Here is a 72,089-nt window from a genome sequence, read left to right on the forward strand (position 1 = left end):
ATAGGTTCCAGATATTTTATAATAGAAGGAGATTCATACCCAACATATATTCTCAACCTTCTTTGGGGACCCATCTTTGTGCGATGCGGTGGAGCAATTGGGACATATACCGCACACCCAAATATTCTAAGATGGGATATATTTGGCTCCCTTCCAAACGCCAACTGTAATGGGGAAAATTCATGATAATTTGTTGGCCTTACGCGCACAAGTGCTGCTGCATGCAAAATAGCATGCCCCCATACTGAAATAGGAAGTTTTGTCCTCATTAGCAATGGTCTAGCTATCCATTGGAGGCGTTTAATCAATGATTCTGCTAGACAATTTTGTGTATGTACATGAGCGACTGGATGCTCAACTTTTATTCCAATCGACATACAATAATCATTAAATGATAGAGATGTGAATTCACCAGCATTATCAAGACGAATTGTCTTTATTGCATAATCTGGAAATTGTGCTCTTAACCTTATAATTTGAGCTAACAATCTCGCAAAAGCCATGTTGCGAGTTGATAATAAGCACACATGTGACCATCTTGTAGATGCATCTATCAAGACCATATAATAATTGAATGGTCCACATGAAGGGTGAATTGGCCCACATATATCACCCTGTATACGTTCCAGAAACGCAGGGGATTCAATCCCAACCTTAGTTGCTGATGGTTTGATAATCAGTTTTCCTTGGGAACAAGCAACACAAGAGAATTCCTTAGATTGAAGAATTTTCTGATTCTTCAAAGTGTGTCCATGTGAATTCTCAATAATTCTGCGCATCATATTATAACCGGGATGGCCCAACCGGTCATGCCAAATAATAAAATCATTAGAATCAGTAAACCTTTTGTTTACAATGGCATGTGATTCAACAGTACCAATATTTGTATGGTACAACCCAGAAGAAAGTGCAGGTAATTTTTCGTGCACAATTTTCTTCTCCATATTTATTGTAGTAATATAAAGGTATTCAACCTTTCCTTCATTTGCAGTCTCAATATGATAGCCATTTTGGCGAATAACCTTGAAACTTAACAAGTTTCTTTGAGACTTACTACAATATAATGCATTATCAATTACCAATATCGTTTCTCCAGGTAGTAATAAGACTGCTTTTCCAGAGCCTTCAATTAATTTTGTACTACCAGATATTGTATTGACATAGGCCTTTTTCATAATCAAATGACAAAAATATTTCTTTTCTTTTAATATCGTATGAGTTGTGGCACTATCCAAAATGCACATATCTCTATTATTCATCTTGAATCCAATTGAAGACTGATAAATTTATTTATCTTCATAAAATAAAAATGCATTGTAAGAAATAAAATAAGTAACAATTTTGCTAGAAAAACATAAGTCCTTTTTTTTTTAAAAGTTAAATTATGGTAATTTATAATTTTAAAAAAATTATATGATTCAATTATGATGAATGTTACAATAATTTAGTTTATGGAATTATATACTTATTAACCTTAAATAAATATTATACACAAGTATTAAAAACAAATATAAAATATTATAAAACATTAATATAATATTATTCATCATGTATAGATAATTTGTTTATTGACAAAAATAATACAATCATTATATATTATTAATGTCTAAAACATTAACAAGAATAAATAGTTATTATAATGACATTAAATAAGGCGAATATTATTTTTAGTAACAATATGATATTAAGATTAAATAATAGCACACTAATAGTAATTAATTACAACATTGTAAAATAGCACAATGTAATAAATAATATACAATTATCATAAAAATGTAACCTTGATTATTATTTTTTTTCTTCAAATACATAAACGTAAAAACACAATAATTCAAAGTACATGATAACATATTGAAAAACATGAAATTAAACATCAATTAAGATCCTTAAAAAAATCTTCAACCTCCAAATGAGTAATATCATTGAGGTCATTAAAATCATCATCCCTTAAGGCCATATTTGCTTCAATATTATCATTATTCAAAGGCCTTGCCTCAACATTATTTTCGAACGCCAAGTGTGACTCTATCCGAGCATTAGAAGAAGAGGCACCACCTCTATTTGCCTTTCTTTTAAAAGAATTTTGATAAAGTCTTACAAAATGCTCAGGCGTCCGACATTCATTTTTCCAGTGGCCTTTCATGCCACAACGATGACAGTTACTTTTTGAAGGGCCATTTTGAGAACTGATATTGTTCTCCCTTTTATGTTGACCACCACCACGACGATTATTATATCGTCCTCTGCCATTGCCACGCCCACGCACATTATTATGACCTTGATATTTATTATGTCTTCTTTCAGACTGGCCATGTGCTTTTACCATATTTGCCTCCGGTAATGGAGCAGTTCCAGTGGGACGGGCTTCATGATTTTTCATTAAAAGGGCATTATGTTGTTCAGCCACCAGAAGGCATGATATCAATTCAGAGTATTTTTTAAAACCCCTTTCACGGTATTGCTGCTGTAATATTACATTAGAGGCATGAAAAGTAGTTAGTGTCTTTTCTAACATGTCCTCATCATTTATATTTTCCCCACATAATTTTAATTGGGAAGTTATTCTAAATACAGCAGAATTATACTCAATTACGGTTTTAAAATCTTGAAACCGTAAGTGCATCCACTCATAACGAGCCCTTGGCAATACCGTTGCCCTGAGGTGGTCATACCTCCCTTTTAAGTCTTTCCACAATTCAAGTGGATCTTTCACTGTCAAGTATTCCATTTTTAGGCTTTCATCTAGATGATGACGAAAGAAAATCATAGCCTTTGCTTTATCCTGACTTGATGCTGTATTTCCTTCAATTATAGCATCACCAAGACCCTTAGCGGTAAGGTGAATTTCAGCATCAAGTACCCATGACAAATAATTTTTACCAGAAATATCAAGTGCCACAAATTCCAATTTTGACAAGTTTGACATGATGAAAATTAATTTGAAAGTAACAAAGATAACTTAAAAATTAAATTTCTTTAGTAGATATACCTGATATAGAAGTTAATTTTCTGAAAAATTAGAGCTTCGTGCTGATAACGTGTTATAAATTAACTAACTTGACAATTTTATAAAGGAAGAAGAACAAGAGAATATGTATATAGAAAGTATTAATAGAGAGAGTAGTAATATAGAGAGAGTAATAGTAATTCTTTCTTTTATGTGTTTGTGTGTTTTTACATTGAAGTTTAAGGCTATATTTATAGCCATATTTACAAGTGGAGGAAAATATTAATGGGCATTTTACCCACTTAAAAAGTAAATGGACTATCCACCATTTTAAGTGGACAACCATTTTACTTGGTTGATATTACTTGGTTGATAATATAATATTATTAGAGAGCAGAGAAGGCGACCAGAGCACTACTAGAGATGGATGCGTGTTAGTTGAAGCACCAACACTTTATTGAAAAATGTTATGAAACAAGTATAAAATCGAAAGTACGATAAATATAAATTAAACGACAAAGTAACATAATTCACTGTGTGGTTTGACAATTTTTACCCTCAGTATACATTTTGAGGTTTAAACATAGAATCTGGCTTGAGTTTTTCATATGCAATTTTTTTTTGTAAAAAAGAGTGCTCATAAATAACTAAAATTTCCTTAAAACTTGTTATAGTATATATGAAGGCGGAACTCATCAGTGGCCCTCTAAAGTTGGCACCAACTTTCACTTAAACACTTCAATTAAGTTTTGTTCATTTTAGACACCTCAAGTAAGGTCCCGATGTGTCATTCTGACACTTTGTGCTGACTTGGCACATTGCATATTCTGCACTCATTTTGAGCGCGTGAAGAACATTTTTTAAAAAAAAAATATGTTTTTTTTAATGTTTTTTTCTTGTTATTCTTCTCCATTTTCTAGCTACCATTTTTCATCCATGGTGAAATAGATTTGATGATACCAAATATAAAATGAATTGTGTTAAATAGAATTTCGTTCTACCCCTCATCAACGTCCCCAACCTCATTGCTACTATGAGCCCACTTTTTTTTTATAATAATAAATTATATATGTATTAAAGCATTGATTTTTGACTTGCATAGACTCAGAAATCCAATAAAAAAGAAAATTTAGAAAAATGTCAAGCAACTACACTGTCACATTTACCAAATCAAGCATTCAAACAACTTCTTATCTCACAACACTCACAAAGTGACAAAAACAAACAAAAAAAGCTTCCTCCTTTAACACATTTCGGAGGGGGAGGGTCGGGGTGTGAGGGTGGGTGGTGGTGATAGAGAAGACGATCTGGGTGGGGAGGGGTTAGGGTTCGGGGGTGGGGGTGGGGGGTAGTGTAGAAGACGATTTTGGGTGGGGTTGTGCTTCTCATATTATATTTTATTTTGAAAATGTAGTTAAATTCTTTTTTCTTAATTATTTGGATTAAAAAAAATGCTACTTGTCGTTGAGTCATTGACCCTTATTTTCCTACTCAAAATTCATCACTTTAGAATTATTTTTGATATATATGCCACATATCTTCATTTAATTCACCATTTTGACACGTCATCGGCGAGCGCATTACACACACTTTAGAAATTTGAGTGATTGTAAAAAAAGTGTCAAAATGACACATCGAGACCTTACTTGAGGTGTCTAAAATGAACAAAGCTTAGTTGAAGTGTCTAAATGAAAGTTGGTGTCAACTTTCACTTAGACACCTTTTTTGGGATTTGTGTGCGCCGACATGCTAAAAATTACCTTCTTCTCTAAACTACTGTGTGCCTATTTGGAGCTTTTCACAATCAAAATCAAAGATTTGGCCATCGATGGCTTCCGCCATAAATGAATGCAAAAATTACGCAAAATGAAAAACATTTAATGGTTATTATGTACTTAAGCTATAGTTTTAGTTAATTATTAAATGCGGCTACAATTTAATTTTTTTCTATTTAATTTGTATAATTCGGTTTCTAGTTGTATAAATACAGAATTTATATAATTCGGTTCCTAATTGCATAAATTCAAAATTTGTACATAATTATCCTGTTTGTAGATGATTTGCTGATACATTTAATTTGTATAAGTTCTGAAAAATTCTTAAATGTATAAATATAGAATTTGTATATATTTACCTCTTTTGTATATTGGCAAGTGAAATATATACAAAAGGAGTTTTGAAAAATTCCTGAATATATAAATATAAAATCAGTATATACTTACCATATTTGTATATTGGCAAATGAAATATATAAACGGAAATACTCATAGCAAATGGAACTATAGGTATAAAGCGTAATTAGGCGAATTATAGCCAAAAAGTATAATTAATATACTTATAATAGCTATTTATGAAATTTCCACTAAATGAATTGATTATTCTAAGATTTTTTAAATTTCTAATCGATTCAAATACAAAATATTAGATTGTTGCCTGCACTACTAGGCTTGCTTAGTTTGTGATCTTGGGTTGAATGGGTATGGTCTGTGGATTCTTTAGAGGAAAACTGTCACGCCCCGGGAGGGTACCCTAAACGTAACTGGCACTCAGAAATTATTTCTGGCTCCCAAGCGAACCACATAGCCTGATCACACATCCGTCCATTCATTCAATCAGCGGAAGATAAAAAAAAAAAGAGAATATTCGATGGGCAACTCAAAAGATCAATCCAACTCAAAGAATAAAGGCCATGGGCCAACCAATCAACTCTAATATTTGTCATTAAAATAGTTTGACAAGAATAATTCAATGAAAGAGATACTCAATCGCCCCATCACTATCTAGTCTATGAAGCGTCTATCACTACTATCTAATTTGGTGCCAATGACATGTTCATGGCTACCTCAAATCAAAATGAAAAGGGCTAACTCGATGCAAGAATACACAAACGGTGTCCTCCGAATGTAGGGGAGGACTCACCAATACGCTGAGTGCGAATAGATCCCCAATGATGCTCCTATTGACGATCTCTTAAACCTATCTCTGCATCATTTCATGATGCAGGTCCAAATGGACATCAGTACGTGGAATGTACGAGTATGTAATATGACAAAATAAAACATACCTAAAGGACGAAAATGCTGGTTCAATTATCTTAAAACCAGAAAGATAAGGGAGACTCAATCAAAGTGTCATAATTCTAAAGTAAGAATACCTTTTTTACAAAGACCAATCATATACCATACAATCCAATCCAATCATGTACAATACAGTGCAATTAAATTATTCAATCCAATTCAATCATATACTGTTAACTCGAAGTCAATCACATATCATCTAATCCAATCAATTCACATATCCATCCAAATCATGTACAATCCAATCACAACTCGTCTAACCCAATCCGACCATATACCCTCAACTTAACAATTAACTCAAAGGACTCAACTCAATAAATAAGTAACAACTCACTCAAGTATCCTAAGTCTAACAATAAATGGTTTAGACGGGACCAAATCACATGCCACTCAACTCAACTGACTCGGAGTACTATCAAGACCTAAATGGGAGTTTTTCTTATCCGACAACCATTACTTATGAGCCAGCGATAGTACAACAATCGGACGTTGTTGCCACGTCCGCCCATACCTTGCCAGGGCATGAATGCCTCCCTAATCATGGATTCCATCGATTAGTCAAGTCCTATCATTTTAGGACAATAAAATGGGAAACATTCGACTTTAACGGTTCGATTCCACGGGAAGCATCCGACTTTATCGGTTCCATTCCTACCTACGTTGGTGGCGTAGTTTCTGGGGTTCGAGTATGGACTATACTCTCACCCGCTTCGGTGCTCGATACTTCTCCCATGACTCCATGCTCATAAGACTCCATCCAATCATCTCAAACAAGCCCTCACGGCTAGTTTCATTTAGAACCTTGCCGACTCATCAACTCTATCCTCAATTCAACTCAATCGAGTCATAATGGCAAGTCTCATTGGACTCTTTTCAAATCGACTCATCTCAATCATCAAATTCTTCCCTTCAAATTTGATACCATCTAAATTCAATGGATGTAGAAAATATTATGTACATTAAAAATATAATTTCAACTCCTCAACTCAAACTCAAAATAGATACTTTAATGTAAAATACTCATCTCATTTAGAGGCTCCTCAAACTCAACTCATACTTAAACTTCTTTTTAAATTAAAGATGAAAATAATCATTTTTTAGACTCAAAATAGTGTATAAATAGTTTATGCAAAAAGGTTCACAAATCAATTATTTAAAGCTCCTCCTCAAAAGATCATTTGTTTTTAAAATATTCATAAGACTCCAATCAACTCAAATTATGCAAATCACATACCACATAATCACATTAGACTCCAATCCACTTCATCACACAACATCCTCATCAATATAACCTTTTCATTCACATCATCATCAATTATCACCATTCACATCGTCATCAAACATCATTATCACATCATCTCATATATCATCATTCACATCATCATCAAACATTATCATCGCATCATTGTCAAATATCATCATCACATCAATCGTCAAACATCTACTCTAAAATTCTTATTTTAGTCCTATGTTCATTTTATAGAAGCAAAAGGACATTTTAACTATCCAATTCATTCTTTTCATTCCAATCAATACATATATACACAAAATCATCCATCTCAACCTCAAGACAATTATGATAAAGAAATCTCATCTTGGGTTCATGTGAATGAAACATGAATCCATACTCTCAACAAAACTCAACTCAATAAATATCGTCAATACCTATAAAGCTATATACAAAGATCCATTTGTAGTCAATAATATGAAAGATAACTATTTAGTAACTCAAGTCATTAAAAGCATCAATCAACCAATAGTATCTAAAAACATTCTATAGTTTAGGAAAACTTTCAAGAAAACCTTCTTAGAAGGTTCAACTCTTTCACAACTCCTATCCAACACATCTATGGACATATGGAAGAACTCAATCCATATTTTAGGTTAGCCTTACATACCTTGTTTGAAGACTTTGAAGAAACCTTGATGTTAGGTCTTCAATGGAAGGCTTGAATTCTTGAAGCTCTTGAAGGCAATCTTTGTTGGAGAAGGATTTGAAGAAGAAGAAGAAGAGAGGGAAAATATTAGGGATTTTTAGAGAGAGAGGGAAGACTGAAAAATGGTCCAAAAACATCCAAGGATGGTGTATATATAGTTAGAAAAAAGTCCAAGTTGCCCCTCTTAAAAAATCTGGAAAACTGGGCAAAAATCTTGCTGGCGCTATAGTGGCGCATCGCGCCACTGCAGCGCCAAGCCAAAATAGGCTTAAAACCCTGCACATCAAATAATGGTGCATCGCGCCAAGGACCAAACTACTGAGGCTGTTTTCTGGCGCTATAGTGGCGCCGGGCGCCACTGGAGCGCCAAGCCTATATTTCGCCAAGCCTATATTTCGCCCAGGCCTGAAATTCCTGTAGTACTATTCTATAGTAAAATGGTCATAACTTTTGACTCTGAATTCCAAAAATTTCAATCTTGGTGATGTTGGAAAGAAGACTCAAAGACCTTTATTTTGGTAGGTCGTGGTCCACTCAGTTCATTATATTCTAGGATATATGGTCGTTTGAAGTTGACCCTAATACTAACTCATCCGAAAACTTAATCGAATGGAGTTCTTTGGACTCGACTTGGTGTTAGAGATCCCTTATGACCCCAAAACACATCTAACACTCTTCAATTACTTAGGAGTTGATCCCAACTCATGTGTAAAATTACAAGTCCTCTGGTCCGAGTCTACACTCACGTGAAGAAATGTTCGAATCTTAGCGAAAATTTTTTGGGGGTGTTACAAAAACTTACCTAAAATTTCACTAGTTTAAGAGCAAATTACTCAGATAAATTCTAGTTTGCAATATTACGTATCTTACCAGATTTTTGTGCATTCAGACACATTCACATACATTTAGATACATATATCTCAGGATACATGAAGTGAAATTTAGGTGTAATTTATTCTAGATACATTGTATACAAATAGATTCGCATATATCTAGAATACATAACAAATCTCACTCGCCTCCCTTGCATGTCTCCCATCTCACTGGCTACTCTCCTATGTATCTGGTATCTTAGATACATGCATATACATGTATCTAGTGTGATTCGAATGTATTTGGGATACATAATGAATCTCGCCCACCACTCTTCCTATTTTAGTGTATCTGGTATGAAAATACATGTATTTAAGTGTATCTTCCTCAATATATGGTAGGAACTCTTAATTAGTGGTAAGATACGCAATATTTTAAAAGTATAGGTAATAATAATATATTTGGTAGTAAAGTATAAATGTATATATTGTGTACATTGTATTTACTATTTAGTATGTATATATCTATATTGAATATACATATAGTCATATACTATACATAATCAACAACTATGGTGTGTATACTTCAGCCATTTTATACATATTTTTAAAATTAGTTGGCCAAACTTTACATAATAGGAGTAATAAGTATCCCAACATTATATTATTGAGGTAATCGAACGCATATACTTCAAATTTTGTTGTGATTGTATGTATTTGTGAGGTGAACCTTATTTCTAATTCACATTTAAATTTTAATCTCATAATTAATGGATTGATTATCTAATCTTAAACTACAATGCATATCATATTATATGCAAACTATGGGGTAAGCTAAACTATAGATTGAATCAATGATAATGAGTCCGAATTGAAAATTTAAATATATATAATTTGATGATTCTAGATTGTCAAAAAGTCTTAATGGTTGGCTTGCAAGAAAAAATAATAATTATGGGAGTTGGTTGAGGAGAGGGTGTGTGTGGTGGGGGGGGGGGGGGGGAGGAGAGTGGAGCAGGTTGGGTATGGGTGTGAGGAGGATAGCAGAAAATGTCACTTATGAAATTTTTTCGGCCCTCTCTTGCCTCAAATATTGTTTTCTGAATTGTTTCCACGTCTAATAATGAAAATTTGTCTATAAATATCGTTTAATTGACGTGATAATTTTACACTAACCACATATATAATTTAAATTAGGGAACGTGGCCGCGCTTCGTGTGAGTGTTAAATATGTGTTAGAATTGAAAAAAAAAATTAATTAATTATATATTTATTAGATTATCCGATTGTATCATTATTTTCGGGGTTAATTATATTATAAAGATTATTTTGAAATGATGATACTTAACAGAGCTTATCAAATTTAGCATCTTTTAATGATGGATTATACATGCATAATGAATAAGTCATAATATATTCTCTAATAAAGAATTGTTTCATAATTTATTTTTTGCTGAAATAAAGAAAATTATAGATATGATTAAATATCTTTGTTCAAAATGAAGTAATAAAATAAAAAAGAATAGAATAATATTAATCGAAATCAAAACAATACATTAATGAATCTTCAAAATAGTTGAAAATCATTCAAACTTTTATACTAATATGACCATCTCTCTTGATGAATCTTCCAAAATAATCAAACTTCCTTCATCTTCATTTTGATGAATTTGTACCAAATAAATGTGAACATTTCTCAATGATAAATCTTTGAAAAATATATCTATGATCTTCATCAAAGTGAAGGTCATATCGTGACATTATCTTTTCTATATCTTCTCTTTTGATTATTAAGCACACAATTGATGAAAAAAGATGAAGAAAACAAATTTAAAAATGAGAAAAAAACTATACTACTTAAAAAAAAGAAATCATTCAAACTTTTATACTAATATGACCATCTCTCTTGATGAATCTTCCAAAATAATTAAATTTCTTCTCCATTTTGATGAACTTCTACCAAATAAATGTGAACACCTCTCAATGATAAATCTTTAAAAAATATATTTATGATCTTTATCAAAGTGCAGGCCATATCGTGATATTATCTTTTCTATGTCTTCTCTTTTGATTATTAAGCATATGATTGATGAAAAAAGATGAATAAAACAAATTTAAAAAAGAGAAAAAAATTATACTACTAAAAAAATAAAAAAATGAAAATGAACATTCAACATCTCCATAGATGATTGTTATTTATAGATTGAGTAATTCATAAGAATAGTGTTATAAAGGAGTTGAAGAGACATGCGTTATTTAAGTAGATAATGTAAATAGATGGAGGTTTTTTTGTAACTCGTTAGACATTATTAGAATAGTAAATGTGATTAAATTTTTTTTTAATTAATAAACAAATTGTTTAGTGAAAAGAATGGAAAAAAAAGCCAAAAAAGGAGAAAAAAAGATAAATAAGAATAGAGGCCATAAAGAGTTGCTACATCACCCTGTCTTCATTCTTCTTTATATATATTCTTAATTTATTCATGTAAAAAGTCCAGCTTATATATAGGTTATAACCAGAACCTTTTGACTAGTTCTCGAAGATTAACACGAAGTAATAAAAATTATTTATAAGCCGCGAAAAAATAATTATCATGTACACTTTATAGTAACTCACTTTGTTGCTCATCTGAATTTTCATCTTCACTTAATCATCTTATTGGTGAGAGTTCGATTCCCTTCTAGTCTTCTTCCCCATTTCCCCATCCTCTATCGCATAGTTTTTAATTAAGAAAAAGAGTACTTTTCTCAAATGGATGACACTTTTTACTAATAGCTTTTAGTTTATTTAGTTAATATCATTAGTATTAAATATAAAAATAAATTATTAGAAGAATATTTTAATAAGTCCACTTTTAACTTTTGACGTTTTCATTTTTTAAATATAAAAAACAATAAAACTAAGAACAAAAACAATTAGGCAACCTACTTCTCAATATAAACTTTTGTAAGATGTCATATCTTTCTATGACTTAAGATTTTAGCTTCCAACCCAAAATTGAGAGATTGACTTTGTCTTTATTTAAAACCATTTACATAATCTTAGTCTATTTTAAATCATCCCATCTATGAATGTTAACCTAATTAAGTAATTATACTACGACAACATATTTCTATTAGGTCCTTTGTTTTTGCTTCCTTTTTAGGTGTCGATAAATAGAACAAAAATTGAAGTTTTGTTTTCTTGCTCACAAATACGACATACTATTCCACTTTTTTAATTTATATGCACACTTTGCTTTTTAGTTTATATCTTTTAAAAGATTAATATGCATTTTTATGTTTAGTCAAAAAATTTAAAATCTTTTTTTTAATATAAAATTACGTGTTTATTAGACAACATCAAATAAAATAAAACCAAGGAGTAATATTTATGACTAAATGAACCCTAAAGACTTGTTTGATCATGAGTTTTTATAAAAAATGAACTTCAAAGCTCGAACGTCAAGTGAAATGTTAAAATATTGATTGAATCTGCATAATAAGTGGTATATCAATTTCAGTCGCACACGCAATGATATGTCCTAGTTATTAGTGAATTTAGAATGAATTATGTAAAATCAAGGTTTAATCACATGTCAAAAACAAAAATTATAAGGTTATTTATTTTACATTTACAAATTTTGATAGACAAAATTACTCAATATTTGTGTAAGCGGAGTTAGCAAGTACGAATAGTCAACTTCAAAGAATTTTGATCCAAATTTGCTAAAACAAATACCCCCACCCCCTCAGTCACACACCTTTAAACACAATTAAGAGTGTATTTGGTATGGAGGAAAAACTTTTCCAATTTTCTCATACTCGATTGATTAATTTGGAGGCTAAGCTATTGTTGGGGAACTCGATATAAATGATTTTCTGCTTCTATTTTTCTAGGCTTTATAATAGTTCCCCTTTTCTTTTTAATTTCCTACTTTCATTCTACTTAAGTGGAACAATCTTTTTTTTTCCAGTGCAACATAGAAAATCGTCCTCTTTTTGTCATTCGTGCAGCTTTTCAGATTTTGTATTGAATGCGTGGCGTAGCTAGGACTCTTCAAATTCTATTTGAGCTCCTCTCACTGAAGCAATTGTAGCAGCTTCTGCACCCATTTATTTTACACCTTCTAACTTCTCAAGTTTCGAATTCTCAAACCAATAAGGATGGTCAAAGCAATGGAGTTTTCCGATTCAAAAACAATTTGCTTCAAAATGAGAAAAGTGAAAATAACGAAAACAATTTTCACAACATTTCACATTCATTATGGAACCAACCTCTAACTTTGTATTTAAGGAATTCAAAATCTCTCCCTATTTTGTAAGAAAATAAAAAGAATTACTTTATATGTACAACATAGTTATTTTATCATAGAATTCAGTTGAACACTCTCTCAACGTCTAGATCCATCTCTGTACTCCAACACATCTCATTTTCACCCATCACTATTAGCCTCCATCCCACCACTCCACACCCACCTTTCATTTTCAGTTTCCATGATATCTATTTAGATTATATATAAATATTTTTAATTTAAAAAATACATAAAAATATCACTTATTTTCTTCGTACCCAAATTGCCAAACACACCCAAAGAAGAAAATGAAGGTCTCCCATGGAAAAGAAATTCCTTTTCAATCACCAAAATACAACTTCCCGCTTCTTGCTCATTCCCCATTCTCTCTCTCTCTCTCTCCCTCCCTTTCGTACTATAGTAACGACGACGGTTTCTATTCAAAGTCCTTAATCTTTCTTACATTTCTCATTTATCACCCCTAATTTCCCTCTTTATATTCTCCATCTTTCTCTCTGTTTCCTAATTTTATCGCCTCTCAGATCTGTAAGTTTTTTTTTTCTTTCTCTCTTTCTATCCTTATTACTTGCATGTGTTTTTGATTAAAACCTTTTTGCATCACTGATTTCCAGAAAATTTAGTTTTTTTGGTCCAAATTAAGTTTAAATTTATAGGTGATTGATCCTCTTATTATAGTTATTTATTTATTTCTGTTTTTTTTGGAGGTTTTGATTAATTCCTTATGTTAGAAGATTTAGATTAACTGATGTTTTTGATGTTGATTATTGGAGGATTGAAGATTTTTCGTTTTTGATGAGGGTATCGTAGAAATGTCTAGTACAGTGTACTTGAAAAGTGAAAACAGTTGGCTAATATTAGTGGAGGAAATAAGTTTGTGTGGCTAATTCTGCTCATGATTGAGATTAATATGTTGTGATGGTTCCGAGTCGAGAGTCTTATCGGAAACAACCAGTCTTATCGGAAACAACCTCTCCGAGCAAGGTTGCGTTCCACTGGCTATGTTGTTATTGGTTCAGTGTAGGAATTACAAGCCTCATATAGTTGTGTTGCGATTGGAACTAGAGTAGAAAGTAGATGTTTGTTTAAACGCGTTGCTCTCAGTTGATTTGTTCATAGATTTTCTTGGAACTTATGTTTTTTGTTTTTGTTTTGTTTGATTTGGTTAGTTATTGGCAGCTGCCAAATTAAGAAACTCACTGTGGCTGTTAAATGTTCCCATGATAGTAGACTTGCAGCATGGAAAAAGAAGATGCTATTACGGAAGGTGCAGTCAATCATCCTGCTGCTGAAAAGGAAACAAATGAACCCATTCTTAACAATGAATCTGTAAAAAATAAAGTTTCTAGCCAGAGGAATTTAGGGAGAACACCAGATGAAACGCAGGAGGCGAATACAGTGAATGATCGAATGAATGAACAGGAAAAGAAAATCTCTGCAGATAATTCTATTTTACATTCTGGTGCTGAAAAGAGTCAGGTTGATAATGAACCGGGGAAGGAGAATTCCTTAGGTGAAAGCACGTCAAGTTCTTCACTGGCCAATAAAAATGAGATTGAAAAACCCGACTTAGATCAAGCTCTCACCCCAGGGGAACTGAAATCGTTAAACAGTAGACAGGAATGCTCTGAATCAGAGATATCTGGTTTGAGCGGAAAGAAGACTGACTGTGTGAAAGTGGGCTTAAAAAGTTTCCGCGAAACTAACAAGAATCTCGAAGAAGTTGTTTATGAGGAAGAAGCAGAACCTGTATTTGATGGAACAGAAGAACCTGGAATGGGTGTTAATAGGAGTTTATCAGCCCGTTCTGTACATCGTGACTCAGAGGCACAGGGATCTGTTTGGCCTGAGAAGGCAGTGGCTCTTACAAACTTTGTTAGATCGAAGAGTACAGTTGCGGTGAGTTCTGTTCTACGCCGCCTTTCTGGTAAAAGTGATGACGGACAAGATGTTACTGCTGCAGAAGATAAGAGTAAGTGCAATGAGAAGAATGCTGTTGCATCACAAGAACATGAAATGCAAGCCGTGTCTCAGAAAACTGCAGAACGGACTGGGTGGAATCCCCTTAGCTTAATTGGGATTTTACGTGATGATACTGGAAACAGACTTGTGGAGAAGGAGGTCTCACCAGAAGCAGTTTTACCAATAGCCATGAAGGGAAGGATTATATTGTATACAAGGTTGGGATGCCAGGAAAGTAGAGAGGCAAGACTATTTCTACACCAGAAAAGACTCAGATATGTTGAGGTTAACATTGATGTGTATCCTAGTAGAAAGATGGAACTGGAGAAAATTGCTGGTGATTCTGTTGTTCCTCGAGTGTTCTTTAATGAAGTTCTAATAGGTGGATGGATTGAGCTAAAGAGCTTGGATGAGTCTGGAAAGCTCTCGGAGAAGATTGAATATGTAGTTGATGAAGCACCATCATTTGAAGCTCCTCTACCACCTCTTTCTGGTGAAGATGATTTGTCTAGTAGTGGGTCTATTGATGAGCTAGCTGTTATTGTAAAAAAAATGAAACAGTCTATTGCTTTAAAAGACCGGTTTTATAAGCTGCGCAGATTCACCAACTGTTTCCTGGGATCAGAAGCTGTGGACTTCCTGTCAGAGGATCAGTACTTGGAAGGGGAAGAGGTCAGTTTTCAAATTGCATAAAAAAATAACTTATGCTAACTGGGTTAAAATAAGCACTCATAAAAATGGTCAAAATATTTGTTTTTATTACTGTCAGCTACTAATAATATCTACAGATGCAGTACTCTATAATTTGATTCTTTTGAAGCTCAAGACTCCTCGAGAACAAACTAATTAAACCTAGGGGATCTTTTAAAGCAGCTTATTGACCTCAACTTATGGTAACCGTAGCAAAGTTTCGCAACATGTGGATTATGGCTGTTAATTCATGTCTATTTTGGCTTTGCTTTGATGCTTAATATTATGTGTCTCGTTGTCTGTAACTATTACTTATATTTTCTTCATAAACAGCAAAGTGAAACTTTTCCTTGAAATCATATTATATATATTCAATAATTATGTAGATAGTACTCCTGAAGGATTATTCATATTTCATATTCAAGTATTTTTTTCTTGACCGAAACTCAATTCTTTTCTTGTGGCTTATTGTTACATATTTATTTCTACATGTAAAGAGATAATTTTCATACATAGACTGTTCTTGGAATTGTATTTTAGTATTGTTATATAGAACATGTTCATTCCATGACCCCAATAATTGGACTGAGAACTAAAAGATATTGGTTTGATGTATTGTTAATCCTTTCAAAAATGCACACTGGCTTTACACAAACACATATTTGATGTGATTATTTTCTCTTTAAAACCTGAAGTCTCCTTTCATTATGTTTACTCGAAATATGTATGTGGACTGAGAGTATCAATGTTCACATTTTCCTGATAAAATACTGGAGATTTTACTTTTGAAAACTTGAAATCAAAATATGAAAGAAATTTACTAATGAAAAGGATAATGAAAGAAATTCACATGGGGAGTGAACTGAGTACTAATGGTCACTGTGTAGTACTATGCCTCATGTTTGGATGCCCTCTAAATTTGTTTATGTGGATTCCACAGCAAATATTTATGCACTGGTGCCAATTTGTAGACAGAGAAAAATGGATTCACAAAAAATGATGAAATCCATCTAGTTAGTCCCACTTCCATAATCTTTAGAAGATATGGACTAGAAAGTAAGAAGAATCCATCTAGTTAGTCCACACAATATCTGTGTGCTGTATTATTACAAGTCATTTTTTCACCAGTTAAAGCGATAGGGAGATGCTACACGAGGAGTTATTCCTTCATGGGTGAAGCAAGTGTATGTTCAGAGGATGAGGTGCAAAACATTGACTCTGAGTATATGACCTTAAAATATGAAAAAGAAAGAGAGAGAAAGTATGAAATATGGTTTTCTGCTATTTAAGTATCAAGACCTTCCTCTCTAGTCTCTACCGCGTTTCAGCCTTCTCTATATCACTATTGTCTTCTTCTTCTCGTACTTGTTATGCCTCTCTTTCTACTAATCAGTTTCTCTTTTCCTTTGATACACTTCTCTCTCTGCATTTTTCTACTTCTAACAATGATTACTTCTTACTTCTTATTCTAGTTTTGGGTTCTCTTCTTTTGCTTTTGATCTTGGAGTTCTCTTTTGCATTCCTCTTCTACTTTCTTATTACAGATTCATAGTTACTAAGTTGATTAAATACCATACTGAATGCAGCAAATAATTGTATGGTCGTTTTACTGAGATTTAAAAGATCTATTTTGTGATTGAATTTATCTTTCCATGGCCTTGTAGAAATTACATATGATAATATATATTGAGTTGTTGGACTAATATTGTCATTATTGTATACTGGATGTTGGACTTGGTAATTCAATTGCAATCTGATGCTATAAGTCTAAAAGCATATTTGTTAGGTAATATGTGTATTTTTGGTAAATACTGTCCTTCATGTCAAAAGCATGTGTCGCTTCTTGCTTAAAATTCTCATCCACCTTGTTTCTTATATGTGCTTTTCGCTTTTAGAAATATCTTTCGTCCTGTGGATCATAACACTTTGTCTTATTGATTTTGTCCTTTAGGCTGTTGAATTTGGTAGGAAGCTCGCAATCAATCTTTTTTTCCAACATGTACTAGAGTAAGTATCTGGTTTTTCTTTTCATCTATCTCTACAGAGTGTACGTGTTTTTGTCTCAGTGTCTAATCCGTCTGATATATGTGCCCATTCCTTTTTTTTCCAGTGAAAATGTGTTTGAAGATGGTAACCATCTGTATCGTTTCCTTGATGATGATCCCTTTGTATCTCAGTGTCAGAACATACCGAGGGGTTTAACAGAAGTGAAGCCCAAACCCATAATAGAAATTTCATCTAGATTGAGATTTTTGTCTCATGCAATTTTTGAAGCTTATGCATCAGAAGATGGAAGGCATGTTGATTATAGAAGCATCCATGGCAGCGAGGAATTTGCAAGGTTGGTTTCTTGGGTTCCATAAGCTGACAGGATCACAGGATGCTATCCAATGTGTGTTCATACTTGGGTACACTGTACACATGCTTGTAGAACTTGTATTTCTTGGTATTGACTGAATGACGCTCTTCTAGGTACTTGAGAATAACTGAGGAGCTTCAAAGAGTGAACTTGAAAGACATGCTCAGGGAGGAGAAGCTTGCCTTTTTTATTAATCTCTACAACATGATGGCCATTCATGCAATATTGGTTTGGGGACATCCCTCTGGACCAATGGAGAGGAGAAAATTGTTTGGAGAGTTCAAATATGTCATTGGTGGGTGCACATATTCACTATCAGCTATCCATAATGGAATCTTAAGGAGCAATCAGAGACCACCATACAATCTAATCAAACCATTTGGAGTTAAAGACAAGCGTCGTAAGGTAAGACACTGTTTACATGGTCACAGTTATATCTTGGATTCCTACATATGTAGAATTTGGGAACCGGACATTCATTTGGGCATTAATTTATTATTCTTCACCTTCAGATATCCATTTGATATCCAATGTGGTCCAGATGAAAAAATATCAGTCTACTCAGTTATTGTATTGCCAAGCACTATATCCCCATCTAATTATGAGCTATACTGTAGCTAGCACAAATGGCAAGGTCCACATTGGGAGGAACAGTAAATATATGTGATCCTTGAAGATAGGAAAAGCTATAATAATTTGTTGTGGTTTTCTTTGGTTAAGTTTTTAGTAGATGAAATACTTTTAGTGGCTAGCATTTTGTTCTAGTTGAAACACTGAGTAATATATTTTTAGCTTTTCTCGGAGGGAGAGAATAGAACTTTTTCTGCTGCCACTTGAAGTTTTAACCATTCCCTTTTCTGGAAGGAATATAGTGTAACTAATGCTGATCGTCAATCTACATCTTGAGGGGGCTGTTGCCTGTCTGCATATATTGTTGCTCAAGAATAATCTTGCATCAGTACCAGTTGTTGTTTCTGTTCTTGTGGGTTTCCATGAAGCAGCCGTAACAGTGGACTGGTTATAAATTTGAGTTGATATACAATAGTACAAGTTTTTGATTCCATGACTTCTGGTGCAAAATACTGACAGCACAACCTGGTATAGAATTGGAGCTGCAGTAATTAGTGGTTGTCTTGACCCACGTGGTTGTATTTTGAAATCCTTCATTTCTATTAAAGTAATGTTTCTTGATCCATTATCTTTCTAATCCCTTGTAACCCACCTCTGGCTTTCAGGTAGCTCTTCCTTATTCAGAGCCTCTTGTTCATTTTGCTCTGGTTAATGGTATGCGATCTGGGCCTGCTCTTCGATGTTATTCACCTGGCAACATAGATAAAGAGTTGGTGGAGGCTGCCTGTGATTTCTTAAGATTTGGAGGACTAATTGTTGATCTTAGTACCAAGGTTGCATATGTTAGTAAAATCTTGAGATGGTAAGTTGTTAATTCATTTGTGTAATCCTCAGGGAAACCTCAAGGATGTGTCCTCCCTCCCATTCAAGTAACAACCCTATGCAATGATCTGGACATGGATATTGCATACAGAGTAGTGGATATCTGATGATTTAACTTGCATAACATAGAGTTTTAATAACCCGATACTAAGAATTGCTATTCTTTTGTCAATTCTCAGGTTTAGTGTTGATTTTGGGAAGCATGAGGTTGAAGTATTGAAACATGCTGCAAATTACTTAGAGTCATCGGTATCTCAAGCTTTGCTAGAGTTGCTCGCCAACAGTCAGCTGAAGGTGGTGTACCAACCTTATGATTGGGGACTGAATAACTAGTGATGGATTCTACCTCCTTGCTCAGAGTCACTGTCAATTTTGTATGCTATTACAAGAAAATTCAACATGATATTATGTAAAAGTAAAAAAAAAAATCATGTTTCTTTGGTCTCAACCCAACATGGCTCGTCACTGTTATCTGAGGATTTCATGAAATTGCCTCATAAATAGCAAAAGTAATAGAGTAGACACATCTTTGTATCTGCCGGTTCCCAATTGATTTTCCATTGTCTATTATCATGTGTTATTTATAATGTGTCTTTCCACTCACCCAACCCATGCACCCTCACCCCCATCTCCACCTCCCACATATGTGTCTTGGTTTTTCCTCTCAGGTATCTCAACTATGCTAGCTTCTTATTGAATTCCTGAACCATACATAATTTGTATCTTTTAAACATTCAGTGCTGACATTGCATAAAATGTTGTATCACGTTTAAAGAGCGCGTAAAAAGGAATTAAAGTGGTTGATGTGGAATCAATTTTGGGATGTAAGGGGCTGATGTGGAATTCATTAAATGTGTTATCATGTTTGAAGAGCACGTGAAAAGGAAGACCGTCACATCCCAAGGTGGATTCCACATCAGCCCCTTTAAATCATTTTCACGCACTCTTCAAATGTGATAAAACGTTTTATGCAATGTCGGCAATGAATGTTTAAAATGTACAAATTATGTATGGTTCAGGGGTTCAATAGGAAGACATAGTAAAGGTGTCTGAGATGAAAAATCAACCAAGTTCAATACCTATCCATGTATTCGGCCTTTTATTTATTTAGGTATGATGCTATTGTGTTGAAGTATACCTTAGCTGCAACCATGCCGTACACGCTATGTCATATGGAATGAGAGTTAAGATGCATATCATTTGGAAGCAGCTTTTACTATGTTATGAGCAATATTTATTAAAAATAAATAAATTATCAAATATAAACCTACTCGCTATGTGACTATTTTTTCTAGTCGTTTTCATATAACATAAAAATTTCTTAAAATTTAAAAATAATTTAATTTAATCCTTTTATTTTATTTTATTTGTAACAAGAAGTTTTTATACACAAAAAATAATTTAGTTTAATCCTTTTATTTTATTTTATTTGTAACAAGAAGTTTTTATATACAAATAAGTATCATGACATATACTTCTCGAAGCCCCAATCAATTCACAACCTTTGTTACAGCCGTTGTCCTTTCAGTAAACACTCTGTGATCATTTTTTGATAACTTATTCACTATGTGACATTTCACAAACTATACCAGAGATGTAAATCGTAATAGGTAAATTCCATGTGATAAATTTATGATTGAGTAGTAGACGGAGGCTGATCGATTTTAGATCGAGACCCACCTTATCGAGCCCTTGGGCTACCATAACATATTTAGAGCATTACATATTACAAAAATCTTATATTATGATATATGTAGGTTTTAATAGTAATGATTTTTCCCTTAAATTCCGTACTTACTAAAATTTCCCACGAGGGGAATAATTGTTTTTTACTTTTCAAACATTTATAAGAGATAATGAGACAAATTTCCAAACCCCACCTAATAAATTGTCCCCAAAGAAAATGAAGTTATATAATCATTGTCACAAATGATTAATTTCACTTTCTTTTTTAATGTAAAAAAACAACAACATGCATTATTCGAATTTCTTAGGTAAAATCAATTGAATTAGGGTTTTCATTGTTACTACTATTAGATTAAGATACAATGCTTAAAGTAGCACTCTCCAGTTGAGAATAAAGCCCAAGTTGCGAATAGATTGAACTACCACCACTTGCTTCTCTTCCTATCTTTCTCCGACGAAAATCGATCTGTAAGTTCCTATTTTTCTTCTTCTGTATATTGATCTTAATTCCAATAAATTCAACGGTTTAATGGGGCTTGTGAACTGTATTATAATGTTTAGTATGTGGAATTCCTATTTTTAGCCATTTGGAGTAAATAACCCGGAGATCTCAGGTTCAAATCTCAGCTAAAATTCATATGTGGGTTTAATTGGCACTGTGCTTGTGGACTGTAGTTAGGTTGTTTGGTGGATTTGTAGTGTTTGCTCAAGCTAACTTGGATACCACCATCATAAAACAAAAAAAAGTGTGAAATATTCATCATATAATTGGGAGTTCTAGTTCTTTGTACTTGGAGGTGAGTTATGTAGGTATGAAATCCTGCATAAGTAATAACATGTTTGGTAGCTGATTAGGAGGTAAATTATTCATGTAGAAAATTAATACAGTTGATTGTTTGCAGTTTTGGAAGTAGGAACCTGTATAACTGATACATGTATGAGTTATGAGAGAATCTATGTATTATTAGGTTGAATAACTAATACCTGCATAACTCTAACCAGCTATCAAAAGACCCCTTATTTCTTAAGTTTCAATTCACCTACTAAATCATCATAATGTACTAGAAGGGAATTTTTTTTCCTTTACAATATTAAGTCACTTTGATAGAGAATACCCTTTTTAAATTTGTTTACTGTTACCCAAAATGGTCTCCTAAGTTAAATGCTACTCCTAATTAGTGTATCCAATAGGCCTTTTTGAGCTAATTTTATTGTGTAATGGATTAGAATGATTTGTATAGTTGAAAACTCAGAAAAGAAAAGAAAAGAGCTTCAATGTATTAAGATCACATGTGGAGTGAAGTAAATATTCCGTTTTTCTGTTGGAAGATTGTTTCGTTGAGAAACTTGTTGTGAATCTGAGTTGCTTTTGCTTTTCTTTGTTGTCTGAGCAGATTCTTTTCATATACCATTCATGTAGCTTGATGCTCTTGGGTGTTGGAACGGCAAGGTCATTTTGTTTCAAAGGAATATATACTAAATCTACTGTTATAGTTGGTTATATTTTTAGTACAAGAAGTTTTAGTACAATGAATGAAGTTGGAATTGATAGTGCCTCTAGTTTGCATACACTGGAATCTGTGGGAGAGGCTCCTGTTCTACGTCCTGTGTCTGTGAGAGCAAAATGTTCTTCAAATGTTCAATCAACCCCAGAAATTGAAAAGAAATATGTCCATGGTGTTTATGATGCCATCGCTCCCCATTTCAGTTCCACTCGGTTTGCGAAGTGGCCTAAAGTGTCAGCTTTCCTGAGCTCATTAACTCCCGGTTCTCTCATCTTAGACGCTGGATGTGGAAATGGGAAATACTTAGGATTAAATCCCGATTGTTTCTTTATTGGCTGTGACATTAGTGCTGCTCTAATTAATATATGTGCAGAAAGAGAACATGAAGTTTTGGTTGCAGATGCTGTGAACCTACCATATAGGACTGGCTATGGTGATGCTGCAATTTCTATTGCTGTGTTGCATCACCTAAGTACTGAAAATAGGAGAAGGAAAGCAGTAGAGGAGCTCGTCCGAGTTGTTAAAAAAGGCGGGTGTGTTTTAATTACTGTTTGGGCTAGGGAACAAGAAGACAGGTCATTAATTGAAAAGTGGACACCACTTAACCAAAGGTATGTAGAGGAATGGATAGGACCTGGGAGTCCTCGAGTTCGCAACCCTTCATCTCCTCGCATCCTTGAAAGCATCCCAGAAGCAGAGGAAAATGGTGGCAGGGAGCAGTTGAAAGGCCTACATGCAAACTCTTCAAAAGTAAAATCAGCTGAAGTTATGCACCCAACCATTCTGGATGAAGGTCATTCTTTGCCTACTGGATCTGAAAAAGGTTACTCAGAGCAGCAGGAATATTTTGTTCCCTGGCACTTACCTTATCATCGGGCTGAAGTAAGTGGGGCTTCAGCCGTTGCCTTGGCTAGTGGTTTGGCAAAGAAAGATGATAAGAAGGCCTCTGTGGTATATAATAGATATTACCATGTTTTTAGTGAAGGTGAACTTGAGAGGTAATTTCTTTTCTATTTTCTATTTTCTATTATATAGTATAAGTAAAAATAATCTCTAATTTCATCTTGGACTTATATCATTCTGTCAAGTCGCTATATGTTAACAAATGCTTGTCATGGTTAGTAAGTTTTCCAAGCTGTAACATAGACAACCAAATTTTCTTTATACTCCTCATGAGTGCTCCGTTATGTCTTCTTTGGCTAAGATGGTTTAAACACCTTCAATCAATCCTCTGGTAATAATATGGTCATAGAGTTTGAATCTGTAAAAACATATCAATATTCAGGAGGTCGCATGTGAGCCTTTGGAATTGTATTTGACCTCAAAAGAGCGATGACCTTTATTAGAGTTCTGATTATCTCATTGTAGGGAAGCGTAGGAGTCTCTTTCATCCTTATTCGGAAGTAATAGTGACAACTTTACTATTTATCCACCTCTACTAAAGTGTCTGCATATATATGTATGAATGAAACAAAACAAAAGAGCCTCTGCTTCCAGCTGATAAGTTTCTCTTGATAAGTAAAATTTAGTTCTTTTTTCCCATTGTTGCAGGGCTTGTACTTGTTTGTCTCTGATTTATTCTGAAGTTCTTTTATTGTTTCTTTCATACCCTCCTCTCCCCTCCCCACCTTTTCTGTTTGGGGGTGGGAGGCTTTGAGTGGTTGGGATGAGAAGTGGGCAAGATGAGGTGATACCTCTCTGTTATGCAGTTTCACCAAATTAGAAGTTTGACCAATTTGTAACAATGAGCTGCACTAATCAACATGTTCCGTTCTTCAACAGGTTGGTGTCTGGTCTGGATAACGCCATTCTCGTTGATAGATTCTATGATAAATCAAATTGGTGCATCATTCTTGAGAAAACATCGTGATAGTGTTGAACATTTCAGAAGATTCTTGCACTTCCATTTGCGAAGTGAAATCTAGTATATGAAGTCCACAACCCTAGTTGTGAAAGGGTGATATTGTCTTTCAAGCAAGGAGTACATGCTACAGATTATTGTGGAACAGAAACATATGTCTAGTCCTTCATTCTCTGCTGCTCGCCTGGTTCCCTGTATCTCTCATCCTCGTGTGATCGCCTGCCTTCTTGTGTTATGTATGACACTTTGTAAAATATAATTATTTTTATGACTTTGGGGACAGACCTGAGAACAAGGGTTTGATATCCAAGTTACTTCAGTTTTGGGAGATAGCATTCTCTTGAATAAATTTATGGATGTGTTTTAAGGAATTGAATGCATTTCACGACGCGTCTCTGAGTTTAATATTGAATCACAAACCATCCCTTAAGTTTACAGGTTGGACAAACTCACTCCTAAAATATTATACTAATCATAAAATGTTCTTGAAGTATGCAATGTAGCACTTTTAGTCCAGTCCTGAAAATACCTGTAGTCCTATTAAAGTTTCTTTGTGCGTCCATCTTTTGGCATTTTCAGCACCAGACAAGTTCTGCAATCTGCTTTTATCCATCTTACATAAATAAATGAGAAGTCATACATTGTTTATAGGTTTTGGGCTTTCTTGCTTTACAAAGACATAACATTACTAGTCACCTTTTCAAATTAAGCACCGAAAGCTTCTGGTGACGTAGTGATCAATGAAGCTCTGGTGCAAGTTTTGGAGATCATGATAGTCTTTGGAGATTAAAAAACACACTGATGATTCTCATTTGTTTAAGTTTTGATGGATAGAGTTAATCGATATTTGTGCTGGTGGGAGATAGTACGTGTTGGATGAAATAAAATTAAGGTGGACACAAACTAATTTCGTCATTTTTGTTATTGAAAAGAAAAAGTAAGCTACAGAATATCTATAGAATGTTGTTATTGAAAAGAAAAAAGTAAGCACAAGAATATCAATAGAATGCTCATGGAAGGAAGGGTAGAATAAACATTTTAAAAAATTAATTGGCATATAAGCAGAAGAAAGTCTATTGTTCAAAGTTGACGGGGGAGTTAAACTTCAAAGGCGGGTCCAGAATTTAGAAGTTCTGGTTGCCAAGTTTTAAAAAAAGAATAAACGGTCGGTTTCTTCAATTATGGGTTACGATTCAGAATATTTATAATTTAGATTTTCATAAACAAATCGATTGAATATGCATATTTAGTAATGTTTGCTTTTAGATATTCTAAGATTCAAGATACCTTATTAGCTGTTCACTTTTTTTTTTTTTTGAATTAGAGGTCTTATTCTCTAAAATTTGACAAAAAAAAATCACATTTAAAATATGAACTTATATGAATCATCTAATACTATTACTCCAATATATTTATATTGCATGCATTGCCCTTTGTGTATTATTGCATATATATATATAGTTGTGAAAAAATTTCAACTGAATCACCGAGTGTCGTGGCACTCCCTCTGTTACCCATAGATCCACTCCTGGGTTAATTTAAGCAAAGTTTGGGGCGTGTGAAAGTAATTTTGACCTAATAATATATGTTTACCCTAAATTATATTAAAATTACCTTCCGTTTATAATAAAGATACTCATCAAGAAAGTATGACTAGATCCGATCCGACCCGACCCGACCCGTTTCTACCTCTAACTTCATAATTTTTTTCTTCCTTTTGCCTGGCTTTGTAAGGAACAGAGTGTTGAGGACTTGGCTCTCAAAAGCTGAGTTCATTTGCTTTCTTCTTCACTTGTAAACCCTCAAAAAATTCTAACTTATTTTAGGATTAATAATGGTGCTAGCAGCTTCTATTACACCTTGCTGTGCCGTTTCAGTACGGTCATCCACTTCTGCTTCTAGAAACTTCTCTCCTCTTCCGCCGCTCTCTCTTATCCGAAATCCAATTCAACAGCGTCAGCTGCACCTCGCCGGAGCTAATTACGGAGGTATGTAACTTCTCCCAGACAACAATACTTATTTCTTCCTGCTCCTGCAACTCTAATAATTTGTCAATTGCTTTCAGCTAGCTAGTATGAAAATATTCTATTATTGATACTATCTTATAAGTATAGTTTTCAATTCCAGAATTATAATTCATTTAACTATTCGAAATTTGAATTTAAATAAGATTATAAAAAAAACTAAAATTGAACGTAGGTGTGATGTATTTTCTGTCAAAGTTATCTCTGAAACTCTTAATTCAGTATGCATTTGGACAAAACTTGTGGTCAAGTGACAGGATTGTTAAGTTCAAAATTTGAACTTAAATATGCTTATCACAAAAGAAAAGAAAATAAAATTGAACTTAGGTGTGATGTATCTTCTGTCAAAGTAATCTTTGAAACTCTTAATTTAGTAAGCGTTGGACAAAATTTGTGGTGAAGTTGAAAGACATGATTATTAGAAGTTGAGAAAAGCTTTGTCTGAGTTAATATTTTCCTTTCAGTGTCACTAATTTAATACTACCTAGTTAAGTTAATATCTTAAAATCTGGGATTAGTCAAAACTCAATATAAAAATGGGATGGAGGGGGTAGAATAATTTGTCTATTGGTTCTGTGAAATCGTTTGGATAATAATGATGTATCTCAAAATGTTAGGTTCTCTCTTATCTATACATGGAGTGAGGTTGCGACAGTCATCTCTTGCTGCTGTAATTGGTGATACAACTGCCGTGTCAGATGGCGCAGTTAACGAAGAAATGTCAGCTACTAAGTTATCTGATCCTGTTACTAGTCAAGAAACTGATTTGGAAAATGGAGAGGACAGGGAAGATAGTTCTGAAGGGTTGGATGAGAATAAAATGATCCGAGTATGCGACAAGTTAATTGAGGTCTTCTTGGTTGACAAGCCCAAACCTACTGATTGGAGAAGATTGCTAGCATTTAGTAAGGAATGGAACAATATTCGGCCCCACTTCTACAAGAGATGTCAGGACCGAGCAGACAGTGAAAGTGATCCTGGAATGAAGCACAAGTTTCTCAGGCTTCAAAGAAAGCTGAGAGAGGTAACTAACTTCCATAACAGCATGAAGTTCTCATTCTGTATATGCCAAATCATGAAATAATAACTGCTTTTGCTTTCAATTTCCAAAGAGGCTCAATTATGTCAAATTCATTTTGGAATAGTTTCAGATCTCCATGGATAAGATCAAACCTTATTTCGTTGTATTTAGTTGAGGTTCCTCTTAAAGAATTAACAAGGCCTCTGTTGACTCATAAATACTAAAATTAATCAATTATTTATGTTAACTTGTTGCTAGTTGCAGTGCTCTATAGGGATGAGATGCATTTTTATGATCAATTATGTATAACAGGTCAAAGGATTGAGGATATTAGTCGATTTCTTGCAATATTTATCTTATTTTCTTGTGTTAAAATTTTCAGCTTTCATGTGAGCTAGGTCTGTTTTTGTTGAAATTCAACTGGGAGATTTCTTTTCCAGGTTGATGATGACGTTCAGAGGCATAACGAACTTCTTGAGGCAATCAGAAGGTCACCATCTGAGGTTGGTGATATTGTTGCCAGACGTCGTAAAGATTTTACAAAAGAGTTTTTTGTTCATCTACACACTGTGGCAGAATCCTATTATGATGATCCAGCAGAACAAAATGGTAAATATGCCTCCTGCCTGGAATTTTCTTCTTCTTTTGGGGCCATACTACTGATGAACATTTGCATTGTAAATCTGCACTAAGACACTATTTCCATTTTTGTAATATATACATTCTAGAATGTTGTTTCCCATATCTGAACACATTTACTCTCCCCCAAATCTCACTATATGTGAAGTCACATTTACTTTTTTCATCTTCACACTGTATGCTACAATATAATATTTTGTTTCAATGAGATAGAAGAAGCTTTGGAGAATCTCTGACTCTGGGAGTGTAAACCCCTTGCTGTAAATTTAGAAATTGAAAGCCATGAGTTCAACAAACCTTGGTTCCTTGCTTTTCATAACATTGTGTCTGCTGTTGATCGGTTTCACTGACAAGATTTTGCTTTTTCTTAATAATTAGCTGTGGCAAAACTAGGGAATACATGTTTGGAAGTTGTGGAAGCTTATGATACTGCAACTGAAAGTATGGAAGCGTTAAACGCTGCAGAGTTGAAATTCCAAGATATAATCAATTCACCTTCTGTGGATGCGGCTTGCAAGAAAATAGATGATTTGGCCCAAAAAAATCAACTTGATTCAGCACTGGTGCTCATGATTACAAAAGCATGGTCAGCAGCCAAGGAGTCAGACATGACAAAAGATGAGGCAAGATTATTCTTTCCTTCAGATACACATCCACATCTCATTTCTTTCAGCATTTTCTTTGTTCTAGCATAAACTTTATTTTTTTGTTTAGAGAAAGGTCATTTTATTAGAAAAAGTAAGGTCATTTTATTAGAAAAAGTAAAAACAACACCTAAGGGAGTGCTGGTCTGTTTACAGGTTGAGCTAAAAAACCAAAAAAAAGGAAATCACTTTCTAATCTTATAGGGATTCTTTTTTTTTTTTGGAAACTGGTAACTTTGTATATTCCTCAAAAGACAGTACTAAAACTGTACTAGTCAATATTTACAACATGTACTTCAAATCCTACTATCTCTTACTAAATTGAATCGAGTACATTAATTATGGAGATAGTATTATTTGAGTATAGCTGATTACACCAAAACATAGTAGCATACGACAATTTAGTTTGACATTTTACATACTATTCTCTATACTATCAAAAGCTCTAGAGTTCCTTTCCTTCCATAATGCCCACCATATACTAGCTGGGACAATTCTCCATCTGTCTCTGTTCTTGGACTACTTTCCTGCTTCCTCCCAACTCTGGATTGCTTCTGTGATCTTGGCAGGCATGGCCCATGACATACCCTTAATCTTATAAGAATTCTTAGAGGTTAAGAATTGATACTGCATCATATTCTCAAAAAAATAAAAAATTGATACTTCATCATTCACAAACTCCTCACACCAAAAAGAGAACAAAATTATACAATTAAACTTGATCTCCTGGATTTGTTTGCCTTTTCTTCAGAACATCCATTGTTTCTTTCCCTCCACACTGTCAACCATATGAATACTAAGATAGTCTGTCACCAGATTCACCACCGTGTTTTTTCGTTCCTCTTTTTTGAAGAGGTGAAGTGATATATGATAGCACAATATTGGAAACCTGAGACTAAGCTAGTGCCTTTTCTTCATCCTTGTTTTCTTGTTCCTTTTTCTGCCATTGTTCCAACAATGTAGCAGTTCTGTGGTGTTACTTGACATAACCCATTTTAGGAGAAATATGTGCCAGAGTGGGGCCGTAACTTTGCAATGAATGAACAAATGGTTTATGGTTCTGCCTCCTCCTGCATATTTGACATCTGTTACGTAGAAAGATACCCCTCCTTTGAAGGTTTCATTAGTATTATGGGCTACTAAGTATTGACCAAGAGAATAGGCCACTGTATGGTGCTTTTGTTTTCCAAATCTGTTGACAAGACCAAAAAGTAGAATTTTTTTGTTGGTACTTGGTTGTGTGACTGAGTATAGGTCTGGTAGCAAGACTTCACTGTAAAAATTGCTTTCATGTTAAGACATCCTCACTGTGATTGAAGCTATGGCAAGGTTCCAAAAGATTGAGCAAAGTTGTAAGTTTTCTAACTTCCTAATCATTGGGATGCCTTCCGAAAATGAAGTTTTAAGTGTATTGGAATCTGTGATTAGCCACTGTGGCATCAGGCTGATTTGGACAGTCTGTATTAAGCAGGGAGTTGGTGTCCTAAGGGGAAATTGCCTATCCAATTGTCATTCCAGAAGGATATTTTCCTTCCATTACCCACTTTGAAGCCAATATTTTCAAGAAAAGGAAAAGTGTCCTTATGCTTCTCCATGCACCCACCCATGTGGTAAAGTTCTGCTTCTGATACACCGAAAGCTGTTTGCTCCATAGCAAAGAATCCCGGACACTTTCCTTTTTGTCGATGGACAACAATTTGGAAAAGCAAGGCCCAGAACAAAGTCAAATGCTTCAATTGGATTGTGGCAAATGATAGATGCTTCACACTTGACAATCTACAAAAGAGAAGCGTACAGTTACCCAATAGATGTATTCTTTCTGAGGAAGATGCAGAAGATATTACGTAATTACTTTTTCCTCCATCTTAAGGTCTCAAGCGAAGTTTGTCATTTGGTTTTAAATATCAAATGGTGCATGTCGAAATCCACTTTAGATCTCCTACTTGCATGGCATTTGTAAGGCATCAGCAAATCAGATTTTGGTACTTGGAACACATTATTTTTGGGTTATTTGGAAAGAAAGCAGTGCACCAATTTTTGAGGAGAAGAAATATATTGGGATCAAACTCAAACACAATTGTATATCTTGGCTTAGTTTTGGTGCAAAGCCATGTTGGACTTTCGCTGTTGCACTGCACATACCTTTTTGGATGTACAACTAAAAGCACCTTGCTGGCTCACATCTATAAACTTTACCTTATCAAAGTAAATAATCCAATACACTGTTTATAAGAATAAGCTTTCCACTAAGAGAGAGATATTGACTTTTCCATCTAGGTAGATCTTTTTTAACATCTTTCAAGTACTCCTTGCCTATTGCTATCTACTTTGTGGTTTGCTCCCAGAGATAAGCCAAGATATGTAGTAGGTAAGTCCCCAGTGTCACATCTATCATTAACTTGATTAAGAAGTAGAAGCTTACTGAAATGACGGCATACAAACTGACACAATTCTTAGTGATACCCGAATAATTCTTGTTTTTCCTGTGGGAGCTACTTAAGATTTTGTTGGAGAATTTTCATCTCAACTCTCAAGTGTTCTTACCTCTCCATTTCTGAGGCTATAGAACAAGAAGTATGAGGCTAAGTATTTATGACTAACTGGTATTTATCTCATTAGTAAATGTCATGTGATTTTTGCTAAAAAACATGAACATTAATAGTCTAATGCCCACAAGCTAAAATTATCAAGCTGGAATTGGTCTATTGGAATAGTGATTGTTATCCTCCATGTTGAGGAATGTGCTTATGTTCATTAAAATAGTGTGTAGTTGGTAGCTTCTGTGCGTTCATGCACCAAGTTGCTCTGCCCTTGTGACCTTTGCTTATTTCATCTTGCATTTGAAGAGAACCTATTGTTAGAAACTTAGTACCCTTATATGTTGAAGCAGCTATTGGAATTTTACAGGTAGCATAGCAGGTCTCCATCTTAGAGGAGGTAGTTTTATGTTTTAGAATTTCAGGTCAGATAGACGTAGCTAGTGCTAAAATATAACAGTAATTTGGCCATTCTTATCTAAGTTACATGATTTCATGTTTCAGCCCTAGTGTTTTAATGATAAACTTTTGCATGAGATGCAGTTCTGTACAAGTTCACCCTTCGTGTCAAAAATTTATTCCATTTTTTCTAATAGGCAAATGGTTAGGCTTGTGAAGTCTTGTTTGTTTCCATTTTTTCAGGTAAAGGATATTCTTTATCACTTGTATAAGACAGCAAGAGGAAATCTTCAGAGGCTCATGCCAAAAGAAATCAGAATTCTGAAATATCTACTCACAATTAAGGATCCTGAGGAGCGAATGTGCGCTTTGAAAGATGCCTTCACACCGGGAGAAGAACTTGAAGGGGAACATGTAGATTGCTTATACACGTATGTATTACATCTAATATTTATTACTTTGCAGTTGTCCTTGATGTCAAAGCACTTTTATCAGATGTATTTCAGTCTGAAATCTTACGTAATTGTCCCTTCTACGTCTTGAATATTACTTTCCATTAGAGGCTATCCTTCTCTTTCATTTTTGGTTTCTTTAACATAGTTTTACTTTTTAACTATGACTAATAAATGCCTAATCATTACAGGACTCCGGAGCAGCTGTACAACTGGATTGGGACAGTGGTGGATGCATATAATTTCAGTAAAGAAGGCACTCTTATAAAAGAAGCCAGAGACTTGATGAACCCTAAAATAATTAAGAAAATGGAGGAGTTAAAGAAGTTGATCGTAGATAACTTCATGTAAGCATTTGTTTGATTTTAAGTAGGTATGAGCTTTGCTTCCAGTGCCAGATTCATCAGCTCGTGCCATCAATCATCCGTATTTTATATATCCCTGCTCTAATCTGGTGACCACATGATTGCATCACAACATGGAGCATAAAGCCTGACGGGTACAATCTGCATAGATCGTTGAACTGTCCTTAGCTCGGATTTGTGGATAGTCCAGAAAATTTGAATATCCTAGATTTTTATTCGGAAGCATTGGGATGTTGCCGAAAGTGGCATTAGCAGTCGCTGGTTGTATAGAACATTTGGAATTTTGTGTATGATAGAGCTTCTATACTTGTTGTGGGATAGTGACTTGATGGTCTTTCTCCTACATAGAAGCCTGTTTCCTTTTTGATGATCAGTTACGTCTTTAGGATGGTTTTTATACACGAATGTATCAATTACTATAAAGTTTATCACTATAACAAGAGGATTATAAGGGACAACTAGTCCTCTCTTACCTCAGTCATGTCAACATGTCTTTCACTAATTGATTTTGTCCGCATCTTCCCTAGAGTAGTAGTAGTAGTAGCATTTTGTTTTTCAACAATGTGAAAAGGTAGAAAATTTAATGAAGTTTCTTAACTTGTGATTCCATTGATTAGGTTGAGAGGCCATGTATACTTGCGAAATGCTGATTTGTATAAAAATGTTGCTATGAAAAAGTTGCAAGTGTGGGTCCACAAATTAGGGATAACTTGTCTAAAATTGGTTAAAACATATAATTAGTGAAACAAAGAAAGAAGTTGCTACACCCTTAATGGATTGTGATGCTATATAAGTTGTTTCGGTCTTGCTAAAGGAATATTTATATTGTCAATTTTATTATATAGTTCACAGTTGTATTTTATTTTATAATAAAATGAAAGGTTGCTCTTATAAAGTTCCTGGTGTTGTAGTATAAAGTTCTGCGTTGTATTCGACTTTTTTGGAAACTTGACAGCTAAGTTGGAAAAACTGAGTATATAGTATATGCTCGTATTACAGGCGTGAATATGAAAAATTAGACAAGAAAAATGACTAAAATAAAAGACAAAAAAAAGGGCACAAAATAACCAAAAAACCTCCTCCTTCCCATTTCCCCCACTTCTTGAACATATTGATTATTGAGCACAATAATGGATCATGAAACCTGAAGATCAATTGTAGCAAATAGTTTGCTAGTAAGAGGAGTACATGTAGAAATTTGTTGTGTCATGAAGAAGAAAGCTTGTACTTACAATACCTATACAATGTTTGTCTCATATATGAAAACCAACATTTCTCTGAAAAATTCTAGTTCTTTAGAGTCTACAGCCATAACACAATACAGGACATTCTCATGTGAGAGAGTTGAACATACTAAGCACAGAAATGGCTCATGAAACCCCTTTGGATCATTCACTCTTCTTGCAAAAGCCATCATGCCTTTATTCGTATCACAAATGAACCTGTAACATCAGAACCCCAACAAAACACGTCATTATGAGCAAATCCTCCGTACAATTGGAACGTGGAAAACAATTGGTTTTCAACAAATTGTCTAAAAACAATTAAGGGATTTTCTTTGTCATTGGCATATTTTATGTATACAAAATATCCCCTCACCTCTACCATAGACACCAGCTTGGTGTGATAATCAATGAAAATATTTTGATTTATAACAGAAAAAGGAGGCTATATATAGATACTAGTTTAAGTTTCGACACAAGTAGTAGTTTGCGCAACTACACAAGTCAAGACATTTCAGTTACCCGGTAATCACATATTGAAACAGTAAAATACCTTGCAGAGAGGAAATCCTAATCTACCTCGTAGTTTAATTTATCTATCACGATCCAGTTTCCAATTAAGGCTTTTTCCCAAATGGCCAGGACAGTGATGTGAAAATGGTCTTGAGATATCTTTATCTAATTAATAGCAAAAGTATGACCTAAAAGTGTCTTGAACTTTGAGTACTCTCTGTGCCCAAAATGTCTGCTTTTAGGCAAAATTACCAATCAGATAGGAGATTTCTTGCCCATCCACTTTTCAATAGGCAAGGAAACTATACAAATGGAGCTCGTAGTTTCCTCTTCAGTTAAGAGAATTAGCACAATAAAAGAACCCAAAATGTAAAGACTTACAAGCAGGAAGATTAGATATATCTGCAGAAACTGCACAAGGAATTCCAAGGTTTGAAAGTGCTCCCCTTATGATTCCACATGGGAAATAGAGATGCATTCCTATGGCTTGTGCAGCCTTGTTTTCAGCCATCGCTGAAGGATCTTGAATAGAACCAAGAGTTTCTATAGAAGGATCAACTGACATCCGCGACAGCCAACGAAAACGATTGTCTTGCAGCACAAAGGTGCCCTACAGGAACAGGAGTTAGAGATCACTCATGCTTAAGTAGCAATGGCACAAATTCTCAAACTTACTCTGTGATTTGTCTTCAGGTTATCTATTTGCTTCTTGAAGACCTCAGACCAGAAGTCCTTGCATATGAATTTGATAGCCTCCAGATGATCAGTGAACCGGGGCTTATCCATGGTATACCTAGCAAAAAGAATTATATAGAGATAGTACAGAAAGCAAAACATGAAAGGTAACACATTGTCCAACTTAGTAATTTTGAGTAATATTGAGCAATGAATAATCATACTGAGATCAAGATAGGAGTGAAAGATATTCTCAACTAAAAGTCACACTCCCTGCAGAGAAATTTTTAAATACGGTTCAACACAATCCAGAGACTACATTACACCTCAAACTAGAACTCAGTGCAAGAACAGTCTTTGGGTTGCAACTTGGATGACAAGCCACAGAAATCCGTAAACTCAATAAAAGCAAAAGAAATGACAAAAAAGATGGAGCCTAGAGTACACCTCAAACTAGAACTCAGTGCAAGAACAGTCTTTGGGTTGCAACTTGGATGACAAGCCACAGAAATCCGTAAACTCAATAAAAGCAAAAGAAATGACAAAAAAGATGGAGCCTAGAGTTTCAGCCTACAAAGTTATGTATGCTTACAGCATCATTGATTTTAATCCCCCATATAAGAGATACCTTCACACAACCCTATCAAAAATAAACTAATGTAGCACCCAGCAAGAAGAAGGGAAAAAGGTTAAAGAATAGAGATGAAAGGAGAATGAGAAAGAAAAGAGAAAAGGAGATCAATTCATCAAGTGAACTGTGTCAAACAAGTGCACACGGGTCCTATGATAGAGTAAAGAACCCAGCTCAAGCTAGACTCTTGGAACAGTAAAGGTTATCTCTAATTAAAAGAAAAAGATAAAAGTCATATATAAAGATGGATCTAAGGGAAACTTACAAGGATAAATTCTAATTCAAATAATGATCTATCAAAATCAAAGTAAGAAGATGCAAACATTATCCAAAGTCTTGATGTAGGCACACCTACTCCAGCTTAGTGGGCAGGATACCTTGGAATTTGTGTTAGTGGGCTAGAAAAGCTGCCCTGATTGATTAGTCGAGATGAGCGTAAACTAGCCCAAATTTTTTGGTAAAAGAAACACTAAAATCTAATAGATAAAAACAAAAATCTAGAACACTTCTACAATTGTTCTTTTACTTCGATCATAAAATCTTCCAGATTGAAGTAGCCAAGCATCCTGGGGCAGTGGTTGAAAATAAAGAGTAACAACTTGAAGATTCCAGGTGCGACTCCCAGCTACAAAACTTGGGAGTGGGTTCACTGCTCTTACCTTGATGAACAGGATTACCTTGACAACCTGTGCTTGTTGGTTGGAAGGGCTACCTAGTGGATCAGTAGAGGTTCACCCAAGCTGGCCTAGACACCATCAATATCAAAGTTAAAGTGCCTAAGGACCTGGTCAGCTGAAACTAGTCCTTCATATACAAGAAAGCTCTGGCAGCCTTAGCAGACCATGAAGACATCTCCTTCAATGCAATCAGTGGTAGAAGACATGAAGGTACAAAAATTCTTAATGAACCAATGATAGAAGGCCATCCCATGAAAACTACAAACTTGAGAGAGAGTTTTGGGTTCAGGTCATCCTCTACTAACTCTAACCCAGTACAATGAAGGGATTACCTAGGCAGCCTTTGCTTGTAGGCTAGACAGTTTGCCCGGAAGATCAACGGAAATGTGTGCAAGCTTGCTCAACACACTGATCAGAAAAACAATCAACAAAAAATTTTGCTTCCCTAAGAATGAATTATGTTTTTTGACAAAGATAAGGTTAAAGGACAGAAGTGACATGCATGAAGGTATTAAGGGCTTTAGACTGTCAATGGGCAGGACTATCCATGCAAAAAAATCCATCTTGTGTTTTAAAAGTAATCTTTCCTTCATTACTTAGGTCTTAGGCAAACTCAGATTTGATGAAAACCACCACACAAGTCAATGTTAGAATACCAACAAGAGCCATCTAACATGTCTTAAATATCCTCAAGTCTCGGGATGAAAAATCAGCACTTGATAATCATCATATCAATGCATGTGTCTTTCCTAGGAGCAAGAAGGGACTGAACAGCACAAGGACTGAGGCTATGTTAAGCAAAGTCAATTTCTAAATAACTCCTAATTTGTTCAGTTCAGCTCACTTTGTAGGAAAGTTGGGTTAAAATCCAAGAATGAAGTCAACAACAGACTGAATGTCCCTAAAATAAGGTAGCTCATCTCGAAGTTCGTTGATATTTTGAATGATATATCCACAAAATCAGAATTGCGTGGGTTTACCTCTTTGTGAAGTGTGAGCTACAAATGCTTGAGAGATATGGCCTTTAACAGTAAGAACTAGACAGAATACACTCAATTATAACCCCTTCGCTAGCAATGGATGTGACAAGATGTGAGCACTTGGAAACAGAGCTTAGAGCAGTCGACACACTATTGGACTTTGGAAGTATGTCATGAGGGTTGGAAACTTGAGAGTGACTATCTTGCCCATGAACCTTTATGAGAACACCATGTCTAATGACATATCTATAGAATAATCAATGTCGACTAATTGAGTATGTGGGTGACATCTATGAAGAGCACATAATAATATACTTCATCTTGGTTAAGCATTATATGAATGGGAAAGGCAACTTTTTTCTTTTTGGATAAGATAATGAATGGACAAGGCGTCTTAGAGTAACTAGTAAGGTTATTCTATTAACCAAGTAACCTTAAAGGTTAGCATACGGCTCTATTATCAAGTTTAGGCACTGTATAGCATCTTTAGCTATGCCATTCAAACAATTACTCCTGTCAATACAAATTTGATAGACTTTCCATTAGATCATTACTCATGCAAATGACGGTACAGATGGATCTATGCTTCCACTTGTTATCTATTACCAAATTGGCTATAACACAAAGTGAACCACACTGAGACGGCCTTTATCCCCTAGGCTACAATCAATCTCATCCCCAGAACTATTCAAGTTGAACTAAGATCTCTTGGTCATCTTTAGAGTCCTAGAGAGCTAATCCTATGGCAAGGCAGCATTGGCACAAAGGGGAATGGTTGCCCGGGTTTCTTCAGGAATCTTTGCTCCTCTTTTGCATTTCCGCTACCTGCCTTTTTCTTCGTGTCCGCCTGTATCGCAAAGTTGGTGGATGCCAGCTGTAATAGTTGAAAATAGGATGCCAACCAAGACCCCGAAATAAAACTTTTTTCCATAAAGAAAACGATTCTACATCACCACAATGCTTAAAGGGGCTTCTTAACTTTTGAAGGAGCCTATATATAATATACAGGGGTTACATTGACCGTATTATTGTTATTGATAAGTAAAATTATGTTGATTTTAATTAGTATGCCATAGATGAGGCAATTGCATGATTTGCCAAATCACATCCCATAATCATTAGGATGGAGCAACATTGTTTAGTAAATATATTTGAGAGTTATTAACAATAAAATAAATAAATATATGCGAGTTATTATTCTCATGCGTTTTTAAAGTACAATTTTTTTTATTGGTGATACAAATATTCTGTTATACGTTCTTTTTTCCTGTTTTATCTATAAGTTATTCTCTGTAAGCTGGACTCCCTTGGTGACCATCAATGTGCGGTTTTCTTTAAGAAGTATTTCATTCATCTCCCTACCGCTATTTATATGTTACATATCCATAGTCTATCAAGCTTTTAACAAGTAAACATTGGTTCCTAGGAAAAGAAGAGAAGATGTTTAAAATTGGAAAAAAAAAAAAATTTCCTAATATTGCATCTCTCTTTTCTTCCTGATTAAGTATTCCTGATTAAGTATATTTTTTATACGTGGTACCAAGAAGGTACTGCATAATCTTGCATCCCCTTTTATTTCATAAGACCAAGATATCATATTTCCATCCAACTTCATTTTGTACCTCATATACGCCTGAAGCTCAGAGAAGCTCAAGGTAAGAGCTTCGCATCACTTAGGATGGCTTCAGTGTAGGCAAGGCAATAAGGTGTGAGTTATTACTTTTTTCATGCATTACATATATATTTTTGTTAATTGTTAAGGAAAACATTATGAGTGAAGTTATTACTTTTTTCTTGCATTACATATATCTTTTTTTCTTTTTTTCTTCATCAAGCTTTCTTTTTTTGTTCATTGCACATTGTTTAACTAAAGCCCGACTCTTTAATTACCCTTTGCACTTAAAGACCAATAGAACTGGAGCATTTTAACACTTTTGACAACATTGATTTATAGGAACCCATCAGTTTCTAATTAAATATCTTGTTTGACTTTCTAACGATATTTTTTTTTTTTGATGAAGTAAGTATATTCAGTTAAAAGGCATCAAGAAGATGCAAGCTTTACAAGGAGACTTTCTAACAATATTTGAAGCAATTCACTGTTTGAAAGCTACAAATCCGCAAGTAGCCATTACTCTTTGTATATTCTCTTTTTTCTCTTCATTCTGTAATACACAGGTACCAAATCAAACTCTCAAAGTAAAAGCAAATTGACCTTAAAATGATACAGTATTAATTCTGGAACAAGCAGATTAAAGTGTCGGTGGAACAGGAAATTAATTGTAAGCTGGAGCCTTTCAAAGCCTATTCTTTCAACTAATTTCAAAAACATTATTCTCTCTAGTTAAAATGTAGATGTGCCAACATATAACCTAGTTCAAAGCCAATACACCTAATAACACAGTCACGAGACTACGCATACTCAAATCAACCCAAATTTCAGTTACACATCAATGTACTGAACCGAAAAAGGTCAAAAACTCAAAGACAACCAATAGCCTCTTCCTCCACCAGGAGGACACTTTGGAACTGTATAATTTCGTGAATCTGAAAACATTCGAAATAAATACTTAACAATACAAAATTTAGATACTTGAAAATGTTCATATCTCTATTTCTTCAAGCTATGAAATTTATTCCCAAAAATTATAGTAAATACGCCAAATTAGCACTACAAAATGATCTATCCCAATCAAATTTCAAATATTTTGTCGGCGTTACCTCTCGGAAAGCTGGTGTCCGACCTGAAAACCGATGGCTTCGATCCGTCGGGCGGCGAGCTCAGGTTTGTCGGCGTAGAATCCATTGCAGTAAGAAGAGACGATCTCTGTTAGTAAACTCTCCACACAGCTCTCAGATACCTCCCTCCCCATTTCTTCCCCTTCCACCTCTTTGACCTCTCTTGTTAAGGACCTAAATAAGTAGATTTGGAAGATTGTAATTTTGTTAGAATTTAAAATTTTAAATTCCCAATTAACTTAAATTATATTGTAATTGTAAGTTAAATCGGAAAAAAAAATTGACCAGTAATTTAATTTGGTGTAGAAAAAAAAATGACCACTCTTGATCTGGTTTGATATTAAAAGAAAAGCATCAAATTAATTTAGAGTTTTTAAAATTTAGATGTATTATTTAAAATTTGGCCTTATAAATTTGATTAAGTTTCATTGCAACCTTTAATCTTATAAATTTAAGATATTGAATGTTAATATTTTAATGAAAATATTTTGTACTGTTATGAATTTTTAATGTTTTCTAAAGATTCCTAATCATTTGAAGTTCTAGCACTTTAATTACATTTGAAATCATATCCAAATTAAAAAAAAAAAAATTACTGTAGTACTAGATATAATTTCAAAGACCTCTTCAAATTTTGTTTTTTTAATAAGATTGTATAAAATTGAGGACATTTTAATAATTTACGTAAATTCTGAAATTTTCATATTTATGAGAGAGAAAAACACTACCATCACAAATACAATCACCACCAAATTGAAAAGAAAAGAAAAACTGCTCAAGAAATGTGTAGATAGATAGATAAGATCTTAGACGGTTGTAAAAAAAGAAAAAGATAAGACCTTAGATAAACCACCGATGGAAGAGTTTTTTAATAAATAAGATGAATTTGCATGTCATAAGAGACAGATGTCTCAGAATTGTTACACCTAAACATACTAAGCATCACCTTTCATGTTCCCTATAAATAAATAAATACCCCTTCACTTTCCACTTAGTACTTTTCATAACCAAACAAAAAAAATGAAGCATTTTCCTACATCTGCTGTCCTTCTCTTCCTAGTGCTTCTTATCTCAACAAATGGTATGGTACTATTGTTTGAAATTTTATTGTAATTTCAACGTTTAATGTGTGATTATGATTAATTAATTACTTATCTAACTTTGTGGATGCAGAAGAAATTGGAGTTGGAATTAGAAAGACAGAAGCAAAACTATGCCAGTACCATAGTGAAACCTTCCACGGGATATGTGTGACGGGTCACGTTTGCAACCAAAAATGCAGGGCCGAAAACTTTGAGGGCGGGCGCTGCCATGGTCTTCGTCATTATCGTTGCATCTGCTACAAGACTTGCTAGTTTAATTCCTTTATTGCTTATAATGCTTTATAAAATTAAACAAAATGCATGTCAAGTACTTGATATGATGATCTTTTTCTGTATAAGATAGCACGTACTTTTAGTCTTCGAATAATAATAAGTGATCGATCCATGGGTTTGTATGTGCTTCCTCTTCATTACACATGTTTTATTTTGAATGATGAGGAAGTTGATGTAAAATTAAGGGGTTGGGAATTGCAAATTGACTATACATTTTGTTTAATGGGTTCATAAACAAAACAGAAAATCTATATCCATGTCAATAAATCTATATTAATTTTACGCACTCAAATTTATGTAGAAAACACAATTGGCAAAACGACTACACTTTAATTTCCTCACAAGATCATTATCACCACGGTTAATGTTAAATAAAGTGTTTCTTCCATCGTGAGACATGATAGTGAATTCTCTTGCAAAACAGAACAAAGCAAGTTGGCAAAAATTTAAAAAGTCAAAACAAAATTATAATTGTTCGAGTCCCACAATTAATGGATATCAAATTCATGTTCCCCCGGAATCGATATAATTGAATTTGCTAATTTGTTTCAAAGACATACAAATTGAGATGATCAAACTATTGAATTGTCAATGCTAAATTGTTTGTTGTACGTGATCATGATGATGAAAAGACACAAACTATTAGGAAAAAGAAAATTCGTAAATAGACAAAAAGAAATGCAAAAAATTAAATATTTTTCGACGTGGCAATGATGTGGTTGTGTTGCCGTAATGTACTTTTCATTGTGAGATTGATATTATTTTTTAGGGTGTTATTTAATTTACTTTAAACAATTAGGGTTTTTAAATGCATGTAAAATTAAAGTTTTAAAAGTAAATTTGACTGACAAATTTAAAAGTGATTTTATGTAAAAAATAAAATAAAATAAAATTTTGAATCAAATTAAAATTATACAAATAAATTAAAATGGATGAAGTCTAAATAAAATATAGATACACATGAAATTTAAGAAATTTACAAATTTCAAGTGCCTTCATTTTCTTTCAAACATCATACTCGGTGAAATACGTCCTTTGCGAGTAGCTTATATCAAGAAGATGCTAATGCCATCTGCGAGTAAATTATAACCTCTGAGGTAGGGTTGTACAAGGCAAATCAATAAATCGTATCAAACCGATAAATCGAACCAAATCGAAAAAAATCGACTAGTAGTTTGGTTTGACTTGGTTTGGTGTTTGAAAAAAAAAACCGACCATTATAAGGTTGGTTTGATTTTAACTAAAAAAAGTCAAATCAAACCCAAACCGACCCGATTATAGATATACTATTTTTAAATTATGTTATACATAAAAATATTTATTAAAATGTAATTTATAAATATTTTTAAAAAAAAATTCATAATTTTTATTTTCTTTCTTACATTTAGATTTGGACTTGAAACGTCATCTAAGTAATATACAAAAAAAGTCCATCTTATAAAGTTATATTATAAAGTTAAAACTTTATTAGATACTATGAAAACCCCGAGAAACCAGAAAAAACCAGAGAAAAATTGATATCGAAAACCCCCGACTTTTATTGGTTTGATTTGATTTGGTTTATAGATTTAATAACCCGATATAAATAATTTAATTTGATTTGTAAAAAATCTAAACAAACCCGGTCCATATGCACCCCTATGTTCAGAAACGAACTTTAAGAAAGTTGGATCTTGTAAAGGTAAGTTGTCATGTAGATTCGAACATATGAGAAGACTTTAATTTGATATTCTATTATAGACAATGGCATTGTATGGGGTTCCCAAGTGGTGCGGGTCTCTTTCTAGATCTGGTAGACCTTTTAAAGCTTCATATTATTGTTGGATTTACCATATGTATGTTTCGAGGAAATATGAAAATGGTTAACTAAGGAGCTTTAACAATCTCAGATTGGCTGTGAGATTTGTGTTAGATGAGCATTTTTATTATTTATTTTTGATGTTATTTTATTTTGATATTTGAAATGCCTATATATATTAAGGGAAATTTTCAGATATGACAAACTATTTAAGCATAATTACTACATATGTGTATAGTTTTCCTAATTACTTATATTGACAAACATAAATGTGTCATTATACAAATACTGTAGCGAATTATACAAAATGCTATACCCACGAATTATTTGTAGAGGAGGAGAGAAGCGAGAGAGATCGAGAGAGGGAGAAGAGCGAGAGGCGAATTGTATATGTATATCTGTCGAATTGTATATATATATTTGTCGGAAAAAATTGTTTAATGATAACTGATATACATATATATTTGTATATCCAGCAAGAGAGATTTGTCATACAGCGTAAATAGATAGCTATGTTTGCTGCGAACCGTAATTATTTTAAACTACACCCTAAACGCTTAATATAATAATAAGGTTTATCATATCGCGTAGTTTTCCCATATATATTAATAAAGGCATTCTATAGCGAAAAGTAAAGTACTTTGTTGGACATACTTTGGCAATAATGTACCTACAAATGTACCTACAAATGTGTACATTAGTTTTGTTACATCTTCAACAAGTTTGTCAATTTTGAAGGTTCTCCCCTTATTTGATAGTTTGGAATTTAATTTGCTTGATGCTAAACCTAAATCTGACTTGACATTATTAGTTATGTCATCTACAAGCACCTCAATTTGTAGGTACGTAATGCAATATATTAGCATTTTAGGATACAAGCAATGCAATTTTAGCTTCATGTTTTTTTTTAAAAACAACTTTTGATCTATCCTTCACCACTATATGACTTGTAACGATTAGAACCGTTGCTAATTAGGAAAGGGTAATTCGTAGAGAAACTGAGTGTTCTGAACCATCACCATCCTATCAGAGCGGGACGGATTCCACCACGGCGGCATCGCTCTAGCGGGTTTCAACCCGCCAGAGCGGGAATGCTAGGGACAGAATTTAAGTCGTGAATTCTATTTTTTTCTCTCTTTTTCCTACGTGCCAAAAAGAGGCGAGGATTACCTGAGAAACCCTCAGAAGGTTGCTCTAGGCTTGGAAAGGAGGGAGAAGGAGATTTCAGCACAGGAAAGGTTTCAAGTGATAAAATTCGGGCCTACCTCCACTAGTCCGTCGTCTGAAAGCTAGGATTGGAGACACAATACCTCTCCACAGCTTCTTGGCGCCCATATAGGCTAGGTTTTCTTATTTGAGTAGCTTAAATCTGTACTTATTGTTTAGTATAAGGGAATTTAACGAGAGGTTACGTGGTTAGGCCCTCAGGCACGGAGTATGGGCAGGAAAATGTGTATCCTTAGCGATTAAATTTGATGTGACCTGGGTAAAGAAGATTTGTCTGATGAATTAAGGGCAGTGGTGGTTTGTCTTTCCGTATGTGTCATATGTGCTTGTTAGCAACGTCATTTGTATACATATACGTATTTGAATGAGGAAAGATAAAAGAAATTATATGAAATAACTGTTTTTTGTCAATGACATACAATGAATCTATTTTTGATAATTATGACTGTTGAAACTATTCACTGTATATGTGATTATGTTGTCTTTGCTTGGTTCGAGTGTCACGTTCCGACACTTTACTGAATCGGGTGTTACATTCCGATATGTAATTGAATCGATTGTCACGTTCTGGCACACTATTAGTCTGAGTATGGTTCCATGAGAGGACCAAATATGTGTTGATAGTCTCGTGAGAGGACGAGATGGTATCGATTATTCTGTAAAGTGGTGTGATTACATATAGAGAGACTGAGGGGTTGATAATACTGTGGATTATCCCATGGGTTCGGTGATTGACTTGAGTGAGGATTGGGAGTAAGTATAGTACTATTTGGAGGGTATGAATGTGTAACATGGTATAACCATATTGTAGTGTCTGTGGTATTCTATGGAGTTCGGGCATAAGAGTAGAGATTGGGTTGTTAGGTTGGGATCCAGTTACTTAGAGTCCAATCAAGTGGTAGAAGTGTTGTATTTGACAAGTGAGGGTCAAAACTAGATGGAAGGTGTGATTGTGGGGTGACTGGGTTCTATCTGGTAAGGAAGTAACCGGTCTAGAATAGTTGGTATAGCCTTATTAAATAGCGGGAACAAGTTAAGGACAGTTTGATGTCATATGGCCTTGTGAGTGCGTAAGGCTAGTATGGTAGACCAGTGGTAGTATGGTTTCAAAGGACTTCCCTATGTTATAGAAAGACTATCTTAATTTCGTAAATCGGAGTTGGTAACGAACCAATAAGAAATAGGTAAGTGTAAAACTACAAGATATTGTGAGATAAGACAGTTGTGGGTTAATAGTTGTCGGCGATGTATTTTCTTATTGATTATGTTTCCTTCTACTGTTTCTATATATTATGCGGTGGGTATTGGGTTGACCAATGATGCCTACTAATACGTGTTGTTTGTACTGGTACTACTCTTGCTATTCCATTTAGCATAGTCTAGTTGCAGGGTCAGTGATGTTCCTAGGTGAAGACGAATATGATTCTCCAACAACTCTTCCTTCCTTATGGTTGAAGTTGTGTCGTTATTTTATTCATACTCTGTATATGTAGAAGCTTTTGTACTTGTTTAGCATAGATCCCTGGGGTGTAAATTATTTAATAGTTCAGATCTTGATGTTATTAACGTAGTAATTCTTAATTCATTGGTCTTTAACTTGAAAATTGTTGTATTTCCTAAAATTTCCGCATTTCTTAATTTGTTGGGTATTGATTGTTCTCCTACTTAGGTATAAGAGTGGGTACTCACACGGCCTGGTGGGTTGTGTTGTGACATGACTACACCAAACACCTAAAAATTAACTACATTCTGAAAATATATAATGTTGGGCCCGTGTTTAGCATTGGACTCACCCGTCTAGCTAAATTACATATCAATAGAATAATGAGGACCAAGCATATAATTTTGGAAGTTTTGGCTATGAAAGAAGAGTTTTGTGAGGCACGTGGCTGGGATTCATCACATGTCACATACATATAATCACTTAGATTAGACATAATATCATTACATGGTGAAATATGCAAATTCAAATAAAAAACATTCCCCACCCCATAGCTTTGGTCATCCGGAAATTGAAGTGTTTTACTCACTTTACACATACAAAAAAAAGTGTATCTGACGATTTGGCTACTAGACACATCACATAATAGCTTTTTTGAAGTAATTTTACCACTTGGTTTTGATTTTCCTACCATTAAATTTTACTAAAAGAAGCTAAAAAAAATGTAAAAGTTAAAATGCACAAGATTGACAGCAAGAAAGATTTTGTGTAGCGAGTGAAGGTGCAAATTGCGTTTTCATTTTGAAAACCCCACCCATTTTATATAGGATCTACCCTATATAAACTTCACTTCACTGTACGTTAATGCACATCAGTCAATCTATCAATCACTTTTCATATTCCTTCTCTATAATGGGTCATGCTACAAAATCTAACCGGCAAAGTGTGTCTAAATTAAACTGATCGATGGAATTGAAGCACTCTCCTCTTCTTCTAAGCCCAAAGGAGAGTCCTCTGCTTCTTCTAAGGGAAAGGGAAGGGGGAATCTCCCAAATTCCGCTCCAGAATCATGAAAGAGATGGGAAAATTGAAAGTTGGTTGATGAGTAAGAAGAAGGTAATAGCTGAAACTGAAAACAATATGCTAATGTTGCAAGAGAATTTATAGAAATGTGGTCACTATGAAGGTTAGATCAAGATCAAGTGTAGAAATCCAAGAAAAATGTGAAAGATAGCTAGGAAGGCAAGGCTGAAATTCATCTAGTTTTTGAATAGGATGAGTCACATTCACCTTTAATGGAATTTTCAAGGAATTTAGAAAATGACCCTGTTAATCAGAAATGAAAAAGTATCAACCAAAGAAGAAAACATGATTGAAAAATTAAATATGGTACATTATCCCATAATAATAATTTAGTGCAGTATTTTTAAAAGACATAAAATATTTAACTTCACATAGAAATATTATTATTATTTATAAAAGTAGGAATTAATTCTAGTTAGTAAGATGTTAGTCATTTGTTTGAGTTGTTTAATTCAAAGTTTTAAAATATTTTTGATAAAAAGTAGATAGTTTTTTTTTTTTTTTTTACAATCTTCAATATAAATATTAAGTAAAATTAAAATCCATCACACATTCAGTCGAAAAGTTAGAAGTGCTCATACAAACACTAATGTAACATGGCAAATTTTAACCAATGAGATAAAGACACGTGTCATTGAACCTAAATTAATTGTCTGGTGCGTTATTATGTGCTTTTATTGATATGTTGTTCCGTTGTCTGGTGCGTTATTATGTGCTTTTATTGATATGTTGTTCCGCCATACTTTGAAATATTGGCTGTCATAAACTTTTTCAAAACTAATACTGACACTGCATATTTCATGAGTTCTGTCATGAATGAATTTGTTTACATGTTTTCAACTCTGAAACCCCCCCCTCCCCCCCCCCCCCCCACAACTCTGGAGTCCCCACCTACATCATTATCCGATTTGTTCTGTATTATAGAAGCTTTTTTGGTGGCTATACTCGGAGTTTTCTCTGGTGCAGTACCATTGAGCGATGCTTGAGTTTTTGAATTGACATCCTACACAACTATCACCACTAGCTGAATTTGGGCCATTATTTGGTTATGTTCCGAAAGTTGGGTCATTATTTATTTTTATTGGAGATAAGTGTCAAAAACACATCTAAATTATTCTTATTTTTTGAGTTTCATATCTAAACTATTGAGATTGTGAGTTTCATACATAAACTATCACTTATTAGTTTGAGATAAAAATACTTTAGTCTTTAACTAAAAAAATTTAGTCTTTAAATTTTAATTAATATTTATAGTTTATTTAATTTTTGTATATTTTATCCATGTGGAATGCCATGTAGCAAGGTTTTTGCAAAAAATAGAGAGAGTATATTACACACACCACTAAAATGTGTTTTTCAAATTAATAAGTGATTGTCTAGGTATGACACTTACCTCTTTTTATGGCGACACCAAAAATCTTACCGCACTCTCAAAATCCGAGCCATTTTTATGACTTTGATTATAGGCGTTCACCGGTTATAATCACAATTTACTCCCCTCTCTCTCTCTTCATTTCGATTCGATCACCAGTAGATTATTCTCCACCAAAGTCGGGTGACACTCGAATTTCCTCACTATTAAGAGTAAAGCCATTATCACCATGGTTATTGGTTAACATTAAATAAAGTATTTTTTTCGTCAGGAGACATAATGGTGGTTTTTTCCACAAAACAAAACAAAGCAAGTTAGCAAAGAAGTAACAAGTCAAAACAATAGTACAATCATTCGGGTCACACAGTAGGTATCAAACTGTTTACTTTTGAATTTGTTTATATGATTTAAAGCCACACAAAAATTGAGATGACCAAATAATTGAATTGCCAATGCTAAATCGTTTGTTGAACTTGATCAAGATTATGAAAAGAGATAAACAACAATGAATCAATTAACAATATGAGAAAAAATCAAGTAATTTAAGCATGTTCTCCAGGGGGATTGTCCAACAACATCACCAAAAAAATAGTAGTGCTTAAAGGCTTCAGAGATGTCGATTACAGAACTCAAAGAGTAATAACTTTGTGACTAATAAAATTGTGATCCCTAACAAATGAAAAATATTAGTGCTTAAGGGCTTCGGAGCTGTCGATTATAGAACTCGAGAGGAATAACTTTGTGAATAATGAACTCAACATTGAAGCTTCCGCTATTGGCAGTTGTTAGGCAAGTGATACCGTATGCAAGTCAGATCCTATATAGTGAGGGTGCGTTAAGGTGAGTTGATGGGCTAATACAACTAGCTTACTTTTCATATGTATGTGGAGGAACCTGGCGTTAATCAATGGGGCCATCCACAAAGGAATAAGTTTGAATGTTGATATATACCGTCTTTTAGCTGGCTTTTTCAATCCATGCTTCGCAATCAACCTAGAAAAAGACTAAGATCCTCAAAATACCTCATAGTTTTTACTCAACTATATCCGTAGAATCAAAATTTTGATCACCCGATCATTCGTATAGATCTCGACATATTTGGCTAACTACGATGAAGTAGAGTCATTCTAAGTAGAACCCATTCTTACGATATGTGAGATAGAGCGGGATCAGTCTAGCCCTTTTCTTACGAGGATTCATGCCTTGCTCATGCCGTAAGAATGTCATATGCAAATGAATTCACTTTTGGTATAGAATAAATGGGTGAAAGCCCATTGCAGCAACTTGCGAGGGGTTGTGCTTTGTTACTTGCTTAGGTTTCCATCTATTGTATTTATCTACATGAGAATGAATTCGTCCTTCAAACCCGCCATTTGTATGCACCCGAACATGTTCAATCGACCTTCGGCGTAATCAATTTTGTATTGTTATAAGCTCTAGTTAGGACTTAGATATGAACTCCCCTCTTCGTTAGAGTCCACCCTAATGTTTATTAGTAAACATAGATCGTTCAGTAATCACCTAGTCTTCCACTAGACTTCAAGTTTACCTCTTTTATTAGGTCTCGAGTTCTCCGTTATGATCACATTTTCTATCCCTACTAAGAACTTGAGAGGGGAAACAATTGATTCAGTTCTTGTGTGATTGTTTTGTGCACCGACGTCACAACAGAATTTGAAGCTGCTCGACGTACTAGTCCTATAACGAAGTCAGACCTAACCACACTCTCTTAGTATAAAGCCGAACAGGTTCGTTGGCCTGGTCTGACTCCCCACAAAAGAAACTATATCCTCAACACTTTCTACCCTTAGTTACGTTCATGTGACAACTTTACCCCGTGCATCCTTTGGTTGTCTAGGAGGCTCTAAGGGAAGGGCGTAACGTTAAATCTGCCTTGCCTTTCAGAGGTTTGGAACCCTTCTGTTGAGCACCAATTGAAAATCCAATCTGACTTCTAAAACGGAAGTGAGCACATGTGACAGAATCCTACTTTCCCGCATCCCTCTCCCCATGAGCAAAACATCAGAGATGCACAACATGTGGGCCTTGTTATGTCTCTTACATATAGGTGTGGACGTTTGGTTCTATGATTTGATTTTATCAAATTTTGGTTCGATTCTTCGATATTCAATTTAGGAAAAATATGCACCGAATTTCGAAGCAAACTAGATCGATTTGTTTTTTTAAAAAAAAAACTTTGTTTTGATTTGATTCAGTGTTTTTAAAACTATTTTTTGATGCAAATAAGAAATAAAATGAGAACAAAACTATCAAAATGTTTGACTAAACATAAAAGTTAAAATAATCAAATAAATATATTTGAATCCGCCTAGCAGGCCAACACAGTGGGCACTATGCACTAGCAGCAACCATGCCAAGTTGCGAACTTCAAGCTGATCCATGTTGCTATGCCAACATATAACATCAACCAACTCTTCTCTGTATTACCAACTTCAAGCTGCCTGAGACTGAGAGACCAGAGAAGAGTGAAGACAGAACAGAGGGGCTAGGTTGCTCGAGGATGGAGGCTGTGAGTTTTGTTATGAAATTAGGGACTAGGACTCCAAAATTTGGGGCAAAATTTAATATGGGTTGGTAAAAATATATAAGTAATATAATTTAAAATATTATTTTAAATTTATTTAATAAAATTTCGATTTCCTTACACTGACATCAAATCGAAGTTCCCCAAAAAAATTCAATACCAAGCCAAACTACTGAAGAACTGACACTGAAATCAAATTAGTTTAGTTTGATTTTTTGATTTTCAATATTTATGCCCACCTCTACTCACAAATAAGGGATACAGTTCCATTTAAAGTTAAACCCTAAGAATTGTTTTATGTGAATCTTGCTCCCATAGTGACCTTTATTTGCACATTATTTTCGTTATATATGAAAGTGTGTACGGTTGAAGAAGATCTCATATTTTTCAGGAATGAATAAATTCATGAACTTATCCTGGCCGATCATCAACTCTTTCCCAGTCTCACAATTCTGAAGCTAGATGAGCTAAAGATATGGCTTTAAACCTATATAGTCATGATTTTCGGTCTTCAATAAACAAAAACTACTTTCTCAACCATGTTCAAGAATGAAGTCTGGCACTATCTTTGTTCGGTCATCTTTTTATACGTTATGTTTTGATATGTTGTTTTTTGATTCGTTTATTTATCTAACACAATTTTCACCCTATTCAATTTAGCATATTTCTTAATATAAATACAAAATTCTATAAAAAAAATACTAAATTTATCTGAATCAAATACATATAACTTCAAAGCTAGATTCTCCTTTAACTTAATGACTATAACTATAATGGTGGTTTAAGGGTTAGAGAGAGAGAGAGATATGTTAATAAGGAAGATGGAAATAAAAATGAATTTATTATTATATTATACTTAGTGGATGTGTCACGCCCCGAAAGGGTACCCTAGACGTAACCGGCACTCAAAAACCATTTCTGGCTCCCAAGCGAACCACATAGCCTGATCACACATCCGTTCATTCATTCATTCAGCGGAAAGTTTAAAAATAAAGAATAATTTAGCGGGCAACTCAAATCACCCATCCAACTCGAAGAATAAAGGCCATGAGCCAACAGATCAACTAAAATATTTGTCATTAAAAATAGTTTGACAAGAATAACTCAAAGATAGAAGTACTCAATCGACCCATCACTATCTAGTCTATGAAGCCTCTATCACTACTATCTAATTGGTGCCAATGACATGTTCATGGCTACCTCAAATCAAAATGAAAAGGGCTAAATCGATGCAAGAATACACAGACGGTGTCCTCTGAATGTAGGGGAGGACTCACCAATACGCTGAGTGCGGATAGATCCCCAATGATGCTCCTATTGACGATCTCTTAAACCTATCTCTACATCATGAAACGATGCAGGTCCAAATGGACGTCAGTACGTGGAATGTACGAGTATGTAATATGGCAGAATGAAACATACCTCGAGGAAGAATAACATCGGTCCACATATCTCAAATCAAAAAGATAAGAGAGACTCAAATAAAGCGTCGTAAATCTAAAGTAAGGATACAGTTTAGATAGAGACCAATCATATACCATACAATCCAATCCAATTATGTATAATACAGTTCAATCAAATCATTTACAATTCGATCCCTTTCAATCATGTACAATTCGATTATATACACTCAACTCAACAATCAACTCAATAATCAAATCTAATCTAGTCGCATACCATTCTATTCAATCCAATCACAATTCATCTAATCCAATCCGACCATATACAATCAACTCAACATTCAACTCAACCATCAGCTCAAAAGACTCAACTCAGTAATTATGCAAATTAAATTATGCAATGTTTTACAATTCAACTCAAAGGACTCAACTCAATAAATATGTAACAACTCACTCAAGTGTCCTAAGTCTAACAAGAAATAGTTTAGACAGGACTAACTCATAAACCACTCAACTCAACTGACTCGGAGCACTATCAAGCCCTAAATGGGAGTTTCTCTTATCCGACAACCATCACCTATGAGCCGGTGATAGTACAACAATCAGATGGTGTTTCCACGTCCGTCCATACCTTTCCAGGGCATGAACGCCTCTCTAATCATGGATACCATCGATTAGTCAAGTCCTATCATTTCAGGACAATAAAATGGGAAACATCCAACTTTAATGGTTTGATCCCATGGGAAGCATCCGACTTTAACGGTTCCATCCCTACCTACGTTGGCGGCGTAGTTTCTGAGGCTCGAGTAGGGACTATACTCTTACCCGCTTCGGTGCTCGATACTCCTCCCATTACTCCATGCTCATAAGACTCCCTCCAATCATCTCAAATAAGCCCTTACGGCTAGTTTCATGTGGAACATTACCACCTCATCAACTCTGTTCTCATTTCAACTCAAATAAGTCATAATGGCAAGTCTCATTGGACTCTTTTCAAAACTCAACTCAAATCATCAAACTCTTCTCTTTAAAACTTGTACAATCTCAACTCGATGAATGCAGAAAATATTATGTACATTAAAACATAATTTCAACCCCTCAACTCAAACTCAAAATAGATACTTTAATGTAAAAATACTCAACTCATTTAAAGGCTCCTCATACTCAACTCATACTTAAACTCTTTTCTAAATCAAAGATGAAACTAATAATTCCTTAGACTCAAAATAGCGTGTAAATGGTTTATGCAAAAAGGTTCACAAATAATTTATTTAAAGCTCCTCCTCAAAAGATAATTTATTTTCAAAATATTCCTAAGACTCCAATCAACTCAAATTATGCACATCACATACCACAAAATCACATTAGACTCCAATCCACTTCATCACATAACATCCTCATCAATATACCTCTTCATCAATCATTCTACACATATTAAATAAGCACCATTCACGTCATCACTCACATCATCATTACATCATCATCATCTATTATCATTTACATCATCATCAAACATTATCATCACATCATTGTCAAGCATCATCATCACATCAATCATCAAACATCTACTCCAAAATCCTTATTTTAGTCCTATGTTCATTTTATAGAAGCAAAGGGACATTCTTAAATAACCAATTCATTCTTTTCATTCCAATCAATACATATATACACACAACTATCCATCTCAACCTCAAGACATTTATGACAAGCAATCTCGTCTTGGGTTCATGTGAATGAAACATGAACCTATACTCTCAACAAAACTCAACTCAAGAATATCATCAATACATATAAATCTATATACAAAGATACATTTGTAGTTAATAATATGAAAAATAACTATTTAGTAACTCAAGTCATTAAAATCATCAATCAACCATTTGTATCTAAAATCATTCCATAGTTTAGGGAAAACTTTCAAGAAAACCTTTCTAGAAGGTGCAACTCCTTCACAACTCCTAATCAACACATCTATGGGAATATGGAAGAACTCAATCCATATTTTAGGTTAGCCTTACATACCTTGTTTGAAGACTTTGAAGAAAATCTTGATGTTGGGTCTTCAATGGAGGGCTCAAATCTTGAAGCTCTTGGAACTCTTCTTGTTGGAAATAGAGAAGAAGAAGAAGAAGAAGAAGAGAGAGAGAGAAGCTCCTAGGGCTTTTAGAGAGAGAGTGGGGGCTGAAAATATGATCTCAAAATAGTCTAGGGTGATACATATATAATTTGGGTAAGTTCCCAAATTACCCCTCCTCAAAAGTTCTGAAAATAGGCTAAAAGTGCACCTGGAGCGATAGTGGCGCATCGCGCCCTTGCAGCGCCAGGCTGATTACGCCTAAAACCTGCACACCTCGTAGTGGCGCGCCGTGCCAAGGACCAAACTACTGAGGCACATTCTTGGCGCGATAGTGGCGCGTCGCGCCCTTACAGCGCCAAGGCCAATATTTTCTGGGTTCTGGAAATTGGCTTGAAAAACCCTGCACACCTTTTAGTGGCGCGCTGCGCCAAAGCCCAAACTACTGAGGCATGTTTCTGGCGCGATAGTGGCGCATTGCGCCCTTACAGTGCCAAGTCCATTTCCCCAGCAGTTGCAACCCAGGCCAAAAATGAAATTCCTGCCATGCTAGTTCGTCTTAGGATCGTCGTATCTTTCGACTCCGAACTCTAAAATTCACATTCTTGGTGGCGTTGTAAAGAAGACTCGACGAACTTTGACTTAATAGGTCGTGGGCCACCCAGATCATCATATATCAAAAGATAGGGTTGTTAGAAGTGAACCCCCCTCATGCGAACTCCTCCTCAAGTTTAGTCATGACGAATCTTTTGGACTTAGCTTGGTCCTAGGGGTCCTCTGTGACCCCACATCACCTCCAACACTCTTCAATTTCTCAGGTACTCGTCTTAAATCAAGCACATACCTTGAAATAAATACGGTTGACCCTACCCGTGTACAAGAAAGGTCCGAATCTTAGAGAAAAATTTTGAGGGGTGTTAGAGGATGCTCCATGTAATGGGCCCCACTTATTGCTTATCCTTTTTCTTTCTCTCTTATCTTCAGTTGTATTTTTGCTATAAATAGCCTATTTGTAGTGTGTAATAGAACACACGCAGACTTTGAAATCCTATCTCTCTCTTTCTCTTTCTCTTACTCTTATTGTTTCTTACTATTTCTCCTTCTTATTAATTTGCTAAGTTTGTTTGTTTTATAACACATTATCAGTGCGAGCCTTCATCACTTTGAGTTATTTTAAAAAGGTAACAAAAGGATAAGAATTTTATTTTCTTAAAATGTCGAATATCTCTAAACTTGAATTTATTGCTCTCGATATATCTGAAAAAGGCTACTCATCATGGGCACTAGCTGCCAAAATACACACAAAATTGATGGGTCTGGCAGACACCATCAAAGATGATAATACGGCATATAGTCAAGACCGTGTCAAAGCCATTATATTTTTCCGCCACCATCTTGACGAGGAGTTAAAATTAAAGTACCACACATTAAAAGACCCTCTTAAATGCTGGAAGAATCTAAAAAAAAGATATGACCACTAGAAGTTGGTCATCCTTCCAGAGGCACATCATGATTGGCTCAATTTGAAATTAATAAATTTGAAAAATATAACTGAATATAATTCTGTCTTGTTTAGAATTATAGACAGTTAAATTTATGCGGAGAAGAAACCACCGAGCAAGACAAATTTGAAAAAATATACTTTACATTTTCAACCGCGAATATGCACCTGCAACAGCAATATCGCGAAAAGGATTTTAAAAAATATTCTGAATTATTTTCTCACCTTCTTATTGCTGAAATATCAAAGTCAATTCATTGGTTCTTTGCCACTCCCTGAAATGAATCAGGCAAACTATAACTAACGAGTAAGAGGTCATGGCCTCAGTCATGGTCGAAGAAGAAATTATAATCATGATGCTCGACTGGCATCGAAAAATGATTAGCAGTATAAAAAGAAGAGTGAAAAGTAAGAACCTATACCAAAGAAAAATTTAGAAAGTATATGTCATAGATGTGGAGGTATGGGGCACTGGTCACCGACCTGTCTATCATCAAAACGTCTGGTTCAGCTATATTAGACATCGTTGAAGAGGGCAGAAAATAATATAGAGACAAACTTTATCTCTAAAGATAAGATTGAGCTTATGCATCTGGATGTAGCTGATTTCATTAATTTTTCAGAAGAAAATATGAATATTGATAAACCTAATAATATTTAAATGATTTTCTTTTCATTTTGTTTGTACTAAATAATATGTTTGTATTTTTCTAATTCATGTAAATAAATAAAATTTGTATAATGAGTCATTTTTAATTATAATATTTACTTTATTTCTTTTTGAAGAAAAATATGGATATGCCTCAAATTTTATTTGTATCAATGATCAATTACGAGGATATTTGTGTAATTGTTAGTGGAACGACTCATGCCATTTTTAAAGACAGGAAATATTTTTCCTACTTTCTTAGAAGAAAAGTAAATGTTACTACAATTTTTGATAATTCAAAAATTATTGAAGGCTTCGGAAGAGATACTATATTTCAGCCTAAGGGGTCAAAGATTGTTATAGAAGATGCACTATTCTTTTTTAAATCCCCAAGAAACTTTTTAAGTTTTAAAGATATCCGCAGAAATGAATATCATGTTGAGACACTAAATGAGATGAATATTGAATTCCTTGGTATAACCAAGAGTGTCTCAGGCTAGAAATATATTTTGAAAAAATTACATACTTTGTCGTTTAGCCTATATTATGTAAAAATTAGTGCAATTAAAGCATATTTGATCGTAAACCAGAAGTTTACTGATCTAAATACATTTGCGATATGGCATGATCGAATAAGTCATCCTGAATCAATAATGATGAGACGAATTCTTGAAAATTCAACTGGACATCCGTTAAAGAATTGGAAGATTCTTACGAATAATAAATTTTCATATGATGCTTGTTATCAAGGCAAATTAATTGTTAGACCATCAACCTTGAAGGTTGGCATCGAATCTCTTAGCTTTTTAGAGCGTATACATGGAGATATATGTGGACCTATTCATCTACTTAGTGGATTGTTTAGATATTTTATGGTCCTAATAGATGCATCATCAAGATGGTCTCATGTGTTCCTCTTATCATCTCGCAATCTGGCATTTGCGAAATTGTTAGCACATATAATAAGATTAAGGGAGCAATTCACAGATTATCCAATCAAGGCTATTCATCTTGATAATGCTGGAAAATTTACATCCCAAGCTTTTGATGATTATTGCTTATCAATTGGGATAAAAATTGAATATTCTGTTGCTCATGTTCATACTCAAAATGGCCTTGTAGAGTCATTTATTAAGCGTCTACAATTGATAGTCAGACCTCTACTACTGAAAAATAAATTATCAATTACTATTTGGGGTCATGCTATCTTACATGCAGCAACATTTGTATGTCTTAGATTGATAAATTATAATAAATATTCTCCGTCATGATTAGTATTTGGTCATGAGTCAAATATAGCCCATCTACAAATTTTTGATTGCGCGGTATACGTGCATATAGCACCACCACAACGTACAAAGATGGACCCTCAATGAAGGTTGGGCATATATGTTGTGTTTGACTCATCCTCCATAATTCGCTACCTTGAACTGTTGACAGAAGACTTATTTACTGCTCGATTTGCAAATTGTCTATTTGATGAACCAACTTTCCCATAATTAGGGGGAAAAAAAGAAACTCGAAAGAAAAATTGCATGGAGAGTTTCATCACTATCTTATTTTGATCTACGTATCCGTATATGTGAGTCGGAGGTCCAGAAGATCATCTACTTATAGGAAATAGAAAATCAAATGTCAGATGTATTTACTGATTTGCAACAGATAACTAAGTCACATAACCCTGTAGTGAATGTGCCTATCCGAATTGATGTCCCAAAAGGATCATCTACTAGTATCATAGCTTCTGAATCCCAAACACGTTTGAAGCGTGGTACACCATTGGTTTCAAAGGATAAAAATCCTAGAAAGAGAAGCGTGAGGAATAATAGAGATGATACTATATAAGAACCTCCTGAAGAAGGTCAACATTTGAGTAATCTTGATATTCCCAAAGAAATCAGTGAACCCGAGACTCAAGTGAATGAAGAACTTTCAATAAGTTCTACTGGTGATAAGATAAATTTTGACCGATCGAAAATTATGATTGATAATGTTTTTGTATATAATATTGCACTTAACCTCATGCTAGATAGTGAAAGTTTTGAGCCTAAATCCGTCGATGAATGTCGACGTATATGTGATTGACTAGAATGATAAAAGACATTTCATTCAGAATTAGATTCACTTGTTAAACGTGAGGTCTTTGGACCTATAGTCCAAACTACTGAAGATGTAAAACCAGTTGGCTATAAATGGGTTTTTGTGCGAAAATGAAATGAGAGAAATTAAATTGTAAGATATAAGTCACACCTTGTTGCACAAGGATTCTCTCAAAGACTCGGGGTCAACTATGAGAAAACATATTCACTTGTTATGGATGGAATAACTTTTTGATATCTCATTAGTTTAGCTGTACATAAAAATTTTGAAATATATTTAATGAATGTAGTTACACTTACTTTTATGATTCACTTGATAATGAAATTTACATGAAAATCCAGAAGAGAATAAAGAACTTCTTGGTCCTAAAGCACCATATCTCAGTGTTGTTGGTGCACTTATGTATCTTGCTAATACAACTAGACCTGATATAACATTTTGTGTTAATTTGCTGGCAAGGTATAGTTCATCCCCAACGCAAAGACATTGGAACGGTATCAAGCATATTTTGCGATACCTAAAGGGTACCATTGATATGGGTTTGTTTTATACTAACAAATGTTGTGCAAATCTTATTGGTTATGCAGATGCAGATTATTTATCAGACCCACATAAAGCTCGATCTCAAATAGGCTATTTATTTACATACGGAGGAGATGCTATATCATAGCAATCTATAAAGCAGCCTATTGTTGCTACTTCTTCAAATCATGCTGAAATAATAACAATTCATGAAGCAAGTAGAGAATGTGTGTGGTTGAGATCAATGATATAATTCATCAAAGAAAGATGCGGCCTGAAAAGTGATATCAAAGTACCCATAGTTATATTCGAAGACAATGCCGCGTGCATAGTTCAATTGAAAGGTGGCTTCATAAAAGGAGACAGAACGAAATATATTTCACCAAAATTATTCTTCACACATGATCTCCAGAAGAATGGTGATATTGATATACAACAAGTTCGTTCGAGTGATAATCTTGCAGATTTATTCACAAAGGCATTACCAACATCAACTTTTGAGAAGCTAAGATATAAGATTGGAATGCGTTGTCTCTAAAATATTACACGAAGTTTTCATCAAGGGAGTAACATAAGCGTTGTACTCTTTTTCCCTTAACTAAGGTTTTATCCCAGTGGGTTTTTCTGGTAAGATTTTTAATGAGGCAACACTCAAGACATATTACCAGATGTGTGTACTATTTTTTCTTCACTAAGCTTTTTTCCACTTGGTTTTTTCTAGTAAGGTTTTAACGAGTCACAACATCTATGGGTGTTCAGAATAACTATATATATTTATTTTTTCACTAGAATTTTTCTTTTACATGGACATTTAAGGGGGAATATTATATTATACTTAGTGGATGCTCCATATAATGGCCCCCACTTATTGCTTATCCTTTTTCTTTCTCCTCAAACGTGTCCTCGACAACCTGGCGGTTCTTCGGTCTCCGCTTTTGGGGGTGGGAGTGTTTATCTTCAGTTGCATTTTAGCTATAAATAGCTCATTTGCAGTGTGTAATATAACACACGCAGGCTCTAAAATCCTATCTCTCTCTCTTTCTCTTTCTCTTACTGTTTCTTACTATTTCTCCTTCTTATTAATTTACTAAGTTAGTTTGTTTTATAACATTTATGATTTAGCGAGGCTTAATCTTTTTGGGATTATTTGATTTGAAGATAAATTACGATGAAACAAGTTATGTAGAAATTAGTTATTTTTGGTATTATTTTTTAGTGACTGTTTGATTTGTTGTATTAAAAATAACACGCATTACATAATTTCTTTTAAAAATTTTTTTTTTACAAAACTATCCTACACTATTTATTAGAAAAAGGGTTTAAGAGACCTTAGGAGATTTTTGTCATTTTTATTATGTCATTCGAGACAATTAACTCGGTACTAATTTATTTCACCCTCATATTGAATTAACTTATCGGTACTAATTTATAATCCTAATATAACTTATTTCACGATTGGTAACCAAAAAAGACATAAGACAAGGCTAACTTTTCATCCTAAAATTATTTATACCTGTCCAGCATATCAAATGATCCCTTAAAATATATATTAAAATCGTATGAAATTTCTTAGATATGCTAGATATATACATCAAAATTGTTACTATATTTAAAAAAAATCAATAATTATTACTCTTTCCGTTTTAATTTGCTTAAACTTTTCTTTTTATTCCGTTTCGAAAGGAATATCTCTTTATTTTGTGATTTATGTGTTTAATCAAGTGTATAATCGAGTATAATCACTTAGATTTGGCATAATATCGTTATATGGTAAAATATTAAAATTAAAGAGTAAAACTCAATCATCTCATAACTTAGCTCGTCCAAAATGGAGTCGGAATATCAAAAAACTCGAAATTTAACCGTTATACTACATGAGTCCACACAAATGAGACACATGGATCACAAAAATATTTTCGGCAACCTATTGAAAATGTGAACCTTGTCGAAACCTGACCATAAAAGTTTATGGTATCCAAATATTATATACCATACTTTTAAGACTATAAATTTATTTATCTTTTTAAAAAAAATATTGAATATCATATCTTCATTTATTTAAATATCATACCCAATTAAACTGTTATATGTCAGAGTATAATTTGAAAACACACGACCAATAAAAGTTGAGGACTAAGTTTGATATTCTTTTTGATAATTTTAAAGTTCGATAATCGATAATTAAAAGTAGATATTAAATATCAAACTTTCAAGAGTAAGTCCGATATCAAAATTTAATATGATAAATTTCAATTTGTTTGGATAATTTGATTTTTGGTGACTTATGTTCACTCACCTATGTTCTCACGAGTCCAAATCTATAATTAGTTTTCACATTCAAGTTCCATTCATTAATTAAATCATGAAAATACCTCCTCTAGGTTTAAATCAATATCCTCAAATACCTTCTAATTTTGTAGAAAGAACTCAACAACTTGGCTCGTGACATTTATGGATTTCAATAGAAGAACTTTTAGAGACTTAAAATTCTGCTTGACAAGTGAGAGTATTTGGAGGTTATTAGACCATGAAGAAATGTCAGCAGAATCTCTAAGATAAGGAGCCGCTTTTAAAAAGCATAACAGTAATCAAAATTATGAGTGTACTTTCCACACCGTAATAAATCTAACTCTATGTTAACCTTGTATTTGATAAAGTAAAACAGAAATACTTTTAATATGAAAAGAATGACATTATCCGAGTCCACAGAATTCATTGTGTGTTCTTAAGAAATTTAATCGTCTCACTGTATCCGAGGTTATTGATTATTTTCTCCTAGGATAAATGGATAAACTATTATAAAAATATTGGTACCTCAAACTTCTGTAATTTCGACGAACTCAAATTTCAGCAACGAGATCATACACAGACTCAATCAATTTTGTTTGTAAGAAATGTATGCAAGAGAAGGGAAAATTCGATGTCGAAAACTGAGAGGAAGTCTATCTATTTATAGTTAACAATGGGTGTGAACTCACTTGTTCAAAACAATCTTATCTATTCAAAACAGGCATGGTGTCTTTAGGGAAAAGAAATATTTGTTCAGAAAGAACAGGTCCTTTTCGAATCCGCGAATTTCAAATTAATTTCGTTCTGTGAGTTAATTAGTTAATTCTGTTAATTAATTCCGTACTTTAATTAATTTAAATTAATTTTAGCAAATTAATATTAAGACAAAGAAATTAATTAATGAGATTGATAAATAAATTTTGTCTAAAAAATTATCAATCAATCATATCATTTGCTAAAGACGAATGTCACGCCCCGAGACCCCATCCTAGACGTGACATGGCACTCGGAACCCATTAGGTCTGAGAACACCAACCAACCTGCTTAACCCGGATAGTTCAATACAAATACCAAATTAAACTCAAATGCGAAAGATAAAGCCATTTCAATTAATATTCAAAAGAACTCAAAAGAGGAAAACCCATTCGACCCTTAATTAGAAAACCAAATCCAACTAACCAAATGTCTACGAAAATTTTGATAAATGCTATAGATACATATCTATTCTCGGAAGTGAATGTGATAGTATGCACTGTTTCTTCTTTGTCTAAGGCTAAACTTGGTGAATTTTGAAGCTTACTCACAAGAAATTAAGTGATCAAAATTTCTGTAATCTAGTTGTTCTAACTATTTTTTCTTTTTAATGAATTATTGTCTTGTTTCCCCTATTGAATGGATACCAAATAATTGAACCAAATTTGATAACACAAAAACTGTTAAGTGTATATTTGTTATCAACTAAGTTAATTGAATGTCCACTTTACAATGGTGGATAGTCCATTTACTTTTTAAGTGGATAAATTGCCCACTAATATTTTCCTCCACTTTCATATATATGGCTATAAATATAGCCTTATTCTTTAATGTAAAGGATATACACTGATAAAGAAAATATACACTGCTTTCTCAATTCTCTCAACTCTTTCTCCGTCTTCTGTTTTTTCTTCTTATTCTCACCTTATTTTGCAAAGTTAATTTACTTCATAACACGTTATTAACATAAAATTTTAATTTTCAGAAAATTAACTTCTATATCAGGTATATCTCTTGAAGAAATTTAATTTTCAGTTGTCTTTGTTATTTTAAAAATTAATTTTCATCATGTCAAACTTGTCAAAATTGAAGTTTGTGGCACTTGATATTTCTGGCAAAAATTATTTTTCATGGGTACTTGATGCTGAAATTCACCTTACCGCTAAGGGGCTTGGTGATGCTATAATTGAAGAAAATACAGCATCAAGTCAGGATAAAACAAAGGCTATGATTTTCCTTCGTCATCATCTAGATGAAAGCCTGAAAATGGAATACTTGACAGTGAAAGATCCACTTGAATTGTGGAAAGACTTAAAAGGGAGGTATGACCATCTCAGGGTAACAGTATTGCCAAGGGCTCGTTATGAGTGGATGCACTTACGATTTCAAGAGTTTAAAACTGTAATTGAATATAATTCTGTTGTATTTAGAATAACTTCTCAATTAAAATTATGTGGGGAAACTATAAATGATGAGGACGTGTTAGAAAAGACACTAACTACTTTTCATGTCTCTAATGTGACATTACAGCAGCAATATCGTGAAAAGGATTTTTAAAAATATTCTAAATTGATCTCATGCCTTCTGGTGGCTGAGCAACATAATGCCCTTTTAATAAAAAATCATGAAGCCCGTCCCACTGGAACTGCTCCATTATCGGAAGCAAATATGGTAAAAGTACATGGCCAGTCTGAAAGAAGACAAAATAAAAATCATGGACACAATAATGTGCGTGGGCGTGACAATGACAGAAGACGATTTAATAATCATCGTGGTGGTGGTCAACATAAAAGGGAGAACAATATCAATTCTCAAAATGACCATTCAAGAAATAACTGTCATCGTTGTGGCATGGAAGGCCACTGAAAAAATGAATGTCGAATGCCTGAGCATTTTGTAAGGCTTCATCAAAATTCATTCAAAAGAAAGACAAATAGAGGTGGTGCCTCTTCTTCTAATGCTCGGATAGAGTCACACTTGGCGTTTGAAAATAATGTTGAATCAGGACCTTCGCATAATAATAATATTGAAGCAAATCTGACTTTGAAGGATGACGGTTTTAATAACCTCAATGATATTACTCATTTGGATGTTGAAGACTTCTTTAAGGATTATAATTGATGTTTAATTTCATTGTATGATTTTCAATATATGTACTTTGAATTATCGTGTTTTTACGTTTATCTACTGGAAAAAAAAAGGGAAGTTAATCAGTGGTGAGGTATTACAATAATGTGAATTTCTTTAGGAAATAAAATTTGAGTGATGTTCAAAGTTATATTTTAATTATGCACTTAATATACAACCTAATAAGTTTGACAGTTATAATTACACATCTACGTCTACCTATTAATCATGTTATTCACAAGGATGTGGATTTGATATAATAAAGTATATAATAAACATTTATTATTGAATGAAATAAATACTACTCATGATTTGTGTGTTTATTATCAGTTTGTTAGTGTTCATACAGAATATGTCATTCATATATTATAGTAATCAGTGTTTTAATTTAATCAACATTATGTTTGTATGAACAATCAATACATAACGTGATTTACTTAGATGTAATTATATTACAAGTTTGCATATATTTTGGTGTTTCGAATTATATCATCATATTATTAACACACCACACCACATGGTATTTGAATAGTTAGTTTATTATAAAATACTGATTTACATTGTTATATTACTTATTGATGTGATATTAATAGCAACACATGCAAATTATTGCTAAAACTTGGTTTATTGCTTTTGAATTATACATGATTTTGAATTACGTGAGCAAGCAATTGCACACCATATTATTATATATTTCTTTTTATGCTGAACCACTCATATACCACCATATTTGTATCTATATCTATATAACCATTACATTTATCTTTACTACATTAATTCATGATTCATTCTTTATTATGTTACTACATGTTAATATATCATACTTTTTAACTTAACTTATGTGAATATTGTTTTTATTACTTATTTCTTATAATGTATTTTTATTTTATGAAGATAAATAAATTCTTCAATCTTCAATTGGATCCAAGATGAGTAATGGAGATATGTGTCTTTTGGATAGTGCCACAACTCATACAATATTAAAAGAAAAGAAATATTTCTATCATTTAATTATGAAAAAGGTCTATGTCAATACAATATCTGGTAGTACAAAATTGATTGAAGGCTCTGAAAAAAGGCCTTATTACTACCTGGAGGAACGATATTGGTAATTAATAATCCATTGTATTGTAGTAAGTCTCAAAAAAACTTGTTAAGTTTCAAGGTTATTCGCCAAAATGACTATCCTATTGAGACTGCAAATGAAGAAAATATTGAATACCTTTATATTACTAGAATAAATATGGAGAAGAAAATTGTGCATTAAAAAATTACCTGCACTTTCTTCTGAATTGTACGATACAAATATTGGTACTGTTGAATCACATGCCATGGTAAATAAAAAATTTACTGATTCTTATGATTTTATCATTTGGCATGACTGGTTGGGTCATCCCGATTATAATATGATGCGCAGAATTATTGAGAATTCACATGGACACAATTTGAAGAATCAAAAAAATTCTTCAATCTAAGGAATTCTCTTGTGTTGCTTGTTCCCAAGAAAAACTGATTATTAAACCATCAACAACTAAGGTTGGGATTGAATCCCCTGCGTTTCTGAAACGTATATAGGGTGATATATGTGGGTCAATTCATCCTTCATGTGGACCATTTAAATATTATATGGTGTTGATAGATGCATCTACAAGATGGTCACATGTGTGTACAATTTTCAGATTATGCAATAAAGACAATTCGTCTTGATAATGCTGGTGAATTTATATTTCAATCATTTAATGATTATTGTATGTCGGTTGGAATAAAAGTTGAGCATCCGGTCGCTCATGTCCATACTCAAAATGGTCTAGCAGAATCATTAATTAAACGCCCCCAATTGATAACTAGATCATTACTAATGAGGATAAAACTTTCTATTTCAGTATGGGGGCATGCTATTTTGCATGCATCAGCACTTGTGCGCATAAGGCCAACAAATTTTCATGAATTTTCCCCATTACAGTTGGCTTTTGAAAGGGAGCCAAATATATCTCATCTTAAAATATTTTAGTGTGCGGTATATGTCTCAATTGCTCCACCGCACCGCACAAAGATGGGTCCCCAAAGAAGGTTGGGAATATATATTGGGTATGAATCTCCTATTATAAAATATTTGGAACCTATGACTGGAGATTTATTTACTGCAACATTCGCTGATTGTCATTTTGATGAATCAGTATACCCATCATTAGGGGGAGAACGTAAGCAGTTGAAAAATGAGATAGATTGGAATTCATTATCACTATCTCATTTAGATGCTCGAACAAATCAATGTAAGCAAGAAGGTCAAAAGATGATTTATTTGTATAATATTGCAAATTAACTCCCGGATGCTTTTACTAACCTTCCACGGGTTACTAAATCGCATATCCCAACTGCTAATGCTCAAGTTCGAGTTTATGTTTCCGGTAGGACAACTTATTCACGCAAATGAGTCTAGTCCACGCTTAAAACGTGGAAGACCAATTGGTTCTAAAGACAAAAATCCTCGAAAAAGAAAAGGAATAAATGATCAAGATGATTATAATTTGGAGAAAAGTGCTCAAAAAGAGTCCAGAGACACAGCAAATGGTGATACCACCAAAGAGGTCCAAGTACCTGAAAATAATGAGAATGAAGAAATCTCAATAAGTTATGTCTCGACAGAAAAATGGTGGAACCGAAATGATATTATGGTCGATAATATTTTTGCTTATAATGTTGCCATTGAAATAATGCAACAAGATAAGGATTTTGAACCAAAATCTGTCGATGAATGCAGACAGAGAAATGATTAGCCAAAATGGAAGGATGCAATTCAAGCAGAGTTAACTTCACTTGAAAAACGTGAAGTTTTCTGATCAATAGTCCGAACACCTGAAGGTGTCAAGCTAGTAAGGCACAAATGAGTTTTTGTGTGTAAACGAAATGAAAAAGGTGAAGTCGTAAGATATAAAGCACGACTTGTAGCCCAAGGTTTTTCGCAAAGACCTGACATTGGCTATATAGAAACATATTCCCCTGTGGTAGATGCAATTACCTTCAGGTATCTAATGAATTTGACAGTTCATGAAAAGCTTGAAATACACTTAATGAACGTGGTTACTGCCTATTTATATGGCTCATTGGACCACGATATTTTTATGAAAATTCCCGAAGGGTTCAAAGTACCTGAAGCATACAAGGAATCTCGAGAAAATTGCTCAATAAAGCTTCAGAAATCTTTGTACGGATTGAAACAATTAGGGCGAATGTGGTACAATCGTCTTAGCAAATATTTGCTAAAATAAGGATATAAAAATGATCCAATTTGCCTTTGTCTCTTTATGAGAAGGTCTAGATCTGAATTTGTCATAATAGCAATATATGTTGATGATTTGAATATTATTGGAACTCCGGAAGAACTTTCAAATGCAATAAAATGTCTGAAAAAGGAGTTTGAAATGAAAAATCTTGGAAAGACAAAATTTTGTCTTGGTCTACAAATTGAACATTTTACAAATGGAATATTTGCCCATCAGTCAACATATACTGAAAATATTTTAAAGAGATTTTATATGGATAAAGCACATCCATTGAGTACTCCAATGTTTGTGAGATCTTTTGATATTAATACAGATCCGTTTCGACCTCATGAAAATGATGAAGAACTTATTGGTGCTGAAATACCATACCTTAGTGCAATTGGTGCATTAATGTATCTTGCCAACAATTCTAGACCAGATATAGCTTTCTCAGTAAACTTGTTAGCAAGATTTAGTTCTTCCCCAACACGAAGACACTGGAATGAAATTAAGCATATATTCAGATACCTTTGAGGTACCATTGATATATGATTGTTTTACTTAAATGATTCTACGTCACAATTGATCAGTTATGCAGATGCGGGATAATTATCTGATCCCCATAAAGGTCGGTCGCAGACAGACTATTTATTTACATGTGGTGGTACAGCTATATCATGGCGTTCAACAAAGCAAATTATGGTTGCCACTTCCTCAAATCATGTAGAGATAATAGCCATTCATGAATCAAGTCGAGAATGTGTTTGGTTAAGATCAATAACTCAACACATTCAAGAAACATGTGGCATTTCTTTGACAAAAGACGCTCCAACAATATTGTATGAAGACAATGCTGCATGTATAGCTCAACTGAATGGAGGATACATCAAAGGAGACAGAACAAAACATATTTCACCAAATTCTTTTTCACTCATGATCTTCAAAAGAAGGGTGAAATAGATGTCTAACAAGTTTGTTCAAGTGACAATTTAGCAGATATGTTTACCAAGACATTGCTGACTTCAACCTTTGAGAAAATGAGATACAAAATTGGAATGCGTCGTCTTCGAGATGTTAAGTGATGTTTTCATCAGGGGGAGCAAAATATGTGTTGTACTCTTTTTTCCTTAACCAAGATTTTATCCCACCGGGTTTTTCTGATAAGGTTTTTAATGAGGCAGCACTCAAGGCGTATTACCAGATGTGTGTACTCTTTTTTCTTCAATAGGCTTTTTTCCACTGAGTTTTTTCTAGTAAGGTTTTAACGAGACACAACATTTATGAATGTTCAGAATAACTATGTATATTATTTTTGTAAAGTTTTAATGAGACACATTTCACGTGGACATCCAAGGGGGAGTGTTATCAACTAAGTTAATTGGATGTCCACTTTACAATGGTGGATAGTCCATTTACTTTTTAAGTGAATAAATTGCCCACTAATATTTTTCTCCACTTTCATATATATGGCTATAAATATAGCCTTATTTTTTAATGTAAAGGATATACACTGATAAAGAAAATATACACTGCTTTCTCAATTCTCTCAATATCTCTCCGTCTTCTGTTTTTCCTTCTTATTCTCACCTTATTTTGCAAAGTTAATTTACTTCATAACAATATTATATTTGGTTTGATTTTAATAATTTAAAAATCTATTAAATTGATTTTGTTTTGATTTGATTAAAATCCAATCCAAATCAATTCTTGAAACCTCTCAATTATAAGATTCAAAAATTTTAATTATTTTCTTAAATTTCGTATCAAGTCAAAATTGAGATGGAATGTTAACTGTTAACTGCAGATCCAATGTTATATCAGAAAAGAATTTAATCAATTAAACGAGTATTATACTCGATCAATAGCGCCGAGTCAATTCGTTTCAAACTTGCACTCAAAGTTATTACGAGGTCTACAGTTTTCAATTTTTAATTAATCCATTAGCCAACCGGACCTCCGGCGACAAATACTTACCAAAAATCATCGTTATTATATATTCGACGAAATCATCTATTTATAGCCCACACGAGGGTACTATTATTGCAGCTATTTTTGTTTTTTCATGGAGTTGATTTTCCCAATTTCCTGGTGAGTTTTCCTTAATTTTGTCTTCAATTATTTCTCTTTGACACAATAGTTAGAATTGAGCTTGAAATTTAGCGTATGACATTGTTGATTTTCGTTTATTATGTGTAGGTAGATGTTCTAGGGTTTGGAACAGTGGAGATGACGAGAAAAACGAGTTGCTGTGGTATTTGTGAGAATTCAAATCTTCCTTCCATTTGTACTCTTTGCGTCAATTACAGGTAATTCACAAAATTTAGCTAAAACATAAAGTTTCTCGTAATGGAAGTTGGGTGGGGGTTACAAGATTCCAGTTGTAGTGACTAGTGATGATGTTTTTTTTTTTTGGGCAGATTGAATGAGTACAGCACTGTGTTAAAATCACTGAAGGGAAGGAGAGAAGCATTATGTGGGCAATTAAGTGAAATACTCTTGGCTAAGGTTTTCCCTGAGAAAAGTTCTCTCTTGTTATGGCTTCAGTTTATCACTTGTGCTTTTATTTACCTTGTACAAGAAGATGCAATTATCTGTAATCGCTTCTGAAAGAGTTTCCAAACGACAATGGATAACTTAATCATATGTTTATTAGATCCAGGAGAAGGGAATCGTAGTTGAAGATGTAATACATAATATTCATGTAGGATTGTTCAAATGGAGGAAATGTCATGACTCATTAGAGTGCTATACAATAGGAATATGCTAAACAAAATAAAGCAAAGGTTTTGTAGAACAGTTGTAGATCTCGAGCCCGTTTGGATTGGTGTTTGTCTAATGCTAACTTTAAGCCATAAAGTTCTTAAAGTCAGCCAAAAATGAAAAGTTAGGATTCTAACTTTTTTTTCTAAGTGTTTAAAGCCATTTTCTTTAACCATAGAAATTACTTTTATATCCCTTTTATTTTAACTAAATTTCCAAACTATCCTTTTTATTTTTTTAACCCTAAAATTCACATTATTTTCCTCATTTCTTCGGCATAAGCACTTTTATCCAAACACTCAACTGCTTATTTATAAAAATAATTTTCAGCACTTCAAAGTTGTAAAAGCACTTCATACATAAAAGTTACTTTTTTTAAGCCATCCAAACGGGCTCATGGTCATATTCAATAGAAGGTGCAAATGATGCACACAGAAGATAAGATGAGATAAGTTTGCTTGATATAGTTTAACCATGTTTCACATAGACCAGATGTTCCGTTCCATGATACATCAATATGATGATTAAAGGTGAAAAGGGGATGAGATGTATATAGAATTACACAAAGGGAAGTTGTCTCAAATGACCTATAATCTCTTAGGATCTATGTGGTCTGAAGGGCTTACTTTTGAATAAATTAGACACCCAACGTTCATGAAGGTGTAGGGAAGATAAAAAGTCATATTAGCAATAACAACCTGTTGGGTTAAAGGAATTGTTGTTGTTACATTTATTAGGTTCCAACTTTAAAATGAAGGTATAGGGAAGATCAAAGTTGTATGTTAGTCAAACAGAGAGCTCTCACATGAGTGTAGTTCCATGATGTCCGATATTCTTAGAGCTTTCCTTTTTCCTAGTTTGAGACTTGTACATCCATTTAAATATATGTAAAAAGTCTAGTTTTAGAGGACTCGTAGTATATTTTCCATTCTCAAAAAGAAAAGTTTTAGAGGTCTAATATTCTTCTTTAAAAGAAAAATATTTAGTGTTGGAATGAAATAGACCCGAATAGAAAAATGATTTGGTGTTGACATCTAATTTTCTCAAAAGTAGGCATATGTAGTAAGCAAAGTGAGAGTAGTATGATGCATGTCAGGTTGCTATGATCCTTCTTTTGATAACAAAAATGCCTAACACAGACAACTGAAAACTTGATTGGATTGTTGTATTTTAACGTGCTGCCTATAGGCCTGTCCATCTACAGATTACTTCAGGTGTCATGAGCTACCGTCGTGCTTTCCTTCTAGTTGATGGTACCTATCATAGATACTTAATATCCTAAACTGATATAAGCTCCCTTTTATTCTGTTTTGAGTGTAATTTCACTAATTACTTATGAAAGAAAATTCAGTTACGAGGTATACCTGTAGCTGAAATTTCTGTTCATGTACTTACTCATTATTTTGATTTGGACATTTTCATCATATATAGGGCAAGGCCGATGATCAACTTAGTTGGAGAGTGCCTCGGAATGAAAAATTGGCAAGATTAAGGGAAAAGCTCCGACAACAGAAAGAGCAAGTTTCACAAGGTATTTGGTCCTGTCAATTAATGACAGCAGTTCAATTCGATTTTAATGCAGATCTTAACCTATTGTCTAGCAGACTAAAACATGTATATTTACAGGGAAGGCGAAAATTGAGAAGATGTCTCATGACCTGAAAGTTCAGTATGAGTTGCTAGGATCAGCTACAAGGATGGTATAATGGA

At 33.9% G+C, this 72,089-nt stretch overlaps 5 protein-coding genes across 10 annotated transcripts in view; 4 read left to right on the plus strand and 1 right to left on the minus strand.

Moving 5' to 3' along the window:
• Positions 1 to 13,318: 13,318 nt before the first annotated feature.
• Positions 13,319 to 20,052, plus strand: LOC129902439 (uncharacterized). Of its 3 annotated transcripts, none has more exons than XM_055977673.1 (7): positions 13,319 to 13,593; positions 14,235 to 15,699; positions 17,669 to 17,724; positions 17,828 to 18,058; positions 18,190 to 18,481; positions 19,312 to 19,508; positions 19,708 to 20,052. In XM_055977673.1, exons 2-7 carry the CDS (start codon positions 14,305 to 14,307, stop codon positions 19,859 to 19,861), a joined length of 2,325 nt encoding a protein of 774 aa, XP_055833648.1. In that variant the 5' UTR covers positions 13,319 to 13,593; positions 14,235 to 14,304; the 3' UTR covers positions 19,862 to 20,052. The 3 variants fall into 3 exon arrangements, with proteins under 3 accessions (XP_055833648.1, XP_055833649.1, XP_055833652.1); XM_055977674.1 differs by having other exon boundaries at positions 14,293 to 15,699; XM_055977677.1 differs by having other exon boundaries at positions 14,296 to 15,699.
• A 1,408-nt stretch (positions 20,053 to 21,460) lies between these two features.
• On the plus strand, positions 21,461 to 24,951 carry LOC129903391 (tRNA (carboxymethyluridine(34)-5-O)-methyltransferase). Its single transcript, XM_055978933.1, has 3 exons — positions 21,461 to 21,682; positions 22,609 to 23,717; positions 24,502 to 24,951. The coding sequence occupies exons 2-3, from the start codon at positions 22,639 to 22,641 to the stop codon at positions 24,587 to 24,589; spliced, it is 1,167 nt and encodes a 388-aa protein (XP_055834908.1). The 5' UTR covers positions 21,461 to 21,682; positions 22,609 to 22,638; the 3' UTR covers positions 24,590 to 24,951.
• A 1,297-nt stretch (positions 24,952 to 26,248) lies between these two features.
• LOC129903144 (uncharacterized protein At4g37920) lies at positions 26,249 to 33,148 on the plus strand. Its single transcript, XM_055978647.1, has 6 exons — positions 26,249 to 26,568; positions 27,222 to 27,628; positions 28,066 to 28,234; positions 28,643 to 28,887; positions 32,088 to 32,275; positions 32,488 to 33,148. The coding sequence occupies exons 1-6, from the start codon at positions 26,415 to 26,417 to the stop codon at positions 32,645 to 32,647; spliced, it is 1,323 nt and encodes a 440-aa protein (XP_055834622.1). The 5' UTR covers positions 26,249 to 26,414; the 3' UTR covers positions 32,648 to 33,148.
• Positions 33,149 to 33,794: 646 nt separating this feature from the next.
• Positions 33,795 to 40,340, minus strand: LOC129902810 (uncharacterized). The gene is made up of 4 exons (XM_055978218.1): positions 40,082 to 40,340; positions 35,073 to 35,190; positions 34,779 to 35,007; positions 33,795 to 34,103 (listed from the first exon to the last, which is right to left on the minus strand). The coding sequence occupies exons 1-4, from the start codon at positions 40,231 to 40,233 to the stop codon at positions 34,075 to 34,077; spliced, it is 528 nt and encodes a 175-aa protein (XP_055834193.1). The 5' UTR covers positions 40,234 to 40,340; the 3' UTR covers positions 33,795 to 34,074.
• A 29,127-nt stretch (positions 40,341 to 69,467) lies between these two features.
• LOC129902146 (uncharacterized) overlaps positions 69,468 to 72,089 on the plus strand; it is a 9,919-nt gene continuing 7,297 nt past the window's right edge. For 2 of the 4 annotated variants that reach the window (XM_055977209.1, XM_055977211.1), the window contains exons 1-5: positions 69,468 to 69,707; positions 69,820 to 69,925; positions 70,037 to 70,124; positions 71,811 to 71,910; positions 72,006 to 72,079. In XM_055977209.1, coding sequence (XP_055833184.1) covers positions 69,846 to 69,925; positions 70,037 to 70,124; positions 71,811 to 71,910; positions 72,006 to 72,079 — 342 coding nt within the window. In that variant the 5' untranslated portion in view covers positions 69,468 to 69,707; positions 69,820 to 69,845. Of the gene's footprint in view, positions 69,708 to 69,815; positions 69,926 to 70,036; positions 70,125 to 71,810; positions 71,911 to 72,005; positions 72,080 to 72,089 lie in introns of all 4 variants that reach the window. The other 2 variants (XM_055977208.1, XM_055977210.1) reach the window with 2 other exon arrangements.

This window comes from Solanum dulcamara, chromosome 9, assembly GCF_947179165.1.
Source record: "Solanum dulcamara chromosome 9, daSolDulc1.2, whole genome shotgun sequence".
Lineage (NCBI taxonomy): Eukaryota > Viridiplantae > Streptophyta > Magnoliopsida > Solanales > Solanaceae > Solanum > Solanum dulcamara.

Excerpts from the sequence above, each read along its gene's own strand:
- LOC129902439 (XM_055977673.1), top strand. The coding sequence starts at position 14,305 with ATGGAAAAAGAAGATGCTATTACGGAAGGTGCAGTCAATCATCCTGCT. Across the intron at positions 15,700-17,668 it reads AGTACTTGGAAGGGGAAGAG|GCTGTTGAATTTGGTAGGAA; the intron begins GTCAGTTTTCAA and ends TTTGTCCTTTAG. Across the intron at positions 17,725-17,827 it reads TTTTTCCAACATGTACTAGA|TGAAAATGTGTTTGAAGATG; the intron begins GTAAGTATCTGG and ends TTTTTTTTCCAG.
- LOC129902810 (XM_055978218.1), bottom strand. The coding sequence starts at position 40,233 with ATGGGGAGGGAGGTATCTGAGAGCTGTGTGGAGAGTTTACTAACAGAG. Across the intron at positions 35,191-40,081 it reads GGACACCAGCTTTCCGAGAG|GTATACCATGGATAAGCCCC; the intron begins GTAACGCCGACA and ends TCTTTTTGCTAG. Across the intron at positions 35,008-35,072 it reads ACCTGAAGACAAATCACAGA|GGCACCTTTGTGCTGCAAGA; the intron begins GTAAGTTTGAGA and ends CTGTTCCTGTAG.
- LOC129903391 (XM_055978933.1), top strand. The coding sequence starts at position 22,639 with ATGCTCTTGGGTGTTGGAACGGCAAGGTCATTTTGTTTCAAAGGAATA. Across the intron at positions 23,718-24,501 it reads AGTGAAGGTGAACTTGAGAG|GTTGGTGTCTGGTCTGGATA; the intron begins GTAATTTCTTTT and ends GTTCTTCAACAG.
- LOC129903144 (XM_055978647.1), top strand. The coding sequence starts at position 26,415 with ATGGTGCTAGCAGCTTCTATTACACCTTGCTGTGCCGTTTCAGTACGG. Across the intron at positions 26,569-27,221 it reads CGCCGGAGCTAATTACGGAG|GTTCTCTCTTATCTATACAT; the intron begins GTATGTAACTTC and ends TCAAAATGTTAG. Across the intron at positions 28,888-32,087 it reads CAGACATGACAAAAGATGAG|GTAAAGGATATTCTTTATCA; the intron begins GCAAGATTATTC and ends CCATTTTTTCAG.